Source organism: Lathyrus oleraceus, chromosome 4 (genome assembly GCF_024323335.1).
Source record: "Lathyrus oleraceus cultivar Zhongwan6 chromosome 4, CAAS_Psat_ZW6_1.0, whole genome shotgun sequence".
Taxonomy (NCBI): domain Eukaryota; kingdom Viridiplantae; phylum Streptophyta; class Magnoliopsida; order Fabales; family Fabaceae; genus Lathyrus; species Lathyrus oleraceus.
In genome coordinates, this window is record NC_066582.1 from 25186938 (window position 1) to 25259026 (window position 72089).

The following is a 72089-nucleotide window of genomic DNA, read 5'->3' on the forward strand; positions in this document are numbered from 1 at the left end:
TCTCCTTTTTGCCTCTTTTCTCAAATTACACGTATTGATAAAATTAGGCTACTTTTCTCTTACTTCTAATATATCCTTAAGATTTTCTACACATTTCTTTCCAATTGCCTTATTAACCCTCAATTTTATTAATTCACACAATTGCCCCAACTCCCTAACTCTTTACTCCCATTTATTTATCCAAATTCTCCGTATTGGCCTAATTTTATCATTTTACTATTTTATTTAATTAATTCAAATAAAATACTATTTATTCTAATAATTTATTAAAATTCCAATTAATTCTAAACAACCATACCGAACTCCTATTCTCTCTGTACCTCTACTTCAAGAATACTTATCCGCACGGCCACACAACAATTGATTAAAACACAAATTAATCAAATAAAATTTAAAATAATTTAATTAATTAATCAAATTTGGAATGTTAAAACTCTCCCCCTCTTAGAAAAATTTTCTCCCTGAAAAATTACCTGAAGGAAACAGAGTCGGTTACGACTCTCTCATCTGACTCTCTAGTTCCCAAGTTAAGCTTCCAGCAACTGGTCCTTCCCAAATTACCTTCACTAAGGAAATCTCATTTCCAAGCAACTGCTTCACTTCCCGATCCTCTATCTGCATGGGCGATACCTCAATAATCAAGTTCTCTCTCACCCGTATATTATACACTTGGATCATATGAGACAAATTCGTAATGTATCTCCTCAACTTATACACATGAAACACATCATGAAGGCTAGAAAGCGGCGATCACAAGGCAAACTGGTAGACCATCTACCCTATCCTCTACAAGATCTGGTATGGACTGATAAAATATGACGTGAGCTTTCGAGACTTCAAAGCTCGACCGACACCAGTTACTGGAGTACCTCTCAAAAACACACGGTCTCCCTCTTGGAACTTAATTGTTTTCCTCCTCTTATCATGGTAACTCTTCTGGAAACTATGTGAAGCTTTTATCTTGTCTTAGATCATCTTAATCTTTTCATAAGTTTATTGCATAATATCGGTTCCAATTACTGCACTTTCTCCAGATTCATACAAACATAGAGATGTCTTACACCTCCTACCATACAATGCTTCAAACGGGGCCGTGCCAAAACTCGAATGGAAATTGTTATTGTATGTGAACTTAATCAGTGGAAAGTAGATATCCCAAACACCTCATTGTTCTACCAAATAAGCCCTCAACAAATCCTCCAAGCATTGGATAGTCCACTCTGTTTTCCCATCAGTCTGCAGGTGATAAGAGGAACTTAACCTTAGCTTAGTACCTAATGCCTCTTTCAAACTCTTCCAAAACCTCGACGTGAACCTCATATCTCTATCCTATAAAATGCTTGATGGAATATCGTGTAGACTAATAATCTTTTCAATATACAACTCAATATACTTATGCAAAGTATAATTGATCCTAATTGGTATGAAATGAGCCGATTTAGTCAGCCTATAAACAATCACCCAAATAGAATTACATCCCTTCGTCGTCTTTGGAAAACTTATCACAAAATCCATGAAAATGTTATTCTACTTCCACTCCTGAATACTCAATGGTTGCATCAGATCCAATAACTTCTGATGTTCAATCTTTGACTTTTGGCAAGTCATACAAGCATACATAAACTCAACTATTTCCTTCTTCATTTCTGGCCACCAAAATAATTTCCTCAAGTCTTGATACATCTTAGTGGCACTTGGATGAATACTCAGCCCACTTTTGTGACCCTCCTCAAGAATACCACTGGTCAACTTTAATATACCCAACTTCACACTATTAGGAGTTTCTTCACATACCAAACTCATGTCTCATAATTGCTTAATCAATTCTAACTCTCTAACAATCAACATTGACATATGCAACGAATTTATGCTCAATGCATCAACTACAACACTAGCTTTACCTGGATGGTAACTTAATCCAAAATCATAGTCCTTAAAAAATTCGATCCATCTTTGCTGCCTCATATTTAAATCCTTCTGATGAATAGATACTTCAAACTCTTTTGATCACCGAACACCTCAAATCTGGATCCAAATAGATAGTACCTCCAAATCTTCAACATGAATACCATAGATGCCAACTCAAGATCATTAGTAGGATAATTCCTTTTATTAACCCTCAAGTGTCTCGAAGCATAAGCCACAACCTGACCATTTTGGATCAGCACATCTCCTAGACTCATCTTCGAAGCATCACAATACACAACAAAGGATTCACTAGGATTCAGAAAAATAAAAAATGTGTCAAACTTTGGAGAAGACTTCACATTCTTCTTGAGTTCTTGAAAAATATATTCATAATGCACATCCTAAATATAGGCTTGAACCTTTCGAGTCAATTGATTTAAAGGCAATGCTCACTTCGAAAAACCTTTAATGAACTTCCGGTAGTAACCAACCAACCCAAGAAAACTTATAATCTATATAACATATTTTAGAGCCTCCATTGTTACACAACATCTAACTTTGGTGGATCCATAGCTATACTACCACTAGAAATCACGTGACCAAGGAAACTCACTTCTCGCAACCAGAACTCGCACTTGGACAACCTCGCATATAACTGTTTCTCTTTCAAAGTCCACAATACCACTCCCAGATGTTCCATATGCTCTTGTTGTTGGACTCGTGCTGAGAGCGAGGCGTTGGACGCCTGTAGACTCTAGAGGTTCCCTATTATGAATGTCTATTTAGTATGCACAAGGGCTAGGCCGTGTTCCTATGAAGCTTGCAGACATATTTGTTGGGCCGTCATGGTGGCTTGGGCTTCCGCCACTGATCTTAGGGAGAGATCTGTTTGGCATTATGATTCCCGCATAAACTCCATCATATCTTGTTGTTGTTCATACATGGCGTAAAACAATCCATCATGTTAAACTTCACATGCCATTTGATCTCAGTACATATCCTCAGTGTAAACAAAACCAGAAGAGGTACCTGCAAAAGGGTTAGAATAACCACGTGCAGGTGGAGGAGGGGCATCATGAACGAGAGACATGTGTCTTCGCTCACACTCATCATCGGTCCCATCATCCTCGGCATTGACATTTTGAGGAATATCCATCATCGACATCGGGAAGGTGTAAGGTGGGGCCTGCAAATCAAAGGTCCAGTTGGCCCTTTGACGTACATATGTATGGGCGGGCCATGGAAAAACAATACTTCTAATTTCATGGTTTCGGACCATGAGGTGGTACCCTCCTTCTCTCCTTACCTTGCAAAGCCTCATATGCCTCGTAAGATTGATGTCTAAAGTACGAGGTGGTAAGGGTTCTAGCGTAGCTAGCTCAGTATCAAGCTCCATAGCACGGGCGATGGAGGTAATCAATCCTCTAAAAGAGATGGTCCCCTTCTTTTTCACAACAGGGCACATGTGGGATATCATGAAAGGGACCGAATTCAGCCTTCGTTGTTTCAGAGCTGCATGCAAGTAAAGAAATTCTTTTGCATTTAATTTATTAGAATTATCCCCGCCAAATATAGTATCTGCCAACAGTTGGCGGAAGACACATATGGTCAGGTTTTGGATATCAGAAGCCAGATTTCCTTGAAAGGAATTAGTGGTGAGACTTATCATATCTCTCCATAACTAGTATGCTTCAACTGCCCAGTTAATATTTAATGGTTCCTCACATAAAACACCTTCTTCGTGGGAAATCCCAACAAACCTGCAAGTTGGTCAGTAGTAAATGCATATTCCACATTGAACATGCAGAACTTAACCGTGCCTATGGTGCTTGTAGTGTTTGGTATAACAATATACATGAGGAAACTCAAAAATTCCCAAGTCAGGTTCTCCTAAGTATTGTCTTTATGGTTAAACAGGTGTTGGATACTTAAATTTTGTAACAAATAGTAAACACAATGGAAATGCATAAACTATATAAGCAGTTGTCATCGATATACCTTGTGGAGAAAACTTCCCGGGCCAGCAATTCTTGATATTTCTGCCTCTGCCTGTTGCCATACCTTCCCTCGCGGAAGATAATTCCTTTGTATCCCATGGCTGCCATTCTTGTGAATAAATTTGAGTATTTTGGTGAAAATGGAAGAATGAAGGGGGGGGGGGGGGTTAGGGTTTTGAGTGAAAAGTGGGGTATTTAAGAATGAAGAGTGGATGGATAGGTGGGGAAGGTAGTGGGTATTAGAATTTTGGTGAGTGAATGTGGGTAAGTGGGGTTTTATGTGGGTTAAAGATGAGAGAAAATGAGTTGTATGAGGTTGAAGATGAGTTGAATTTGGGGAAAATGGGGTCTTTTTTGGTTCTGTCCTGTGTTTTCACCTTCAGACCCCATGGCAGACGCCACATGGGGATGGTGAACGCCATCTTCACAGTTTGGGCTTTTGGCTGTAGATTTGGGCTTCTAAGGGATTTTTCGCCATTTTGTTCTAGACGGTTAATTGAATAGTATAGATTGACCTTGAATTAGACATATTCAAAATAATATGAAACATAATATAATGATAAAAAATAAAAAATAAAAAATATGTTAAATGATGCATAATGGAAAAAATATTTGGAAGTAACTAAAAAAACAACCGAAAAGAAAATAAGTTTAAATAAAATTAATAGTAATGATAACGGTAGAAATAATTTCTTCTTCCCTCATAAATAAATTTGTAGTGAATTCTACTGACGGGACTGCAGTGGGTATCCCGGAATTTGGGGTGGTCTGGACGCCTGAGTTGTAGTAATCTGGCGTTGAAGGTTATGGAGCTCCCTACATAGGAAATCTATCTCCACGGTGTGAGTGGCGTTAGCCACTTCCATATGTGAAGTGAGGTCGCGAACTTCTTTGCAAAGGGAAACAGTCTCCCAGTGCATGACATTGAGCTCATAATCAATGTTGTGCATCTGTGTTGGTCCTATGGAAGAAAATGCATTAGGCCTTAGTGAGATAGGTGATGGGTGTTATTCTGGAGTGAGAGAGGTGATTGGTCTAACTGATGTTTCTCCTTGTCCTTCCAAATCATATTTCCAATTCTCCCTATTATAAATGTTGGTTCTCTCGGGGTTTGGCAAGGTAAAATGGTGAACGACCTTATTATTAATGAGTAATTTGTACTCATTAATCCTGAAGTACACTCGTCGTACCAGGACATGGTCTAAGCAATATCCTATATCGAGAAGGGTGAATCAACAATGCGAGACTAGGTGGGAAACTTGGTCTTGGAGTTTCAAGGCATATGCTATTTGTGTAATAGTTCTTCCCACATGGATTGGGCCTTTCGTAGACCCAACAACACCTTCGAGGTTGCCTATTAGGAAAGTTCCTGATTCAACTGGTTCCGACTCGGCGATGCAACAGAGAAATAATAATTCTTATGCACTAATAGGCTCGCTACCCTCACTCATACCTGTAGCGGTAAATTCATGATCATCAAGTTATGGATAAGCAAGACATCAAATAACAAGAGTCGTCATCGCGCTTTTATTATTTCCAAGGGTAAAGTACGAACAAAACCCAAAAATAAGAAGTTTTCAAATCAAAACTAATAAAATGCCAGAGATTACAGGTAAGGGGGTTGGTTACATAGAGGGAAGGTATTAGCACCCAAAGTTTCCTAGGTACTCCTAGGGAGCCCTTTCTTGTGTGCATATGTATTTTGTACAAAATGATGTTTACAAACAAATAGAATGGGGGGATGAGAAAAGAATTCATTAATTATATTTTTGTGTTTGACAAGACCTTCAGACTTGTGCCTACGTACCAACATAAAAATGAGGGATCAAAACCTCGTAGTTTGTGTTACAAATTTCAAAGTGGATGCATTGCGTTTAACAAAAATTAGGTTTGAAAGGCACAAAGGCCTAGAAAATGGTTTGAATGAGTTAGTTCTTTTTGGCTTTTGAAAATTTTAAGCCAAGTATGGTTAAGTTTATTTACAAGTTGGATTTAAGAAAAGAAGTTTGAAAATGCAATGGCATAAAGCCAAAGTTTCTAATTTGCAAAGGGTCTAAGTTTAGCAAAAAAAAAAACAAGTTCAGAGAAATAAGTTTTTAAAAGGAGGGAGAGATTTTGAAATTAAAGAGATGGGGAGGAGATGAAGAGGATAATCCTAAGCACAAAATTTAAAGTTAAGAGTTGAAAAGATCTGACCAATGGGTTGCAATCCAATAGACAAGAATGTCATATAGAAACCCAAATTCCCTTGAACATTAGAATCAAGCAACAAATAATGCACAAAATATCAACTTGAAGAGCAAGGAATCAAATAAAGATATCCACATCCAAGCTTAACCCTTCCATGATCTTCTTCAAATTTGCCCATGTAGTAGATGAATTCCACAATGCTACAGGTCACAGGTTCAAAATAACAACTTCACAATGATCATGTTGCAGATGAACTCAAATGGATCTTTAATGATGTATCAGATGAAGTTTAAGATTACAAGCACTTGGTTACATGAAAGTTGGCATTGGCCAAGTCCTTGGCATAAGAAGTGTTGCCTAAATTCTAAGTCCAATTGTCTCATATCAAACCAACAGTCCACACAAGATATTTTTTAGGGTTTTTGTTCTTATTATGTACATTAATGGCCAAAGACCAAACAACACAATATACACAAGTAAAATATATCACAAAATATGGTCCAAATGGACAAAGTGAAAATGACATTAACATAAACAATTAGAATGGTATGAATAATGACAAATGAATGGGGCTTAAAAGTAAAGTGCATTAAAGTAAATAACTTGAAAGTAAATGTTAGTTGTTAATGAGTTAGAGGTTAGTATTGCTTTTGCTTTTTCTTTTAAGTCATTCTTTGGAGAACACTCAACCCACTTATCACAAGCATGGATCCTTGAACCAAGACATCTTCCAAAGGAAGAAATAAATGTCAAGTTTCCACACAATACCATGAAAGAGGAGAGACTTACAATCTCACTAACTAGAATGCTATGCCTTTTGTGTAAAAAATTTAGCGCTATGTTAAGCAATCGTAATTGGACTTATGTAGAAGTCACAACTATTTGAGGTCGGACAATAGAATTTGGGTGCTAATGCATGTTATAGACATAGTATAATGGACTATGCTCATGAAACATACCACACACAAAAAGAATATGCAAAAGAGGTGGCCTAATCTCATCCATACTTATGTTGATTTTCAATCAACTAGCCTTAGGACCTTGAGATATCATAGGACCATGACATGAATGCATAAAGAAGGGGAATAAGATGAAGAGGGGGGGCAATAAATCAAAACTCAAATTGGACAAATGAGGTCTTTTACCAAATTAAGATCATTCATTCATTTTGGGAGATGGAATGTACAATCCATCAATCCCCTAAATCCAATTATCTTAACCTAGAAAAGTCAAATCAACCTTGACCAAGGCCCAACAACACAAGTCAAACTCATACTAACAATAAAAAATGGCTCAACACAATTATTTGGCATTTATTCAATAAATACTAAAAATAATGCATTAAATTAAATATGATTTGTCAAATTCCTAAAATCTCATCAAAATACCAAAGAAATAGCCATGAGATTTATCATAGGTCAGAGGACTTTAGAGAAAAAAATTCAGAATTTTTAGAGACTTAAAAGTATTTTTAAACAATTAAAAATATTCACAAAATCAATTAAATCATGAAAAATATTAATAATGATCCAAAAAATAATTTTTATTCAAAACATGAAAGAGCATTTTATTTAAAGAAAATTGGTGAAACTCTCATATTTTTTGGATCAATATTAAAACTAATATGAATAAATGAAAATCAAAAGAATAAAATGAAAATCAGAAATAACAAAAAAACGTGGACCACTTGATCTCTCTCATTAATTGAGGTGGCAGATCAAGTGGTCATCAACGCGCTTTCCACCATCGACTTAAGTCAATGCGCCATAGGGATGGTAATCAAAACCAACGCATGAGATTAAAACAATTTGAATTGATCATGTGGCTCAGAACCTGTCAAGCACATCACCGACGCTAAACCTCCGGTCACCTTCTCAGGCGAACCTTGCCTGACTGGTTCAGTCATCACCATCACATAAATGAAAAAGGAGGATATGATCTGAAAGAAAAAATGGCATAGAGCACGAATCTGACCTCAATTTTAACTAACTCCACATATATAGAAAGATATGAGGAGTTGAATTTTGAGGTGTGTCAACTGAGGTGCTTCGATTTGACCTCAAAGCAACTCAATCTTCTTGCCTACATTGGTAGGACTTCAGACAACCAAAGATCCAAGAGAATTGATGAGAATTGAGTGAGAATCAAAGAGAAGAAAATTTCTGGAAAATACCTTCAATGCTGTGCAGAACTTGATCTTGCTTGCTTCAATCCTTGCTTGATCACACTCAGGGAACTTGAAGAAGTGGTTTGGAAATGGAACAAAGCTTTGGATCCTGGATTTTTTGAATCTCCAAATAGTGAGATTCAAACTCAATTTTCAGATTGAAAATTCTCAGGTTTTCCTTTGAATTGTGAGGGTTTGAAAAGAGAGGGCAAGGATGACACGCAAGGGATCCTTCAAATGAGCTCAGGGGGCTTGTATTTATAGCAATTGGGAATGTTATTTACACACTCGAATTTGCTTCCAAATTTGGCGTATACATGCTTGCATAGGCGTGTACAGGCCCATGAAGCAATCCATTTTGGTCCAAATGCATCTGAAATAAAGTTGAAATGAAGCTTGAATGGCAAGGCAATGCTATGTGATGTTTTGAACATTTGATCTTTCCACTTGATGCAGACCTGTTAAGACGATGCGCAACCCTAACAAACCTTGTCCAAAATGAATTAAATAAGACTCTTTGGAAATCTAAGATCAAGGGGAACAACTCTTATGTTGAACACTTCTCCATTTGGAACTTGGATCAAGGTGAATTATGAGGTGGAAGTTTGGAATTTTCAACATGTTGAAAAATTCTCTAAGTGTCAAGCCATATACCTCAACGTTCCACCTTATTAAACTTTTTATGTGAGCTCCAAATGAGAAGAGTGTATTCATAAAAATTGTATACCTTTGAAATACCTTCAAAATGGTCACAAATTTCATGTCATTTGGATTTAGAATTATAGAGTTATGCATCTTTGAAGTTGAGGGAAATCACCTGTTCAATGGTATAGGTCAAAAATGACCTATAATGTATCCTCATATCACATGCTCATAAAAGTTGAATTAGCTTCCACTCCAAACATAAAAGTTGAAGTAGACATATTTAATTTGATTGTGAAACTTGGAAATCTTTCATATCATAAAAATTGAGCAAGTTATGGCCTTGGGAAGTTGACTTTCAAATTAGGGTTTAGACAAAATGACCTATAATGTTTCAACATATGAAATGACTTTCCAAGAACAATTAGCTCTATACTTCAACATGAAAGTTGTTTGGAATGTCATTTAGAGTAACTTTTATCCTGTAACCATTTTCATATGGTGAAAATTGTAGGAGATAGGGTCTAGGGAGAACCAGTTTTGGTCAGATGAATTCATCTGGCCAACCACCATCAACCAACTTGCTAACTTGCAATTCTCTTGACTTTTTAAGCTCATGGTAGATCATATATGCATAAGATGATGAATTTTGAAGTTTAACTTGAGAAATTTGATCAATTGGTGAGGAATCTTGTTGAAGAAGTTACTCAAGATACCCAGATGAACTAGGGTTTCCAAGGCAAACCAACTCCAAAATCTTGAAGAATACTTGATCAAAATAACATGTAGAGATCATTGGGACTCGCATATGATGCTTAGAGACTTTGTGGATCATTTCTTGGTTGTGCTCTTAGCCATGAGGGTCTTAAACCCTAGATATGAACTTGATAGATCAAATGGGGGTCATGCCCTTCCTACAAAAGAGTAAGGAAAATGCAAAGATATTTTTTTGGTATTTTGGTTAGTAAAAAATGATAATATACAAGTATGATACAATCACATAGTTCTTGGTGATCTCTCCCAAAACAAACCCAATGAAAAAGGGGTAAGGAGGATGTCAAGGTGTGATCCCAATGTTAATGCATATGATGAGATTGCATGAGGGATCTTAGGGTCAAAATTGGGGTCTTACAGCTTCCCCTATTTAAGGAAAATCTAATTGAGGAGGTGAAGGTTAAAATCTTCGTATCGACTTAGTAGAATGGGCTTAAATGACAACATATAGAAAAAAATTAGTCCCTAAGAGACCTCATGATGCATATGATATGAATGTAAACGCAAATTCTTTGTGGGGAAATATTTCCACAAAGGAAAAGAAATCAGAGAGACCGAATATCGCAGGAGCATGATGCATTCCGTAAGGAAAACTCACTAGGGAGACAAAGACTCTGAGGGGATAGAAAGGGTATGTGTATGCCAGGTTACGACTTACAACTTTCGGGGGACTAGAGGAATTCCATAAATATGGAAAGACTCAGCCGGGGGAAACAAAAGAACCTCTGTAGGGGAAACAAATAGATCAGGATAAAACTGACGTACTTGAATCATGCAGGAACATCGATTTTGCAAAGGAAATGCGCACTCAACTCAACTGGGGAAGAAATAAGGTTCAACACAGGAGGAGCAGAAATATATTATCCACTACTGGGTAAAGGGGTAATAAAGATCTGACAGTGAGGACATCCCTCATCGATTAAGATGAACATATCAAGGATGACTCGCTGGGAATCGGCAGGAGGGAGTATTCATTACCGGTTACTGGGTAAAAATAGCCTTGCTGGGGAAAACTGCAAGAATAGGATTTACAACTACCAACTATTGGGCAGAAGACCAAAGATGGGGATATCCGTCACCGGTTAAGATGAAAATATCAAGGATAAACTCTGCGAAGAAGAAAATAAATAGGAATTACATCTACCGGTTACTGGATAGAATACCAAAGATGAGAATATTCGTAATCAGTTAGGATGAACATATCAAGGATAAACTCAAAAGGAAAGAAAATCCATCATCGGTTAAGATGAACATATCAAGGATAGACTTGCATGGGGATGTTAAGGAGGATATCCGTCATCGGTTAAGATGAACATATCAAGGATAAACTCACTGAACAAAATGTAGGAATTACATCTATCAAAAACTGGATAGAATACCACCAAAGAGAATACCCGTCACCGGTTAAGATGAACATATCAAGGATACACTCTGCACAAGGGAGACAAGCAGGATTTACAACTACCGGTTACTGGGCAGAAGACCAAAAGAGAAGGAAACCCGTCATCGGTTAGGATGAACATATCAAGGATTAACTCTCTAGGGAACAAAATAGGGATTATAACTACCTTTTTACTGGGTATAATACCAAAGGTGAGAGTATCCGTCATCGTTTAGGATGAACATATCAAGGATAAACTCAAAATGAGGGAAGAAAATATCCATCATATCAAGGATATACTTCCTGGAAACATAAAAAATGAATCCAACTGGGACTCCGCTGAGGAGAAAACAGAGGTACTTTTGTCGGGTATTCGGGCAAGAAGTAACAAACTGCGAACTAAGAAGAATATCACTAGTTACTGGGTAATAAACTCTTAGGGGACCCAAAGCATCTATCTAGGTAAGATCTATAAAGAAACGATCAATCAAGACTCAACCCAATAAGGATATATCTCAAGAGGAGTAGTTCCATCAAGATAACCAACTGGGGAGGAAACTGAAATAATAATCATCTACGAGGAAATAACTCTGTGGGGAAAGGAGAAAGGTTAAAGTCTTTCTGCTTAAGGGGCTAACACTCTATAATTGACGGAGTACAGACACCAAATTTGTATATGGATAAAGTACCACCATAACAGAGAATTTAAGATCACAGGAATGAAACAATCAATGTGATATTGCAATAATGGAATTATATGAGTGCATGTATATGTATATGTATATGTGATGATTATGCTGGAAAAAACTATCGCAAAGGATACAAAGGTGTTGTAGAGTTGAATCATCGATACAATCCTCGGTCAATCCACGAAAGAGGGAGACAACTACTAGAGAAAAGAGAGATTAACATCCCAAAGGCTCAACTCTAGCTGGGGAAGGAGGAGATCCGCCGAGGAAAAATGTTATCGAGTCTGCGAGGAATCTTAGGTCAACACCATATAAAATGGGAGACAACCATGCATGGGATAAACACAAATAGCTGCTCAGAGACCAGGAGGAAACTCTGACCGGGAGCGAATCTGATGATGATTGGTGAGGAAACCAAAGTTCTACTGCAATCATGCAAACTGCTGAGGACAACATCCTTATTCTGCTGGAGATAAAAATGGTCGGGTAATAATCACCAACCTCGCTGGGGAATAACCACAAGATCCTCTAGGGGAAAAGCACTCCACAGGGGATGGAGAACAAAAATCGAGTGCTGACGAATGTCATCGGGGACGAAAGAGAAATTGCGCCTCCTACTCGGGGAGGACCAATAGTGCTCCACACTTAGGGCTTACTGCTTTCGAACTGCCATTGACATTCCTTTTGATCGCTTTAAAATTCATGCTTTTATATGTTTAAGAAAAAGATCTTGATTTTAAAATTCTAAATTTCGAAAATGATCACAATAAAATTTAAACTATTTGGCTAAAATAGACAAGAGTAGAAACAATTGGATAAAAGCTCAACTTTATTTAATAAAATGGTAGCTTGTAAATGACAAGACTCCATAGATTTTTACAAAGTTGAAAATGGTAATTTACATGAAAAAGGGTTACATTGAATTCAAATGACCACTAATCCTTCTACCAACTCTTGATGTCCATTATGCTTTTGGCCGATATTGGGGTGATGTATCACCGTTGGACGTTGTGCTCAATAAAGTTTTCCAAACTGAAGATCAGCAGGATGTAGTTACTTTCCATAATCCCTAACTTTTGCATAAATTTCCCCCAGGTGGGGTACTCAATTTATCGGGATGATTCTTTTTTGTTTATATGTCTCTAACTTTTTCCTGGATCGCCCTTTCGGGTTTTTAATCCACTGAGACGCTCATTTTTGCCTAAGCCGCCCTTTCGGGTTTTCAACTTAGCGAGCTCTTCTTTTCTTTTTAGGCGAAGTATTTCTTGACTGCATCTATGTTCACAGGACGAGTGAACTCTTCACCATCCATAGCTGTAAGAATCAAAGCACCACCTGAAAAGGCTCTCTTAACAACATATGGGCCTTCATAATTAGGAGTCCATTTTCCCCTAGAATTTGGTTTGAACGATAAAATATTCTTGAGCACAAGGTCACCTTCTTTGAATATGCGTGGTCTAACCTTCTTATCAAAAAAATTCTTCATTCTCTGCTGATATAACTGACCATGGCACATGGCAGTCAATATCTTCTCTTCTATCAAATTCAACTGATCATACCTGGTTTGGCACCATTCATCCTCAGTCAACTTGGCTTCCATGAGCATACGCAATGAAGGGATCTCAACCTCTACGGGGAGTACTGCTTCCATACCATAAATAAGAGAGAAAGGGGTTGCCCCTGTTGAAGTGCGGATGGATGTACGATACCCGTGCAAAGCAAATGGGAGCATCTCATGCCAATCCTTATACGCTACAACCATCTTCTGAATAATCTTCTTGATGTTTTTATTCGCAGCTTCAATAACCCCATTCATCTTAGGTCTATAGGGAGAAGAATTATGATGTGTAATCTTGAAGTCTTTACAAAGAATTTCCATCATATTATTATTTAAGTTCGATCCATTATCAGTAATGATCTTACTTGGCACACCATAACGACATATAATCTGATTCTTGATAAACCTTACAACAACTTGCTTGGTTACATTTGCATACGATACCGCTTCAACCCATTTTGTAAAGTAGTCAATTGCCACCAAAATGAAACGATGTCCGTTCGAAGCTTTGGGCTTAACCATGCCAACCATATCAATTCCCCACATGGAGAAGGGCCATGGGGAGGAAATGACATTCAACAGTGTCGGAGGAACGTGAATCTTATCCGCATATATTTGACACTTGTGGCATTTCTTCACAAACTTGCAACAGTCAGATTCCGTTGTCAGCCAATAGTAACCTGCTTGTAACATCTTCCTTTCCATCGCATGTCCATTGGAATAAGTACCAAAGGAACCTTCATCGACTTCAGTCATCAATAGATCTACTTCGTGTCTATCCACGCATCTGAGCAGAACCAAATCGAAGTTTCTCTTGTACAATACATCACCATTTAGGTAAAAATTGTCGGCTAATCTCCTCAAAGTCTTCTTATCTTTCAAGGATGCCTCAGACGGGTAAATATGTCTTTGGAGGAAACACTTGATGTCATAATACCACGGCTTCTCATCTTTGATCTCTTCAACAGAAAACACATGAGCTGGCCTATCAAGACGCATCACAGTCAAATTGGGAACCTCATTCCAATACTTTACTACAATCATTGATGCTAACGTTGCAAGAGCATCCGCCATGCGGTTTTCATCTCGAGGGATATGATGAAACTCAACCTTGGTAAAGAAAGTTAAAATCCTCCTTGCATAATCTCTATATGGTATCAAACCGGGTTGATTCATCTCAAAAGACATCTAAATGCTTGACTCTGAGATCAATGGCCTCCTCAAGCCCCATAATGCAAGCTTCATATTTTGCCATATTGTTTATGCACTTGAAAGTCAATCTAGATGTAAATGGAAAATGCGTGCCTTGAGAAGTAATAATCACTGCCCAATGCCATTATTATATTGATTAACAGCTCCATCAAATACCATGCCCCAACGGGAACCATGTTCTGGCCATTCTTCAAGCAATGGTTCATCACAATCCTTCATTTTCAAGTACAAGATCTCTTCATCAGGAAAATCATACTACACTGACTGGTAATCTTCAATTGGTTGATGAGCCAAATGGTCAGCCAAGACACTACCTTTGATTGCTTTCTGAGATCGGTATTCAATATCATACTCTGATAACAACATCTGCCAACGGGCAATCCTCCCAGTTAAAGCAGGATTCTCAAATATATACTTGATTGGATCCATTTTGGATATCAAACAAGTGGTATGATTCAACATACACTGGCGCAGACGCTTAGCAGCCCAAGCCAATGCACAACAAGTCTTCTCTAGCATAGAATACCGAGTCTCACAATCGGTGAACTTTTTACTGAGGTAGTAAATTGAAAATTCTTTCTTTCCAGTCTCGTCTTGCTGACCTAGAACACAACCCATACTATCTTCAAGCACAGTCAAATACATAATCAACAGTCTTCCTTCAACTGGTGGAGACAGAATCGGAGGCTCAAGCAGATACTCTTTGATACTGTCAAAAGCTTTCTGGAATTCTTCGGTCCAATCACAAGACTGCTCTTTCCGAAGAAGCTTGAATATAGGCGCACATGTGGCAGTCATGTGTGAAATGAATCTTGAGATATAATTCAAGCGGCCGAGGAAACCTCTGACTTGCTTCTCAGTTTTGGGCGCAAGCATCTCTTGTATTGCTTTGACCTTGGCGGGATCAACTTCAATACCCTTCTCACTGACGATAAAGCCCAACAACTTACCAGAACGAACACCAAAAGTAAACTTATTGGGATTCAAGCGGAGTTTATACTTCCTCAAACGCTGGAAAAGCTTCAACAAATGCTTAACATGTTCCTCTTCATCTATTGATTTGGCAATCATATCATCAACATAAACTTCAATCTTTTTATGCATCATATCATGAAAAAGAGTAGTCATTGCTCTTTGGTAACTTGCACCAACATTCTTTAAACCGGAAGGCATCACCCTATAACATAATGTTCCCCAAGGTGTAATGAATGTGGTCTTCTCCATATCTTCGTGTGCCATCTTGATCTGATTATATCCGTAAAATCCGTCCATAAACGAAAAGACTTTGAATTTAGAAGTATTATCTACCAACATATCAATGTGTGGCAGAGGGAAATCATCTTTCAGACTAGCTTTATTCAAATCTCAGTAATCAACACACATGCGGACTTTTCCATCTTTCTTTAGCACAGGCACGGTATTGGCCACCCATTGCGAGTACTCAACGGTCACAAGGAAACCGACATCAATATGCTTTTGCACTTCTTCTTTGATCTTTACTGCCATATCAGGATGCGTTCTTCTCAACGTCTGCTTGACTGGTGGGCATTCTGGCTTCAACTGCAATCTATACTCCACTATCTCAGAATCCAAACCAGGCATGTCTTGATAGGACCAAGCAAACACATCTAAATACTCTCGAATAAGATCAATCAACCCCTTCTTAACGTCTGGACAAAGTCGAGATCCAATCTTGACTTCCTTCACTTCATCCTCGGAATCCAAGTTGACTAACTCAATCTGCTCTTCAAACGACTGAATGGCTTTTCCTTCATGCTCAAGAAGACGAGACAATTCATCACCCACTTCTTCATCACTTTCCTCCTCAACCTCAAGCACAGGGAATTCAAAATTTGGAGAAGGCGAAGGATCATTGTATTCAATGGGGTTAGAAACCAACCTGCATAATGATTTTATATTTTGATTTTAGAGAAGTGAATTTGTGACCAAATATTATGCAGATGGACAAATATATTATTGATTTATGTTTTTTGTGATTGCCATTTTCAGAATAAAGAAAAAAGTAAAAACAAACATCATAGATGTGGATGAATAGAATTAATTTTATTGATGATCAAATTTGAAATGCCCAACCATGTTCACTTCTCCCTTAGGCATAAGAGAAGGATTTTTTTAAACAAATAGAAGCAATTACTTAGATCGATGCAAAATAACAGGAATATCAACAACAGTCCAATTGTCGCAAGCTTTTCCATGCGTCACAAAATTGGTGCAGTCTTCCTCTTTGTCATCCTTTATCACAACAACTAAGTGTTGTTCATTGCCATGAATGAACCCTCTGCTACGGAAGCTGAGTTACATATCCTCTGATCTAGCAGTTGATGAACCTTGTTAAAAACCCATACCAATTCTATTCTTATTGTTGGAGACCTCTACCACTCGCCCCCACTGGTCGACATTACCTTCTTCAACAATCTCCCTTGCATCTTTCAATAAGGACATATGTGTCCCAACTCTCTTTTCAACAATAATAGATAAGGCTTGGAACAGAGTTCCAACCTCATCCTCAACTTCAACGTAAGAGAAAGATGACAGATGGCTAACCAACAACACCTTTTCCCACCAACAATGACTAATTTTCTGTTCTTAACGAATTTGAGTTTCTGATGCAATGTGGAAGTAACATCTCCTGCCTCCTGAATCCATGGCCTTCCCAATAGACAACTATAGGCCGGGTGGATATCCATTACTTGAAAAGTAATTTGAAAATCACTCGGACATATCTTCACTGGAAGATCCACTTCACCTATCACTGTTTTGCGTGAACCGTCAAAAGCTTTGACGATTACACCACTATACCTCATAGGCGCTCCTTGATATGACATCTTTGACAATGTTGACTTTGGCAGTACGTTCAACGATATTTTGGTGTGATCCGATGTCGCACACGGGTCAAAAACGAGTTTAAAAATGTAGTAAAACGGAAGCGACACTCAAATATCGTATCACAAGGACTCTTGAATGTTATAACCAAACGAATGGAAAAAAGGGGGTTTTTAAGGTTCAAAACTTAAATCGAAGATGATTAAAGGTAAAAACAAAATTGATAAATAAGCTAATCTATTGTATCGATTTCCGAATTATCATCGATTCTTATAATTTCAATTCCCTAGCGGATTCAATCTCATTCAATTACAATACCCACTGACAAGCGCAAATTGGTATTATATGATGTATGTTCCTAATTTCTGAATTAAGCAAACGGATTTAAGCAGACACGAATTAAGCAAACGTGACTTAATCAAACACGATAACAAAAAAGTTATGCTAACAAGATTATAGTTAAGGATCATACAAATAATCAAATTTAATCAACTCTATCCTATAAGAAATAATAGAATTAAGCAAACGAAAGTAATCGAATTAAGCAAACGAGTTTATAGGAAGAATTGAAAAGAAATTGAAATTAAACTGAAATTAATAAAAACCTCAAAGTGGAGTTCGAATACAACAGATCAACTCTTTGGAAATTAGCTCTCCATGAAATCTTCTAAGCAATATTATCTCATCAAAATTCAGAATTAGGATTTCTATAGTAGTGAAAGACCTAATATAATAAAGGTAAATTCGGGCCCTTATAGGATCCGACCCGAAAATTACAAAAACTGACCCAAACTAACTATTTTAATTAAGTATGGAACTTCAAAGAATTATTCGACCCTCCTTCACTTAGAATCAGCTTTTTACTTAAACATGAAACTTTTAGCTTGTCCTCTCAGCTTTCCAACATATATTAGAACGCATCAATCCAATCCTCGTAGCTCAAGTTATGATCTGCATAGTAACGAGGTATGAAATAACTATTTATGCTGAAAATAAAGTACGAAAATAAAATAAAACCAAAAATAAACTTAAATATAAAAATACACTAAAATAGTAAAAATAATAGAATAAACTATAGAGTTGCCTAAGTTTAATAGTAGAAGAAGGTGCATCAAAATGCACTGATCATAGTGTCAACTAGAACATTGGATAAATTGTCATCTTTGCAATTCATGGAGATATGCAAAGCCAGATTATGATTCCTACCCTCCTCATGGAGTTCTTCATCACAGAAACTGAGATTGTTGCAAGAAGTGATGTTATCTACAATATGATCAAAATGATCCACCGTAACATCATGTTCCACAAAAGCTTTCTCTAGAACTCTTTGTAGTGCTTCTCTGTGCGCTTCTGAATTCATGAGCAAAGACAACACTGAAATCTTTGAGGGGGTTTGGCGCAGCTGCTCCACCAGGTTAAACTCACTTTTCTTTATCAATCTAAGTACCTCATCATCATCATTAGTGTTCAAATTACTGGATTCACCAGATTGACGCTTTGAAGCACTAACTGGATCTGCTGCAGGCACTTCCACTTTCTTTTCAACTGTTGAATCTTCTACATCTTTTGGGAACACCGACCCAAACACTCGACCACTACAGGTCACCTTAGTAACATCAACAATGCTCATGACAGAACTGGTCGTAGGTAATGGAACCTCTTGACCATCTTTCAACATAGTTGCATTATACTGATAAGGAACAGCCTTATCGGATGCATACAGGACTGGACCCGCCAACTGTATAACTAACGGCGATACCGATCTTTGACGGATATTGTTACTGTTGTTGCTATCATATTGAATCACCGCTCTCTCGGGATTCTAAAACACTGGAACGATCACATTCACATCGTCATCTACATGACGGGATTGAACAATCTAAATCATACCCTCATCTATCAACCGTTTGATGTCCCTTTTCACAATCTCACAACCCCTTGAATTAACACTACAAATAGCACAACCATCATGGTCATGCTCATATTCACTAACCAAGCAAATATCCTTGTGCATCGTCACCAAGGATCTCCTTATGAAACAAACATCAAACACTTTGAACTCCCCAGGACAGCCGTCTACCATATTAACAGATGAATTTCCATGAGCGGGTAGTGGGTTTGCTTTCACATTAGGTGCACGGTCCTCAAAGGACACCATTTCACTTTTCACTAGCTTCTGAACTTCATATTTAAGTGGATATCAGTTCTCAATGTCATGTCCGGGTGCTTCTTGATGAAAAGCACAACGGAGGTCAGGCTTGTACCACCATGGAAGTGGTTCAGGAATTTATGGCGGATTTCTCGGTTGTAGCAGGTTCTTGAGAACCAACGATGGATAAAGCTATGCATATGTCATAGGAATTGGGTCGAAAGAGACCTTCTTCCTCTCAAAAGTTTGTTGCTGATGATTGTTGGTATTGTTGTCGTTGCAGGTGTTTGTTCGTTGTTGTGGTTGTTGTTGTTGACGTTGTTGTTGTTGAATTAGGGTTGATTGATTTGTTGAGAAAACGGGAATTACTGAAGATACTTGATGATGGTGTTGACAGGGTGGTTTACTTCTTCTGATTTGGGGCCTCCTCTGCCTCCCACTGGAAATTCCGTTGGTTTTACTATCCTTCTTCTTACTGAAACTCCTGCCATATCTTTTGCTGGATGATACCTCCTCCTTTGACAACCATCCTTCTCGGACACCTTCTTCTAGCTTCATCCCCATGTTTACCATCTCGGTAAAATCACTAGGGGCACTGGCGATCATCTTCTCATAATAAAATGAGCTAAGGGTCTTCAGAAAAATCTTTGTCATCTCCTTTTCCTCTAAAGGAGGGTTGATCTAAGCAGCGAGTTCTCTCCATCTTTGCGCAGACTCCTTAAACGTTTCCTTGTCCTTATGAGACAATGATCTCAACTGATCTCGGTCCGGAGTCATATCAATGTTGTACTTGTACTGCTTAACAAATGCTTCACCCAAATCGTTGAAAGTGCGGATGCTCGCACTATCCAACCCCATATATCATCTTAGTGTGGCGCCAGTCAGACTGTCTTGAAATTAGTGGATTAAAAGCTGATCATTGTTTGTTTGGGTAGACATCTTGCGAGCATACATCACCAAATGACTGAGCGGACATGTGGTCCCTTTGTATTTTTCAAAGTCAGGTACTTTGAACTTCACCAGAATCTTCACATTCGGCACCAGGCATAACTCAACAGCACTCTTCCCAAAAAGGTCCTTACCTCTCAAAGTCTTCAACTCCTTACGCAGCTCAAGAAATTGATCTTTCATTTTATTTATTTTCTCATATACGTCTGGGCCCTCAGATGGCTCGAAATGATAAATGGTGTCTTCCACACGAGGTAAGGTATGCACTACAACCGGTGACACAGACATGACCGGGCTAGATGCCGACATGGAAGCAAATGTGGGTGCAAAACCCTCAGGCATGAAGTTTGGTGGCATTCCCCATGGGAATCTGGCAGGCATAGCAGGCGCGAAATAAGCGGTAGCAACAGGCATGGTAGAGGTAGTCACCTCTGAAATAACAGTCCTCTGAGGAGGAGGAGTTGCGGGTGTTGGAGAAGACTGGCTCTGCGTGGCTAGAACTGACTTCATCATGGTAGTCAGGTGGGTGATCTCCTCTTTCAGATCTCTATTCTCTTGCTTAAGATGTTCCATAATTCTGGAGCGATTGGCGCGAGTATTGTATCGATGAGTCAGCTTGGCTGAAGCACAGAAGAAATACAAATGAGACATCTGGCGAAAGAGAAACCTACTTATGCAAATGATGCATGAAATGCAATTCTTTTTTATTTTTATTTTCAAGGAACTTACTATACTATTTGCATATATATATATATATATATATATATATATATATATATATATATATATATATATATATATATATATATATATATATATATATATATATATATATATATATATATATATATATATATATATATATATATATATATATAACAACAATTGCAACAATTTGATATGTCCATAAAAAATCTCTTTTTATTTATATAATTGGAAGGATTACACTGAGTACAATTTCAGAAACCAATCGAAAAATACAAGAGAAAAGGAGACTAGTCATCCTAAGGATCCCTAACAACAACGTCAAAAGATCTGGCTGCAGGTGTATGCTTCCCTCGAATGTGTCGAATCTCGGTCTCAAAAGAAGCCTTCATCTGAGTCTTCTCGAGGACAAGATGATCAACAATTCTCTTCTAAGCAACGGAAGGCTGAGGTATGCTAGAAGATGAAACCTATGGCTCTCTCTGTCTCTTTGTCACTCAGTCTTCAAGTAACTCAATAAGTGCATCCTTGTTCTTATACTCCAACTGCAACTCCTCATGCTTTTTTCTCAAAGAATGGAAACACTCTTCCCACATATCCTTCTCTCGCTTCATCTTGGCGAGTGCGTCTTCCAACTCCTCTACATCTTAGTTAGGGAGAGTTAATGGCTCAACCACAACCATATACATATGTCTCTCACAAGGATAAGGCATCTTCAACTCCAAAGCTCTCTTCTTCACCCAAAGAGTGTAAGCCTCCAAAGCTACACAATTGCACGGACCAAGCTCGATTCTTCCTTTCCTATCCACATTATGCTAAGAATGCACAGTCTTCTGCTTAAAATGTTGGGGATCTTTACCCTCTTGATAGAAAAGACCTTCTAACAACATGATGTTAGGTTTGTCTCTCAAGGGGAACCCAAGTTGACGACGGGCCAAAGCAGGGTTGTAGTTAATTCCTCCTTGTGTACCAATGAGAGGCACATTAGAGAATTCACCACAACGATCAATAATCTCCAAACTTCATAAAGAAGGATCATACCAAACTATATCATCATTAGTGAGAGACATAAGTCTTTGAGACCACCGTAAACATTGTTTGTTCTCCACAAAAGCAGGTGTGTGAGGCAAGTGCGAAATAAACCACTTGTACAGAAGAGGAATACAACAAACAATAAATCCACCATCCTTTGAATTCCTTAGATGCAAATAGAAGTACATATCTCCTAACAAAGTAGGCACATGATTCCCAATCAAGAAGATTCTAATGGTGTTAACATCGACAAAACCGCCAATGTTAGGGAACAAAGCTAATCCATTAATGAGCAACACAAAGATAGCTTCAAAAGCGTCCACACTACCAGCTTGAGCAAAGGCAGTAGCTTCCTTGATGAGGAAATCAGATGGCAACCCAAACAATCCTTCTTTCTTCACCCAATGAGCCTCTATCTCAGACTTCTTCAAATGAAGAGCTTCAGCAATAAGATGAGATCTGAGAATCTCTTCCAATCCATTAAAAGGCACCTTGCTATAAACATGTATTCCCAAGAGATGGGTATACTCCTCCAACGTAGGCACAAGCTGATAATCCGAAAAAGTGAAGCAACGGTAGAGAGGGTTGTAGAACTGTACCAATACACTCAAAAGTCCTTCAACCGCATCAGCAGACAAGACAGATAAAAGCTTCTCATGACGTTGCTTGAAGTCCAAGGGATCTAATACAAAAGATTCTAGCTTCCTTAACTCTTTCAAGTCGGGACATCTGAAACTGTACTTCTTAGTATTCCTTCGTCCACAATCCATGGTCTGAAAATATTTGCAAATAACACCTTAGTTCCTTGAAATTTTCGTGCGATGAATGTCATGATGCGCATGAATACATGAATGCAACAATCACAAATAAGGGATCACACATAAGGAAAACAAACAAAGGTCAAGGGATGAATCAAGTCATTGTCAAGATCAATCATCCATTTTGGTAGATTATGGTTTACACCTTATCGACACCCAAGTTCCATTGATATTGACAAGACTTGATTGGACCAACCAAGAATCAAGGGTGTGTTGTAAGTCACGAGCATGGAGTCTGGGTAAGAACCATCCCAATAGAGTGAACTAAGGATAATAACCTGTAGATCATGTTCTAAAATGTTCCCAGAGTCTCAATTCCATCTATCGGACATTACAGGTTAAGATGACTGACTCATCGACCTATAATATTCTCAAGAGAAACTCGTTTGAGTGTAGTATCACGTGACAACTGTTATCAAGTCTACACTTGAATAGCCTCTGCACTACGTCTTAAATAGGCCAAGTGGGATTAAAGGTGCTACGGTCCTCAGCTTCTCGGACCCCAAATTAGAGATAGTAATGCCTAACCATAAATACTTGTGTGATATTTCCAAATCCAAAAGGGTCTCCACTGAGCAGATGGATCTCAAGCCAACTTGTTAAGGACTACTCCACACAAGTTGAACATGACTATACCATCCTCCTATCTTAATTGCACTCAAGTTCGGGTTAGAATTTATCTCACCACTCAAAGATCACCAAGCACAACAAGCATATTATATCACACAAACAAATATACATACATCAAATATATACAATTGTATACACACAAAAAAGTAGGCTAAACCCACCGGAGACTACTCCCCAGCAGAGTCGCCACTTAACTTCTGTAGCGGTAAACTCATGATCATTAAGCTATGGATAAGCAAGACATCAAATAACAAGAGTCACTACCGCGCTTTTATTGTTTCCAAGGGAAAGGGAAAAGTACGAACAAAACCCAAAAATAAGAAGTTTTCAAATCAAAACTAATAAAATGCCAGAGATTACAGGTAAGGGGGTTGGTTACACAGAGGGAAGGTATTAGCACCCAAAATGTCCTAGGTACTCCTAGGGAGCCCTTTCTTGTGTGCATATGTATTTTGTAAAGAATGATGTTTACAAACAAATACAATGGGGGGATGAGAAAAGAATTCATTAATTATATTTTTGTGTTTGACAAGACCTTCGGACTTGGTCCTACGTACCAACATAAAAATGAGGGATCAAAACCTCGTAGTTCGTCATACAAATTTCAAAGTGGATGCATTGCTTTTAATAACAAATAGGTTTCAAAGGCACAAAGGCCTAGAAAATGGTTTGAATGAGTTAGTTCTTTTTGGCTTTTGAAAATTTTAAGTCAAGTATGGTTAAGTTTATTTACAAGTTGGATTTAAGAAAAGAAGTTTGAAAATGCAATGGCATAAGGCCAAAGTTTCTAATTTGCAAAGGGTCTAAGTTTAGCAAAAAAACAAGTTCAGACAAAGAAGTTTTTAAAAGGAGGGAGAGATTTTGAAATTAAAGAGATGGGGAGGAGATGAAGAGGCTAATCCTAAGCACAAAATTAAAAGTTAAGAGTTGAAAAGATCTGACCAATGGGTTGCAATCCAATAGACAAGAATGTCATATAGAAACTCAAATTCCCTTGAACATTAGAATCAAGCAACAAACAATGCACAAAATATCAACTTGAAGATCAAGGCATCAAATAAAGATAGCCACGTCCAAGCTTAACCCTTCCATGATCTTCTTCAAATTTGCCCATGTAGTAGATGAATTCCACAATGCTACAAGTCACAAGTTCAAAATAGCAGCTTCACAATGATCATGTTGGAGATGAACTCAAATGTATCTTCAATGATGTATCAGATGAAGTTTCAGATTACAAGCACTTGGTTACATGAAAGTTGGCATTGGCCAAATCCTTTGCATAGGGAGTGTTGCCTAAATTCTAAGTTCAATTGTCTCAGATCAAACCAACAGTCCACACAAGATGTTTTTTAGGGTTTTTGTTCTTATTATGTACATTAATGGTCAAAGACCAAACAACACAATATACACAAGCAAAATATATCACAAAATCTGGTCCAAATGGACAAAGTGAAAATGACATTAACATAAACAATTAGAATGGTATGAATAGTGGCAAATGAATAGGGCTTACAAGTAAAGTGCATTAAAGTAAATAACTTGAAAGTAAATGTTAGTTGTTAATGAACTCGAGGTTAGTATTTCTTTTTCTTTTTCTTTTAATTCATTCTTTGGAGAACACTCAACCCACTTATCACAAGAATGGATCCTTGAACCAAGACATCTTCCAAAGGAAGGAAAAAAGGCCAAGTTTCCACATAATACCATGAAAGAGGGGAGACTTACAATCTCACTAACTAGAATGTTATGTCTTTTGTGTCAAAAATTTAGTGTTATGTTAAGCAATAATAATTGGACTTATGTATAAGTCATAACTATTTGAGGTCGGGAAATAGAATTTTGGTGCTAATGCATGTTAGAGACATAATATAATGGACTATGCTCATGAAACACACCACACACAAAAAGAATATGCAAAAGAGGTGGCCTAATCTCATCCATACTTATGTTGATTTTCAATTAACTAGCCTTAGGATCTTGAGATATCATAGTACCATGACATGAATGCATAAAGAAGGGGATAAGATGAAGAGGGAGGGGAATAAATCAAAACTCAAATTGGACAAAGGAGGACTTTTACCAAATTAAGACCATTCATTCATTTTGGGAGATAGAATGTACATTTCATCAATCCCCTAAATTCAATGATCTTAACCTAGCAAAGTCAAATAAACCTTGACCAAGGCCCAACAACACAAGTCAAACTCATACTAACAATCAAAATGGCTCAACACAATTATTTGGCATTTAGTCAATTTAAAAAATATTAAAAATAATGCATTAAATCAAATATGGTTTGACAAATTCCTAAAATCTCATCAAAACACCAAAGAAATGGTCATGAGATTTATCATAGGTCAAACAAGGTCAAAGGACCTTAGAGAAAAAATTTCGAATTTTTAGAGACTTAAAAGTATTTTTAAACAATTAAAAATATTCACAATATGAAAGAGGATTTTATTTAAAAATTCAAAATATGAAAGAGGATTTTATTTAAATTTTTTTGGTGAAACTCTCATATTTTTTAGATCAATATTAAAATTAATATGAATTAATGAAAATCAAAAGAATAAAATGAAAATTAGAAAATACAAAAAAACGTGGACCACTTGATCTCCCTCATTAATTGAGGTGGCAGATCAAGTGGTCATCAGGGTACTTTCCACCATGGACTTAAGTCAATGCGCCACAGGGATGGTAATCAAAACCAACGCGTGAGATTAAAACAATTTGAATTGATCATGTGGCTTAGAACCTGTCCAACACATCACCGACGCTAAACCTCTGGTCACCTTCTCAGGCGAACCTCACCTGACTGGTTTAGTCATCACCATCACATAAATGAAAAAGAAGGACATGATCTGAAAGAAAAAATGACGTAAAGCACGAATCTGACCTCAATTTTAACTAACTCCACATATATAGAAAGATATGAGGAGTTGAATTTTGAGGTGTGTCAATTGAGTTGCTTCGATTTGACCTCAAAGCAACTCAATCTTCTTGCCTACATTGGTAGGACTTCAGACAACCAAAGATCCAAGAGAATTGATGAGAATTGAGTGTGAATCAAAGAGAAGATTTTTTTTGGAAAATACCTTCAATGTTGTGCAGAACTTGATATTGCTTGCTTCAATCCTTGCTTGATCACACTCAGGGAACTTGCAGAAGTGGTTTGGAAATGGAACAAAGCTTTGGATCCTAAAGTTTTTGAATCTCCAAACAGTGAGATTCAAACTCAATTTTCAGATTGAAAATTCTCAGGTTTTCCTTTGAATTTTAAGGGTTTGAAAAGAGGGGGAAAAGCTAGCGCGCAAGGCATCCTTCAAATGATCTCAGATGGCTTGTATTTATAGCAATTAAGAATGTTATTTGCACACTCGAATTTGCTTCTAAATTTGGCAATGTCATGCACATGCTTGCATGGGCGTGTACAGGACCATGAAGCAATCCATTTTGGTCCAAATGCATCTGAAATGAAGTTGAAATGAAGCTTGAATGACAAGGCAATGCTATGTGATGTTTTGAACATTTGATCTTTCCACTTGATGCAGACCTGTTAAGACCATGCGCAGCCCTAACAAACCTTATCCAAAATGAATGAAATAGGACTCTTTGGAAAGCTAAGATCAAGGGGAACATCTATTATATTGAACACTTCTCCATTTGGAACTTGGATCAAGGTGAATTTTGAGGTGGAAGTTTGGAAATTTCAACATGTTGAAAAATTCTCTAAGTGTCAAGCCATATACCTCAATGTTCCACCTCACTAAACTTTTTATGTGAGCTCCAAATGAGAAAAGTGTCTTCATAAAAGTTGTAGCTCTTTCAAAGACCTTCAAAATGGTCATAAATTTCATGTAATTTGGATTTAGAATGATAGGGTTATGAATTTTTTAAGTTGAGGAAAATCACTTGTTCAATGGTATAAGTCAAAAATGACCTATAATGTATCCTCATATCACATGCTCATAAAAGTTTAATTAGCTTTCACTACAAACATCAAAGTTGAAGTAGACATCTTGAATTTGATTGCATAACTTGGAAATATTTCATCTCATAAAAATTGATCAAGTTATGGCCTTGAGAAGTTGACTTTCAAATTAGGGTTTAGACAAAATGACCTATAATGTTTCAACATATGAAATGACTTGCCAAGAAAAATTAGCTCTAGACTTAAATATTAAAGTTGTTTGGAATGTCATTTAGAGTAACTTTTCTCAAAATTATCTTTAGACTTAAACATTAAAGTTGTTTGGAATGTCATTTAGAGTAACTTTTCTCTTGGAATAATTTTCATATGGTGAAAATTGTAGGAGATAGGGTCTAGGGAGATCCAGTTTTGATCAGATGAATTCATCTCGCCAACCACCATCAACCAACTTGATAACTTGCAATTCTCTTGACTTTTTAGGCTCATGGTAGATCATATATGCATAACATGATGAATTTTGAAGTGTCCCTTGAGAAATTTGATCAATTGGCGAGGAATCTTATTGAAGAAGTTACTCAAGATACCCAGATGAACTAGGGTTTCCAAGGCAAACCAACTCCAAACTCTTGAAGAATACTTGATCAAAATAACATGTAGAGATCATTGGGACTCATATATGATGCTTAGAGACTTTGTGGATCATTTATTGGTTGTGATCTTAGCCATGATGGTCTTAAACCCTAGATATGAACTTGATAGATCAAATGGGGATCATGCCCTTCCTACAAAAGAGTTAGGCAAATGAAAATACATATTTTTGGTATTTTGGTTAGTAAAAAATGATAATATACAAGTATGATACAATCACATAGTGCTTGGGGATCTCTCCCAAAACAAACCCAATGAAAAAGGGGTAAGGAGGATGCCAAGGTGTGATCATAATGCTAATGCATATGATGAGATTGCATGAGGGATCTTAGGGTCAAAATTGGAGTCTTACAATACCAAAGAAGGTTTGGGCTAAAATCATTTGGAAATACCTAAGTTCTGGGTTATGGATGTATATGGAGAACTGGGTGGATGGGTCGGGATTACCTTCTGTAGTAATAGCTCCCCAGAAAGTATCTAGCTTATCCTATGCATCCTTATCATAAGATACTCCAGCTACAACGGCTGGGCCATTCTAGAATCTTAATAGTTTTGCAAACTCCTTATGTTTATAGGTATACTCATGTCCAAATAATCTGAATGTGATGTTCCCTCTATTAAATCCACGACCACTATAAGGCTCATATGTAAGTGAACTCAAGAACTCAAGAGTAAGGTTCCAGTAAGTAACATTTTTGCTCTATGAATACTCATCCCAATCTAACTGGTTACACATGGATCTAATGTTTGACTCGATCCCTAGGGTCTCTAAGTAGTGAGAGTCAGGGTATCTGGTAGGTAACATATGTCTCTCAAATAATGCCTCATAGCGTTTCTTCTGGACTTCATCTCTAAAATGAATGTGCATATCATCCAAGTTATGCATCCTGAAAGTATGGTTAGTAGGAATAAAGAATTCTGAGACCTGGAGTGAAATCAACAAACAAATAGTCTCATTAGTAGGAAGAAAATAAATCACTGTTATATATAAAGAAAGAAAATATGCATAATAAAGAAAATGAAATCGTGGGTTGCCTCCCACGCAGTACTTTGTTTAATGTCGGTAGATCGAAAAATCGGAGAGATGTCAATGCTCATGGGGGGTTCTATAGAGGATAATTCCTAGATTGAACTATCAATAGTCTTTGGTTTCCATGGCCACTTATCGAGCCATCTCTCATATCCTTCACCTTTTTTTTCCTTTTTTGCAAGGCAGTTCAGGTATTATTATATGTATTAGCTTTTTGGGTTCACCTTTTTCTTTCCTTGTCTTAAATGCTAATAATTCTCTATTTTCATGCGTTTCATGGTCCTATAACTTTATATCCTTGTGAGGGACCTTCGATAGAGGTAGATTAGTGTGGATAGTTTTTAAAGTCTCTATTCTTTTCTCATCTATTTTTTTTAACTCATTATCGCTCTCCTTAGGATTTTCGATCAGTTTTTCACTACTGGTTGTTACTATAGTTGTATGTTTCTTAGAGGAAGGGCCTAAAGATGTTTGTGCAAGTAGGGATATTTTAGTCTCCAATGCTTTGCTTCTTGTGACTAGGGAGTCGACCAGTGTGTCTAGTTTCTTAAGGTTCTCTTTAGTATTAAAAATTTGGTTTATAAACTCTTTATTCCGCATGGTTTGTGTTGCCACAAAGTTTCGCATGGTGCATTCTAGGTTGAAGAGAGTTAGCGTATCAACGTAATTATCCCATATAATTTTAAGATTGGATTTATGAGACTCATGCAGTACTTCATAATATTGAGAGCAGTAATTGTAAGAAAATTTTTGTTGATGCATAATGATAGAGACATGGGTGCCTTAATCTAGACGATGTAACAACAAGTTATGAAATTTTGATGTAATTGATCTTCGGCATCGGCGCCAAAAACTTGTTCATGAGATTATTGTTAGAACAAGATTTGGTTATGCATCTATACCTTGAGTTTTGATGATAACAATATTGTATTTGTGTGTGAATAATTTTGGTACCCTAATGGTTTGTTATTGTGTAGTTTTAACAACCAGTTCTGATTCTGAATATATGATGCGCAACATCATCAGTTTCTGAACTATGTGTTCTGAATCCGCTTCTGCGTAAGGTATTAGAAGTTCTGAAAGACGTCAATATTGTTGTTGCAATGTTCTTTTTGCTTATGAGCTATTTCACTCATTAGAAGCTTTTGAGGAGACATTATGTTGCTGCTGCAATATTCTCTCAGTTCATGCTTCTGGATGTGACTCTAATCACCAAACTTCTGAATAATGGCAAGCTTATGAAGTTGTGTTATGCAGCTGAAGATTTTGAAAATCACAAGAGAAAAGATTGAAGTTATCAAGGTTTTGATTAAGGATTCTGAAGACTCTGAAGATTCTGAAGATACTGAATATCTCAAGCCAGACTACTGACGATGTCAAGGTTCTGACCAAAGGTTCTGAAGTTTTTGAATCCAACTCTCTATTTCTTCATTTCATGCTTCATTAACTTTCATTAGAACCAATGAATTTAAATATAATATCAAAATGGGAATGTGATCAAATAGTACATGGTACAAAACAAACAATCTTTCCACTACCTGATTTCGTGGGCAAGGACAGTATTATACATCACACATGTCGTTGATTTTATGGGCAAAAGGACAGTATGCAGTATCATTCATTTCCCATCCAACAATGGGCAACCGCTCAAATGAGATTTTCCTTTTTTTCCCTTCAACAGTCCTATGCTTATGCTATATAAGTAAGACTTGAAGACTTGAAGAAAAACACTTGTTATGCAAATATTTTTGACAAGTCATTTTCTTTGTGAAAATCTATCATTCTTTTGTATATAATTTTTGCTTTAAGTGTTTGCTATTCATTTGTATAAAATCTTCTTGTGTAGAAGCATCTTGTAACACACAAAATGTTATTCAAACTCTTTATTTGATTCCTTAAGGAGGTTACGCTTAAGAAGACAAAGAAGGTTGTTCTTTGTGAGTCCTTAAGGAGACTAAGGTTTAGTTGGATCCTTGAGAAGACAAATAAGGTTGTTCTTTGTGTTTGTTGTAATATGTTGATTATAGTGGATTAAGTCCTTGTGTATAAGGCAAAATCACCTTGGCGGGCGGACTGGATTAGCTTTGAGTTCAAGCGAACCAGGATAAAAATACTTGTGTATTTATCTCTTTGTTATTAACTTGTTAGTGGTGCTCTTGTTTTGGAAAAAGCTTTTGCTTGTAAAACCCAATCCAAACCCCCATTTCCTATGTTTTTCACACCTTCAATTGGCATCAGAGCTCCGGTTCTGATTGTGATAAAAATTTTATCAACACCTCATTGTGTTCAGTACCGATCCAGTTGTGTGAGAAATAATGGATGCTGCTAACGTTGTTAATAAGAATGTTTGATATCATTACAATGCAAAACCACCTATTTTTGATGGTGAGAAATTTGACTACTGGAAAGATAGAATAGAAAGTTTCTATCTTGGTTACGATGTTATCTCTGGGATCTCGTAGTCGATGGCTATGTTCACCCAGTAAATGCTGAAGGAAATACTTTAACAAGAATTGTTATGTCTGATCAACATAAGAAAGACTTCAAAAATCATCATAAGGCCAGGACCATATTGCTTAATGTTATCTCTTATACGGAGTATGAGAAGATGACAAACATGTATTCTTCCAAATCCATCTTTGACTCTCTGAGAATGACTCGTGAGGGAAACACTCAAGTAAATGAGACAAAGGCCATGGCCTTAATCCAGAAATATGAGGCTTTCAAAATGGAAGATGATGAAAAAGTTGAGACTATGTTCTCAAGATTTCAGATTCTTCTCGCATGATTTAAAGTTCTGGACAAAGGGTATTCTACAACTGGTCACGTCAAGAAAATTATTAGAAGTCTTCCCCAAAAATGGATACCTATGGTAACTGCCTTGAAGCTAGCAAAGGATCTCAACAACATCAGTCTTGAAGAACCTGTTAGTTCTTTAATAATTCATGAGATTGAGCTAGAAGAAGATGAACCTCAAAAGTTAGGTAAATTCGTTGCTCTAAAATCTATGCCAGAGAAGACAAGAGTCTATCAAGATGAGGAAGGATCATATGAAGACTCAGATAATGATGATGAGTTGTCTCTAATCTCAAAGAGAGTCAGCAAACTCTGGAAACACAAGCAAAGTGTTCAAGGCAAGTTCAAGGGAGTCAGAAGAAATGTTGGTCACTTCGATTCTTCATACGGACAAAAGAAGCAAGGTTCCGAAAAAGAAGTTATCTGCTTCGAGTGCAAGGAGTCAGGCCACTACAAAAATGATTGTCCCAAGATGAAGAAGGACAGAAGGCCCAAGAATAACTTCTCCAAAGTTAAAAAGGGACTGATGACTACCTGGGATGACTCAGAATCTGAAGAAGAAGATTCTAACGAAGAAAAAGCCAACGTTACACTGATGGTAACCATAGAGGATCCCACAAGCTCTAAAGAACCAGAAGACAAGGTATTATCAGAATCAGAATTAGACTCTAATTATGAAGAGGTATCTTCTAACCTATCTCGTTCTAATATTGAATCATGTATCTCTAAAATGCTGGAAAAGAACCAGAGTCTTCAGAGTAAATACAAGGACCTTAAACAAGTCCAAGCAATTACTTATGAAACTCAGAAAGAGCTTGAGAAAGATATTTCGTCTTTAAATGAAAAAGTATTTTCTTTAGAAAGTATTCACTCTGCTTTAAAAAGTAAAATTTCAAAACGAGAGGAGGGAATAATTTCAGAAGCATCTGGTACTGATTGCATCATCAGATATGACAGAGCATTCCAATACTTTCTGGCTAAAAGCATAGATATAAGCAAAATGGCTTCCTTAATCTATGGAGTTAGCAGAAATGGAAGGAAAGATTTGGGTTGTACAAAATCTATAAAACCTGACGAAAGTCAAAAGGTCAAACTAAAACCTCTCTATGTGCATTTCATGCCTGTTGGCATTGAGCTTGATACTTCTGCATAGACACAGAAGCATACTAAGGATAAGAACTTTGTTCTGAAACCTAAGTATCATGCACAAATCTCTCATGATTATCCTTCTGCTAAAAGATCCAAAGTTGTAAGAAACTCTGGGGAAACTAACAAAAGAGGACCCAAAAAGTGGGTACCTAAGGATAAAATAATTTATGTTGCACACATCCTTAACAACTCAACTGAAACACCAGTCATGGTATCTGGACAGTGGATGCTCGCGACACATGATAGGAAGAAGGTATATGTTCCAAGATTTGGAACTTAAGCCTGAAGGCTTTGTTGGCTTTGGAGGAAACCAGAAAGGAAAGATCTTTGGCTCTGGAACCATTGGTAATAGTAAACTTCCCTCTATTACTAATTTTCTTTTAGTTGATGGTCTGATGCATAACCTTTTGTCTATTAGCCAACTTAGTGACAATGGTTACGATATCATCTTTAATCAAAAGTCCTCTAAGGTTGTATGTCATAAAGATGGTACAATCCTTTTTAACGGAAAGAGGAAGAACAACATTTATAAAATTAGAATTTCTGATCTTGAAGATCAAAATGTAAAATGTCTAATGTTTGTTAATGAGGAGAAATGGGTATCGCGTAGGCGTTTGGGACATGTTAGCATGAGAAGGATTTCTCTGCTAAATAAGCTTGAATTAGCCAGAGGTCTACCCAAACTGAAGTCCGCTTCAGATGCTCTTTGTGAAGCATGTCAGAAAGGCAAGTTTTCTAAAACTTCTTTCAAAGCTGAAATTGTTGTTTCTACCTCTAGACTATTAGAACTTATTCACATTGATTTGTTTCGACCAATGAAAATTGCTTCTATCAATGGAAAGAAGTATGGATTAGTCATTGTTGATGACTACAGTCGTTGGACATGGGTAAAGTTCTTGAAACACAAGGATGAGTCACATTTTGTGTTTTCTACCTTTTGCTCACTAGTGCAGAAAGAAATGAATTGCAAAATAGTCAAAGTCAGAAGTGATCATGGTGGCAAATTTGAAAACAAACATTTTGAAAACCTTTTTGGTTCAAATGGTATTTCCCATGATTTCTCTTGTCTTAGAACTCCACAAAAAAATGGAGTTGTAGAAAGGAAGAATAAGACTTTGTAAGAAATGGCTCGCACCATGACCCAAGAAACTGATATGGCTAAGCCTTTTTGGGCAGAAGTAGTTAACATATCGTGTTACATTCAGAACATGATTTCTATCCGACCTATTATTGGTAAGACTCCTTAAGAATTATAGAAGAACAGAAATCCCAACATTTCTTACTTTCATCCTTTTGGATATGAATGTTTTATTTTAAACACTAAAGAGAATCTTGGCAAGTTTGATTCTAAAGTACATAAGTGTTTACTGTTAGGATATTTTGAACGCTCTAAAGGATACATAATATTTAACAGAGAAAAATGAATCGTTGAGGAATTAATTCATGTTAAATTCAATGATAAACCTGACCTTGAAAAGTCAAAGCTAGTTGAGAAATTTGCAGATATGAAGATCAATCTTTCAAAATCTAAATACTATGTCTCTAGAGAAAAAGACTCAGAAGGAAAAGCCAAAGAATCTGAAGAAACGACTCAACCAGAAGCAATAGTTGATCCAACTCATCAGAAGAAGAGCAGATATAAAACTTCTCATTCTGAAGAACTGATTCTGGGAGATAAGAATGCTCTAGTCAGAACTAGATCTTCATCAAACCTTCTGAAGAGACTCTTCTAGGTTTGGTGTCTCTGATAGAACCCATATTAATTGATGAAGCTATTTTGGATAACGAATAGATTCTGGCTATGGAAGAAGAAGTGAATCAATTCACCAGAAACGGTGTTTGGGATCTTGTTCAGAAACCAAAAGGTTTCCATGTCATTGGAACCAAATGGGTCTTCAGAAACAAGTTGAATGAGAAAGACGAGGTTGTCAGAAACAAAGCTCGACATCAGCACGGGGTTATAGTCAGTAAGAAGGTATAGACTATACAGAAACCTTTGCTCTAGTTTCCAGGTTAGAGTCTATTCATCTTTTAATTTCTTTTGTAGTCAATCATGACATCATCCTTTATCAGATGGATGTTAAGAGTGCATTCCTCCTGAATGGATATATTACTGAAGAAGTATATGTGCATGTGCATCATCCCCCTGGTTTTGAAAGTTCTCAAAATCCTGATTTTGTTTTTAAACTGAAAAAATATTTGTATGGTCTGAAGCAAGCTCCCAGCGCTTGGTATGATAGACTAAGAGACTTTCTTTTGGGAAATGATCTTACCAGAGGGAAAGTGGACACAACTCTGTTTTGCAAAACCCTCAAGAATGACATTCTAGTTGTGCAAATATATGTTGATGATATTATTTTTGGTTGTACTAATGTATCGTTGAGCAAGGATTTTGCTAAGTCTATGCAGGTAGAATTTGAAATGAGTTTGATAGGAGAACTTAAGTTCTTTTTGGGAATCCAGATTGATCAAAGATCAGAAGGCACTTATATTCATCAGAGCAAATACACAAAGGAACTTCTGAAGAAGTTCAACTTATCATAATGCAAGCAAGCAACAACTCCAATGCATCCTACATGTATTATGGAGAAAGAAGAGGTAAGCCGTAAGGTAACTCAGAAGTTATTCATAGGTATGGTAGGTTCTCTTTTATATCTAACCGCTTGTAGACCTGATATCTTATTCAGTGTCTTCTTGTGTGCTCGCTTCCAATCAGATCCTAGGGAAACTCACTTAAATTTTAAGAGAATCTTTAGGTATCTGAAAGGTACTACTAACCTTGGTTTATTTTATAGAAAATCAAGTTAGTATAAATTAGTAGGCTATTGTGATGCTGACTATGCTGGAGACAGAATTTAAAGAAAAATCACTTTTAGAAGTTGCCAATTTCTGGGAGATAACTTGATCTCATGGTCTAGCAAGAGACAATCAACAATTGCGCTCTCAACAGCCAAAGTTGGATACATTTCAGCTTCTGGATGCAACACTTAGATACTCTGGATAAAGAGCCGGCTGGAGGATTATCGGATATTTGAGAGTAACATTCCTATTCTCTGTGATAATACTTCTGTTATTTGTCTCTATAAGAATCCTATCTTGCATTCTAGGGCTAAGCATATTGAAATAAAACATCACTTTTTACGTGACTATGTTCAGAAGGGAATATTTCATTTAAAATTTGTTGATACAGACCATCAATGGGATGATATCTTTACAAAACCCCTTCCTGAAGATAGATTCGTATTCATTCTGAAAAACCTATTTATGAAACTATGTCCAGAATGAAAAGATGTATTTCAGAATGTCAAAGTCTTCAGAACTCTAGATTAGATTCCGAGATTGTTATTCTTTCTGACTCTAAAACATGAGCTTTCTGAAGTAAGGAAGTTTTCATGAATTAGAAAGGTTATGATCAGAAGCAATCTTATTGATTTGTCTTCTTGATTCTGAACAGTCACTACATTAAATGGTTGTCTTGTCGTTTGATTTCATGTGGTTCTTAGTGGCGGCAACTATCCCACTTTCTAAGCATGCGTGATAAAAGCATGACACATTGGGTTTAGCAATTCTTGGAATTAGGTTTAAACTCTTATGCTTCCCCTTATGGTTGTGTATTCCCTTTTTGTCATCATTGCAAAATTTTCTATATAAACCCACTTCACTCACATTTTCACACTACGCGCACATTACTCCCACAAACCTTAAGTTATTTTTTTACTTTCTTGAAAATTTATTTTTGTTTTATCAAGTTGTACTTTGCACTGCCTTTTGGCAAGTTTCAATGAAAAATGTTTTTTTTCTCTTAATTTATTTTTTTCTTATGTCTTTTTGATTGATGACAAAGGGGGATAAAACATAACATTCTAAAGGGGAAGAATTAGAGTTTATTTTGATATCTAATTTCCTTAATTAAAAACTAAAACATTGATTAATGTTTCTGCTAACCACTACTTCAAAAAAGAGTTTGTTAAGTGTTTTGCAGGGTTATTTCTCAAGAATCAAAATGGTTATGAATATGTTATTTCTGAAAAGCATGGATTTGGAATTCAGATAAGAGAGATTTTCTTCTATAGTAATCTGACTCAAAAAGTCAAGGTTCCAATAAGAAAACTTGCTCCTTTAAAAGCTTATGAAGTGAAGTCTATCAGAATGATGATGTTATCAACCAGTGCTCTGGACAACATTAACTAACTTCTGAAGATAAACTAGATTCTGACAGAACATTCACTTTGGTATTTCAAAAAGGTTAATCAGGAAAGTGTTATTTCATTCTGATTTTATCTTTATAGGATTATACATCTCAGGGGGAGCTTTGTGCTTCTGAAAGATGTATTCTTTTGTGATTACCATGTACAAAACTTTTCATTAAAATACATGTTTTGTCATCTAAAAAAAGGGGGAGATTGTTAGAACAAGATTTGGTTCTGCATCTATACCTTGAGTTTTTATGATAATAATATTGTATTTGTGTGAGAACAAATTTGGTACCCTAATGGTTTGTTATTGTGTAGCTTTAACAACCAATTTTTATTCTGAATATATGGTGTGCAAAATCATAAGTTTCTAAACTATGTATTATGCATCCGCTTCTGCGTAAGATATTAGAAGTTTTGAAAGACGTTAATATTGTTGCTGCAATGTTCTTTCTGCTTTTGAGCTATTTCACTCATCAAAAGCTTCTAAGGAGACACTATGTTGTTGCTGCAATATTCTCTCAGTTTGTGCTTCTGGATCACCAAACTTATGAAGAATGGCAAGCTTATGAAGGTGTGTTATGCAGCTGAAGATTATGATGATCTGAAGACAAACGATTGAAGTTATCAAGGTTCTGACTGAGGATTCTGAAGACTATGAAGATTCTGAAGATACTGAAGTCTAAAGTCTGACTAATGACGATGTCAAGCTTCTCACCAAAGATTCTGAAGTTTCTGAATCCAGCTCTCTATTTCTTCATTTCATGCTTTATCAACTTTCATCAGAAGCCAATAAATTTGAAGATAAGATCAAAATAGGAACATGATTAAATAGTACATGATACAAAATGAACAACCTTTCCACTACCTGATTTCGTGGGCAAGAACAGTACTATACATCACACTTGTAACTGATTTTGTGGGTGATAGGACATTATGTAGTATCATTCCTTTCCCATCCAACAGCGGACAACCGCTCAAATGAGCTTTTCCCTTTTTACCCTCCAACGGTCCTATGCTTATACTATATAAGTAAGACTTGGATACTTGAATAAAAACACATGTTACGTAAATATTTTTGACAAGTTATTTTCTTTATCATTCTTTTGTATACAATTTTTTCTTTAAGCGTTTGTTATTCATTTGTGTGAAATATGCTTGTGTAGAAGCATCTTGTAACACACAAAATGTTATTCAAACTCTTTGTTTGATTCCTTAAGGAGGTTATCCTTAAAAAGACAAAGAAGATTGTTCTTTATGAGTCCTTAAGGAGGCTAAGGTTTAGTTGGATCCTTGAGAAGACAAAGAAGGCTATTCTTTGTGTTTGTTGTAATCTGTTGATTATAGTGGATTAAGTCCTTGTGTATAAGCCAAAATCACCTTGGCGGGTGGACTAGATTAGCTTTGAGTTCAAGCGAACCAGGATAAAAATACTTGTATTTTTATCTCTTTGTTATTAACTTGTTAGCGGTGTTCTTGTTTCGGAAAAAGCTTTTGCTTGTAAAACCCAATTCAAACCCCCATTTCTTGTGTTTTTCACACCTTCAATTATAAGTCTATCAGATTAACTAACTGCAAGTTTACAGTCTATCGTGTAGTTTTAAAAGATATCGATCCCATAGAGATCAATAGTCAAATCTAACGTTTATAATTGTTACGGTGTTTATCTAAGGCAATTAAATAAAGAGTGGGAAAAAGATGAAATAATAAACTTTAATAAATTCGGACAAGTAATACTATAATGTGGTTCACATCAATTAACAGTACTCTTGATTGTTTATAACTAGGATTACTGTACAGGGCAATATTTTCTACATTGAAAAGAATTCAATTAAATAGGAACTATCGCTTTCGCGTATTTAGAATTTGATTTTACTCCTTAATTTATACTGTCCACTGTCACATATTACTGGCGCTTATTGCGTTAAAGTAGTAAACCCTATTTTAAGAAATTAGACTCCTTACTCAGTTCAAAAGTGATTTTGATTGGTAAGTTTAAATAAAAAGGGTCCCCAGCTTCCGCTAAGGTGACCGGGTCCTATTCCTATAGGTGCGTGCGTTCGCAAATAGTTTTAAAACCACTTATAGAAATATTAAACCTCCTAGATAATTAATAAAATGCTTTCGTGCTATTTACTAACCAAAAATAAACCAATTTTAATCTTTAGTGTCAGACGACTTTCGATCTTACCTGACGTTATCATTATCCTACGTTCAAAGTAACAAATTATATTAAGTTCGGAAAAATTGCGCTAAAACCAAAATAGCCCATAATTGTAGTCCTAAAGAATTAACGGATAGAGTACCGTCAATTGACAGTATTCAGATTCTAGTACAGATAAATCAGCTAGACATGATTATGGTAAACAAAAAGGCATTTGGTTTGGATTTATAATTAAACATAACGACGAATTTAATAAAATGGTTTTTAAAGGAAAAAGCGAGGAAATTAAACTAGGGAAAATAAAATACGGGAAATAAAATGCGAGGAAACTAAATAGACAAGGAAATTAAAATGTAAATAAAGCTGAATAAAACAAGAACATGCACCAAACGTAAATAAAACTAAATAGACAGGGAATTGCACTAAAGTCTATAAAAAAAATACTCTAAGTAGCTAGGGTCTATATCCTGTGCACAGAGGTACTCTAGACAAAGGTAGGGAAGATCCCCTCTCATCCGTTTTTATTGCTTAAGGATCATGGCATGCAAGCCTAGTCAATGACTGGCAAGTTGTTGAAGCAGGTTCATAAAGATGCTTGTAGAGATGAGTTAGATGACTGACTGCTGAGGAAAGAGGTTTTACACTGAGGGTCTTGGACTTGTGAGGGAGGGTGAAGCTCCAAGGTCACAAAGGCAAGTCCTATTAAGTTACCAAGAGACTTATGATCAATTGAGAAAGACAAAGGGGATATGTAACAAGTGAAGGCAGTGGCGGAGCCAAATAAAAAAATTTGGGATGACCGCTAACGTAAAATAAAGATTATAAATAAAATGTAAATAGTATTTTAAATAAAACATTAAAGTTAAAATAAATACAAAGTTAATTACTAAAAATTTAAATTACATGACTTAAAACTACCTTAAAGTAATGCTTTACGCGTTCCGAGTGACTTGAAATCGTCAATAATTGACTCCGAACTAATGCTTGCACTAATCTCCCTTTTAATATATACTGTCATGCTATCTCCAAGAAACCCATCATCCATCTTGTTTCTCAACTTAGTCTTAATAATTTTCATTGCTGAAAAAGACCTCTCAGTTGTGGCCGTAGAAACGGGAAGAGTCATGATAAGACGAAGTAGTCTATCAATCAAGAAGTAAGTTTCAGCATGTCCAGATGCAACCAAACATGAACATAGTTCTTGAATAGTTGATAAATTATTCAAGTTTGATGCTTGACGAGCAACAAATAGAAAATGTTGAAGTTGAAATTGCAAACTATTCTTCTCTTGATCACTAAAATCCATAGGATAATATTTTTCAACTAAAGAACAAATAGTATCAATGCTAAAAGCTTTATATCCATCCTTAGGAGATAAAGAACAAGAAAGAGTTAACAAATCCATTGTCTGCTCACTGAATCTGCTATTCAACTCTTGTAACTGTTTGTCAATGGTAGTGAAAAAGATTTCAACTTTAGCGTAATGATGAATTGTGACTTGATTCTCTTCAAGACGGGAGCGTCCAAATCTTGTTGTTGAATGAACATCATTAAGATCAGGAATCTCAATACCATGCTTTTCACAAAAAGATACCACTTTAGTAAACAATATATCCCAACCATTTTCTCTCAAACCTTGAATAAGATGTTTTGTTGAACGAACCAAGTTCATAGCATTAACTACATCTTGATTTTTTTTGTAAGGCTTGACAAAGCATATCTATTATTCCCATGATTTCTTTCATCAAATGCAAAATAAATATAAAATCAAATGCCTTCAAGTAATTGTAACGACTATCTGCATCCCCACGTGTAGCATAACTCCCTCTATGTTTTGCAAATTTTTTTAAAACTAAACAATTTGCTTCATACATGTTTATCAAGCTAGAAATTGAATCGTAATGTGATCCCCAACGAGTATCTCCAACTCGTTTCAATGTACCAACTTGATTTGCACCTTTACCGGTTACAATCTCATCAATCTCTAACAAATAAGAAATTTCTTCTAATTGGGCAGATTGTAACTCATCATGACGCTTTGTAGAAGAACAAACAACATTCACAATAAAGATCAACTTCTCAAAAAATTTATGAACAGGTTTGACTTCTCTTGATGATGTAACTAATGCAAGTTGCAATCGATGAGCAAAATAATGAACATAGTATGCATAAGGACAATCCTTCATAAAGAGGGCTTGTAAACCATTCCATTCTCCTCTCATATTGCTAGCACCATCATACCCTTGGCCACGAATGTTAGAAACATCAAGGTTATGTCGAGAAAGTATATCACATATTGCTTCCTTAAGAGTTAAAAATGTGGTGTCTTTAACATGTGCCACATCAAAAAATCTCTCTTGTATTAAACCAACTTTATCAACAAATCTTAATACAAGAGCCATTTGTTCCTTTTTTGACTCATCACGAGCTTCATCAACAACGATACAAAATTTGGAATCACCAATTTCCTCATGAATACTCTTTTTCACCCTACTAGAAAGAATTTGCAAGAGCTCTTTTTGAATTTGATGTGAAGTATACTTGCAATTTTGTGGAGCATTTTCCAACACAACTTTTGCAACTTCATCATTGTAGGATGCTAAAAGTTTCAATAACTCAAGAAAGTTACCTTGATTTCTTGGTTTGTTACTTTCGTCGTGACCCCTAAAAGCACAAGCTTGTAGTGTTAACCAACGAACAATGTCAATTAAAGTCTTGAGTCGTAACCGATTATTCATTCTTTGACTTGAACTTTGCACTTGAATAACATTTCTAATATGACCATCTTGATTTAACAAGTCTTGACAAGCTTTCATTGCATTGTTGTGTGGTGAGCAAGGATCCTTCCCTATGTGTTTAAGAAAGGAACAATGTTTTCCATTCCTAACTTTCTTCCAATTTCTAAAACCCATATAAATAAAGACAAGTGATCCGGGACGTCCACTTAGTTTTTTGCTAAAAAGGTAACATGGTAAGCAATATGCGGCATCTTCAGATGGTGAATATTCTAACCATGATGGAAATATGCTAAACCAAGTATGTTGAAACCTTCTCGGATGATCATCATTACCGGACAAAGGATAGTTTTCTAAATGAATTTGATATGGACCCCATTTTAGATAAGCTCTTCTTATTGAATCCACTTGATTTGGTGGATATTGCCAAATTGGAGGACGCTTTCAAGGATCGCGTTCCAAAGAATTTTCAAAACCATGATGCTCTTCAATTGTTGGATTCTCAAGAACTGTTTCAGATTCGGATGTCGGGATTATAATTTCTTCATCTCTCTCTTCTCTTTAAATTTCACATGTTTTCCTTTTGAAAAGAAAATCAATTTTCCTATTATTCATCTTTACTCTTCCTATAATATCATATCAGATCCAAAAATCAATTTAGAGAACATAAAAATTAAAAGAGAAAAAAATTAATAAACTTAATTAATCAACTTTAATCCGTTTTCAAATACCAGTAACTTCACTATTAGAAATTAGCAGCAACAATGATTAAATAAACCTTATTACAGTGTATAACTATATTTGTAAATTGCAGTGTTATGAATTGGCTTAATAAACCTCATATAGATTATTTTAACACATCAAGAAAGAAGAACCCTAAAAATCTCAAAAACACAAATTAAGCAATCACTTTAATTTGTTACTTTTTATAAAAGAAGAATGAATAAAGTTTTTTACCTGTTAGATGCCGATCACTTTAATCTGTTCCGATTCCGGTGCCGGTAGCAAACCCATATGAGAAAGAAAGGAAAGGTATGAGTTTTTTACCTTATCTATATTTTAACCTAACTTTGAATAAAAAAAATAAAAATAAAAATTAATTTTAATTTAAAATAAGGATGTTTTAGTAATTTAATATATATGAATTAAAAAAAAAAAAGTTGAGGGGTGGCCGTGGCCTTCCCACGTCCCCCCTCAGTTCCGCCACTGAGTGAAGGGAGTTAGTAGATCCAATGTGAATTGGATCAAGCCAAATCAAAGGAAAGGATTGATGAACAAAAAAAGATACATGATCATATAAAGCTAGCTTAGGTTATCATTGTTAGGTAGCCCAAGAGAAAGCCATGTGGGTATAAAGTGTATCTTCATATGTCTCATTGTAAGGTAGCCCAAGAGAAAACCATGTGTGTGTTAGTGTATACTAAGCCTAAGTAGATGCATGCAAGAGGCATAAAGCAGATGAAATAACACACAAGCTCAAAAGCTAAATAGGGACAAGGGCAAGTGAAAGTTTCCACAAGGTCTCAGGGCCAATGCCACTCCAAGTCAAGCAAAGGGGGGATAAATCCTAAGTCAAAGTCCAAAGTCCAAAATGGTCTTCAATACTCCAGATCAACAATATGATTAGGATTAGGTCCAAGTTACTTTATTATGTTTTGATTCATTGAGTTTTAATAAGCCAAAAGTCAAACAATATAAGAGCAAAGATTGAATATAGATGGATAAAATATGGAATGATGTGATGATTAATGGGACATAAGATAAAAGTGAATTAAGTAAATAACATAAAATTAAATGACATAAACTTAAATGACTTGAATTTAAATGACTTGAATTTAAATGACTTGAATTAAAGGCAATAATATAAAGAACAATTATTAATGTTAGGAGTTAATGGTTAGTCAATGATGTCGGGACAATTTAGCGCTATATTAAGCAATCATAAGTAGGCTTATATAGAAGTCATACCTATATGAGGTCGATCAATAACAACGTATGTATCAGACATGTTAGAGAACTAACACAAAGTTAATCTCCTACATCATGACATACAATAGTTAAAAGAAAAGAAAGAGATGAAATGAGAGAGTGAAAGAGGGAATCAATTCAATAACATGGTATAATTCTATCCTCAAATCAAAAGACTCAAAATATGGTGCATCGAGGGTTAACTTATCATTGATGCAAAGTATTGAAGATGATTCACAATCATCTATCAAGAGTTTTGGATCGAAGAAAGTTGATCAATCTCAAATCTATATATCAATGATTTGAGATGAGGAACAAAACATCAACCAAGCAATCAAACTCAATTAAAAATATCAAATGATCATCAGAAGAAAATAAAATTCAATTAATAATGATTTAATAGCTGATTAGATAAAGAAAATAAAAGGGAAAATGTCAAAGAGGGGTCAAAGCATCAAACAAAAGTCCAACAAAAATATGGGAGGTCAAAAAAATCAACAGTGAGTTGACCTCAAAAGTTGGGGTAAAAATATTTAAAAATGAATAAAATAAAAATGCAAAAAGAAAATTAAATGGAAAATAAAAGAAAATATGCATTAAATGCAAAAAATGATATAAGGTAGAAAATATTTTTATGGGAAAAAATGGATTAAAAAATAGTAAGGTAGCTATTTAAAATTAATTTTGAAAGAAAAGGAAATAAAATAAAATAAAAAAACAATTTGAATTGAACAACTAACAAGGTGGCGCGTTCTGATTGGGTGAGGGTTTGAATATTCCCACTGAAGCGTGTGAAACACTTCCTCTTCAACCTCATGATTTGTGATTTTGCAACCTCATGAACTCGTGTTTTTAACATGAACCAAGCATGGATTTAGTTGCGAAACACTTCATCGTTCATGTCTCTCTGCATCAGAGCAATTGATTTTCTCTAAGCAGGGAGAATTTGCTCAAAAACTCAAAGAACCCTAGTTCTTCAAAGTAAAATTAAATGGTGAATACTGGAAATAAATGACCAGTAGGTTAGGACTTTTGATCAGTGGAACAAGGCGAAAAGTGTGGTAACTTGTTTGCTCAAGGTTGTAACTCGTATCTACCTATTTGAGTGAAGCTTCAGAAGTCAACAATGGTGGATTCGGTATCAAGGTTGTAGAAGGATTAAGACCAAATCAAAGCTTCAAACACCTCCAGAGGATACTGATGAAGGATTTTGGGCAAAGAAATGGAAGGAAAAGAGCTTGAATCGAAAAGGAGCTTAACTGGTTATTTGAGGTATCTAGCTTTAATGGTGGCAGAGTTTCTTTGGATTTCAATGCTTGAAAATGAAGGAAACAACTTCAACTATTTATAGGGAATATGTTGGTATCCAAATACGTGTGAAATTGGCTTGAGTTCATGTGAATTGAGTGGGAAAATTTCAGATCTCGATCGTGCAAAATTTCGGTGACAAACTCGTGATTTTGGAGGTTCTCAAGTCATTTCAAGTTGTCATCAGATGCGTTTGGTCATGGGTAATTGGTTTGCATGCGTGATAAGTGGTCCCAATTTTATTTTTGCAAGTTTCAACATTATAGGTCACTGACCTAAACAGAGTTAGGTCACCATGTTCAAGCTTGGGCCAAACCCAATCCACTCACGTGTTTTGTGATTTTCTTTGAGTCAAATGATCACTTCATGGAGTAGAATAAGATGCAAAAATAATAAATACAAAGGGATCTTTTATGTGAAATTTATGGTCTTGTGAAGTTGAGTTCATGACCTGGTTTTATGGGCTAGGCAATTGGTCAAGCACTTTGCAACATGCTTGGTCATTTTGAGGTCCTATGTTCATGATGCCATAACTTTTGATTCTCTCGTGCATTTTGATCCAAACTTGGACCAAATGACATTTGACATAAGCTTAACATTATGTAAAAATAATATGATCAAAATAATAATTGATCTGAAAATGGCAAGGGTGGAATGTAGGGGTCATGACAAGGTTTTGGCTCATTGTGGCCACTTGGTCATTGGCACAAATGAGGTCCTAAATGGATAAATTGATGTTTGAACATTGAATCAAAGTTGTAGAGGATACAAAAATGTACATCTGTCTCAATGAATATTGGAATTTGGAGAAAAATTGAAAGAGTTATGGAGTTTGGACCAAAGGCATGGCATACTTGCAAATTAGGTCAAACCACCTTGTGCCCCTTTGTGAAAACTTGATATTTCCTTGAATTTTAAACCATGATGATGATGATGATGCAATTAGAATCCCTTGATGAAATCTTTATTGGGGATTAAGTGATATGGAACATGGCTTGAAGGTTGAGGGTTTTGGCATGGACAAACACACATGAGTCACTTTTGAATCAACACGATCAATTTGTATTTCCTTTTATCAAAGACCTTGATTTTGATTTGATTTGAAACATGATCACCTACTTGAGTAACAAAAGAAAACAAGTACCATATCTTCATGAAGTTAGGGTTATTTGACAAGTAAAACAAAGTGAAACCCTAGGGTTAAAATACGACACACAAAGTGGCCATACTTGTGATTACATGACCAAATGCAATGGCCATGCATGATATGATTTTTATGCATGAAAATGTGGTAGTTAAAAGAAAGAAAAAGGGAGGGTAAACTTTGGGGTATGACACATGCCAGCCATAGGCTTACCCAATGCATCAAATGCAACAACTTCATGTGCCTCATCAATCACGAGATCAATATGTCTTGCCACAAAAAAGGAAGTTTGGAAGTAAACTGGATCCTATACCAAAGTGTTATGGCTAACCACTTCAACACTTTCTCAAAGATGCCCTAGTGACTGTAACGGTGTATTCGTCGCTATATGATTTATTGATTAAACCATAAGCAAAGTATACGATGAATTCGAGTCGCCACCGCACTTTTATTTATCCTAAGGACTGGTTAAAAAGCGAACAAAAACCTAAGAAGTTTTACATGTAGAAAACCAATAAAAGATCAGAGAGTCTGGGTAAGGGGTAAATTACGCGATGGGAAGGTGTTAGGCACCCACCACGTCCTAGGTACTCCTAGGGAGCCCTTTTCACACTTGTTGTATAAAAATGTTTATTTGTTTTGACATATTGTGCAAACATGACTGGGATGATGAGAAAAGAATGTACAAATTAGTTATTTTTGTGTTCGAACGGATGAACCCGTTGCCTACGTACCTTCCATCAAAGGTAAGGATCAAAATGCCGTAGTTCGGCTAAAAGATTTCCAAAAATTAGTGAATTCATTTTAAAACACAAGCACTAAGGCTTTTCATTACCAATGGGAGAAAACTCAACCTGAATTCAACAATCCACCATGCGAGGACGACTTCAACATACTAGTGAGGGGTTAACCCTATAATAAGTATGGAAGATTTACAATCAACTCACTAAGGACAAGGTAAGATTTACATCAACCACTATGGTAATTAAAACCTACGGCTAATGTATGAAAACATATTAACAATGGACAAAGCCAAAACAATTGAATGGGTGAAGTTAATTGATTATGATTATTCACAAAATATGGTCAAGGTATGATTAAGATTGATTCAAAGAAGTGTTATGAAAAGTGGAGTTTGAAAAATCAAGGACTTATGGTCCAGGTTTCTAATTTGAAAATACATGAAGATGTTGCACAACAAGTCAAAAGTTTTTTTTTTAAAGCAAAGTGTGAAAAGGTTTAGGACAAAGAGGGTATGGATGATGGAATGTAAAACTTCTTAGAAAGGTTCACCTCTTGAGATCATATAGAAGATGATTCAAGCGTGTCCTTAGGAATGAGGCAACAAAGCAAGTAAGCATAAAACAAGGTGATACCGGATGCCATCAATGGTCTTATACCAATCTCACAAAGGAAAAGCGGATATCGGATACCAATAAATGGGTTTACACAAATCTCCTAAAACAAAACAAATGATACCGGATGCCATCAATGGTCTTATACCAATCCCACAAAAGCAAAAAGCGGATATCGGATACCAATAAATGGGTTTACACCAACCTCCTAAAATAAAACAAAACTTGGATGTCGGATGCCAATCTATCTGGGCTTACACCAACCTCCAAAGGATGATCATAGGAATACAAATGCCAACAACATGGTCTTACAATTGCATCCTCACATACAACAAACAAACAATGCACTAAGCAATGGACATGAGTGACCAAGTGAAATGGTCTTACACTCTGTCCCTTCCAAATCCTAGGAACAATGGCCAAAGAACATGGTCTTACAATTGTCCTCAATGGGTAAACTCAAATATGAATCACAAAGATATGAAATGATGGTCATGCAATAATGAACAATCAATGATGATAAATGCACAAAGGTATGCAAGCAAACATATACATATGAAGTAATCAATCAAACAAACATTTAGCACACTCTATAACCAAACAATTAGGCTCAATCAAAGGGTGAGACTTAAAAGTCAACTGGAATAGGGTTAATGGTGCTCTTAACCTTGACATTGAGAGCCAAGGTGAAGCAGATGAAAGGATATGAGGGGTGTGCCTCATCACTCTTATCCCTGGTCAGGGAGAGCATTGAATATAAGAAGGTGTGGGAGTTCAGAAAGATGGAACTCTCTCCACAAGTTAGACTCGATTGATCTTGGGTTTTTACTCACTATGCATCAACACATGTGGTGTGAGCAAGGTGAGTGACTCACAGAATAGTAGGAGATAGGCTACATATCTCTTCTGTCTACCAATTGCCTCATATGAGGTCTCTACCTGCTTGGGGACAAATTTAAACAATCACAAACATTGCCTCTTAAGGAGGACTTCAGACAGGTGCCTGGCTAAATAACAAGCCAGGTCTTTCAGACTACATGGAGACAAGAGAGTCTACCTCAATGCTTAAGCAAAGCAAATCAATAGCAAGTTCTCAAAGGAACTAAAGCGACTATGGTACCTGAAATCAATCAAATACAATCAGGATCCCAATCACAAAGTCAAAACAGACAAGTTAAGAACCAACAGACAACACAATCAATCATATGTGCAAAGCACAAACTCAAAGCAAATGAGTTAGCATCCTACAAAACAAACAAGTTAGTTCATCACAATCAATTAAACTAAACTCAATCAACTTGAATTAAACTCCTTAAACCAAATTGCTTCTTTAACCTGAAAAAAACAACTCAAATGTGAGAAGTAAGACCACTAGGACAAGCCTAGGGTCAAAAGGAGGTGAAAAATTCAAAACAGCAAGTAAAAATTGATCAAAATCAGGGTTTATCAAACAAGAACAAAGTCTAATTGGTCTCATGTCAAAACTATGTACCAAATCCAATTCATAAGCTAAACATATCAAACTATGCATTTTGAGAACTCAATGGTGTAAACAGAATGATCACAATCAAACCAATACCAAAATAGCTCAATAAATTCCAGAAAAATTCCAGCTTAAACAGAACACATTCAATGAGCCACATATCAAATTTCATGCTATTTGGACCAGAGGAAGTATAGAAATGAAAATCAACAAGTCAAAGCATATAGAAACAAGCTCATACATGGTATCAAATTGAGCATCAACTTCAATCAAGTGTAAAACAGTGGAAACAAATGATAAATGAATGGGACCAAGGCCAAAATGAAGTTGAACATGTTAAGGATCACTCTACCAAATTTCATCTTCATGTGATAAGATATGAGAATGTCACAAGCTATGTAAAATGATCACTCAAGAAAAGCCCAAAAAAGACTAAACATCATGGAAAATTATCAATCAAATAGGAAATGTATCAACAAATCCTACAAAAAATCATTCTCAAACTAGACATACATATGTAATCACATGCAAAAATCCAGGGCAAATGACATAGCATAGGCATGGAAGCAAAATTCATGAAGTTGGCATAACATAGTGTGACACACATTGTCACACTCAACTTAATCACATCATATCTCTCTAACCAGAAACTCAAAATTAGCAAACTATATACCAAAATCACCAGGAATGAGTCAAGAACATGCATACAAAATTTCACACATTTTGGATAATGCATCATTATTTTATGAATGAAATGGCAAAACATATACAAAAAGCATACATAATCAAAGTCTCTAGGCAAATTTAAAAATCAATCAGGCACAACTTTTGTTATCATACCTAAAAAAAACTAGAGAGAATATGGAGATGAATGCAAAACTCCTCACTCAATTTGGATCAAGAATGAATCATTTGTGAATTTTTGAAGATTGATGAGAAAATGAAATAATTATTTAAGAGTTTAAATGAAATAAAATGGCGCCAGTGGCAATTTTGTAAATATGCGCAGCCAGGGGCAAAACGCCCCGTTTCATTAACGGAGCTGTCATCATGTGAGTGGCCAGTGCACGCGGGAAACATGAATTCGAAAAACAAAGCCAGGCATAGCGGATTAAAACGCATTCAGGAAGCGTTCTTGCGCATGTTCATCAGTTTTTCATCCAGAAAAATCAACCAAGAGCAAATGTTCATTAAACTCAACAAAACGCACACCACTGGAAAGATCTCATCGTGCATATCAATAATCCAGCAAGCATTTGTTCTAATCCTAACCATATCAACGGGATCGATCGAAATAAGTTTCACACTCAAAGGTTCAAATCAAGATATCTCATGCGATACTCAACGAAAATTCATGATTCGAGCTGCACTCTACTCTACGTTGCAAGATCTACAAGACACATATCAAGATTTCATGGATTAGAGGATTCAAATTCTTACCTTCTTGATGATGCAGTGATGAAATCGAGCTCTTCAAGTCCTGATAGTGCAAAACAAGTATTCTATAGTGGTTATGAAGATGGAAGGAAGGTGCAGAATGAATCAATTGTGCTTCAAGAGTCCAAAACTCGCATCTGCCATGAATGAGCTTTGTCTTCAACAGTTGCAATTCTCAAAGCTTCTCCACGATCTAGCCTAAAACAGATCTTCAATAGTACCTGCAATTGATGATTCACACAAGAGGAAGCAGAAAAAATGATGAATTCTTGATGAATGAGTGAAAAAAAGTGTGAGTGAAAATTGAGAGAAGTGAGAGAATTTGTGAATTTTGTGATTTGATCTGAAATTGTGAATGTGGATTCTGAACTTTCTGTTATGATTAGGCTTAAATACCACCTCTTAATCCAAAGCCTTAATCATGTTTAGCATAATTGGAAGGATTAGTGAATGAAGCTCCTTATGCATTTTGGCCAAATTACCCTTCCTCACTTAGAACCAATGGAACAGTGATTTTTCTTTTGCAGCAAGTCACAAACCACATTTAGAAATGGATTGAATTGGTTTGGTGTGAAAATCCCTTGTACTTTTGAATTTGACTTTTTTCCCATCTAATTTCTAAATGGTTCACTTGAAAAATGACCTTTTTATGTGAAGGTTTTTAATGAAATGTAATGATGGATTTGGATAGTACACATCAAATATGGTTTGCTCAAAAAAGAATCAACCAATTTGGCCTTTCCATTCAAAAGTTATAGCACTTTGAATTTCAACTTTTTCTGAAAATGATTTGATCATAACTTGCCAACCACACATGAGAAATGAGTGTTCTTGGACTTTTTGGAAAGGCAAGATCAAGCTCTTCAACTTTCATGTTGGACAAATTTTGATTTGAAGCTTTCTTGGACATGTAATTTTGAGGAGAATGACTTTCCATTTTGGGCAGGTGAAAATTACAGGTCATTGCCATTTTGGGAAACTTTTTGTCTGACCTCAAATTCTTCACTGTGGATGTTTGAAATGTCATATGAGGATTGTATGGACATGAATGAGACCTTTCCAACCATCTCACACCTTCAAATTCCTGATTAAATGCACAGTTGACCACAGTTGACTTTGCTAGGGTTTTGGCTGACTGAGCCATGCTTTGATGAATTTCAAGCCTTTTTCTCTTGAGATCTTGATACCAAATGATACCATAACTCTTATGAGCTTCTTATGAATGATCATGGTGCCCAAATTCTTTAAGAATGGCCACCATCCATTGCTCAATGACTGATTTGACTGTTTTGACCTAGTTTGCTTCATCTGCAAGAAACAAGGTTAGATGACAATATTTTTGTACTTTTGGTTAGTAAACAAATGAAAAGCAATGATATACAAATGCAATACATGCTTGGTGATCAAAAACCACACTCAGAAGATGTCCACCCACTAGGAGGCAAGCAAAGGTGCACAAAGATCCTTGAGGCAATGAATATGATATGGTATGATGTCATGAGGGATCTTAGGGCAAAAATTGGGGTCTTACAGATGCCCCTATTTAAGGTCATTCTAGCCGGAGAAGTGAAGTTTAGAAATCTTCATCTCGACGCGGTAGAATGGGCTTAAATAACAGTAATGAGACAAATTTTGGTCCCTAAGAGACCTCATGATGCAAATGTATGCATGCAAAAGACACAACTCTGTGGGGATATAGTTCACACAGAAGAAAAGACGATCCATCGGAGTAATACACTCACCAGGAACAGAGACTCTAACAAGACTCTTGCGGGGATTCTTATGGGGATAATAGAAAGAAAAAGAATGCATGAGCAGGACACGACTCCGAGTTGGGAAAACAAAACTGACATAACGCGCGCAAGACACGACTCTGATTAGGGGATAACAGGAATCAGACTGGAGACCTCACTGGGGAAGCAAAGGACTCACACTGGGGATAAGAATCGATTCCAAAGGAAACACATCCATTGGAATGACTCAAGCTGACTCACACAATGCACGTACTGGGGAGAACGCCAGTACAACAACACAAATAGGAACACAAATCCGCTGGGGAAATCTAGAAAAGACTTTCCAGGGGAAGCCAAGGATGAGATGTTACCGGTATAAGGGCAACAAACTCAGGAAGAATGAATATCTAAGACCGGTATAAGGGTGAGAGATATCCATCAATCCAAACATCTGAGAAAGACCTGAAAACGGTACGTCAACTCAGGCAAATCTGACTCCACAGGGGACCAAGGTCATAATAGGGAGCAAAAAGGAAGGAACACCAGGGATACCGAGGTATATAATAGGTGACCGACCGAAACGTGAATTGGTATATATGCCAAGACACTCATCATCCTGAAGAAAGCTAGAAAAGCATACTTGTTTATAGGATGGATACTCAATTCCACAAGGAATATGAATCTTACTCTGCGGAGAAAACAATCAAAAGATTGACCCAAGAGTGCATGAGACATATTATTCATTACCGGCATACCGTGAATAATATACTCGAAAAGGAAGAGACACCAGAGATACCGAGGTATATAATAGGTGACTAACCAAAGACGTGAATTGGTATATATGCCAAAACACTCATCATCCGAAAGGAGGGCTTGAAAAAAGAAAATCGACTTACAGGATGGACGTTCGAATCCACAACAGGAAAACGAATCTTACTCAACTGGGGACACAAACCCAAAGAGTGTATGAGGTATAATATCCATTACCGTCAGAACGTGGATAGAATACTCGCATGAGATATATTACCTATTACCGGCAGACCGTAGATAATACACTCGCATGGTAAGAAACACCAGGGATACCGAAGTATATAATAGGCGATCTACCGAAAACGTGGATTGGTATATATGCCAACACACTCATCATCCAAAACACAAACTGGTTAAAGGATGGATATTCGATTCTACAAAGAATACGAATCTTGCTCTACTGGGGAAGATCAACAAAGGATTCCAACCAAAGAGTGAAAGAGACATATTATTCATTACCGGCAGACCGTGAATAATATACTCGAAAAGGAAGAGGCACCAGAGATACCGGAGTATATAATAGGTGACTAACCAAAAGAGAGACAATTGATACCAAGCATCCGGGTAAACGAAAGAAAACTCAAAGAGGATAAATTGCAAGCATCCGACAATTATCCAAACAACAAATATTCGACCCCACAAAGGGAATAACGAATCTTACTCGACTGGGGAAACACGAAAGGTTTCAACTGAAGAGGGCATGAGATATATTATCCATTACCGTCAGAACGTGGATAACACTCGCATGGAAGATTATCCACCACCGGTTACCGGGTTAACAAAGTATAAATCGACCAAAAAGAAAGGCATCGGGATACCAATCAGGTATATAATGATGACCAATCAAAGAGAGCAACAATCATTACCGAGCAAACGGGTAAATGAAAGGCGACCCGCTGGGAATGAATTGCAAGCATCCGGCAATTATCCACAGGGACTGGCTGGGGATACATTGATAAACAATCAATGATTCGGGGAACAAATCACTAGCAAACGGTGAAAAGACCCACGGGCAACTTCAAAAGGGATAACATTGCGAGCATACGGCAATGATCCAGAAGACAACTTGCTGGGGATAAATTGCTAACATCCGGCAATTATCCATAAGCAAAGGGAGGAATATCAACATCAAATATTGAATGAAGATAACCACAAAGAGTAACCGGCATCGGTTAGGATGAACAACCAGGTTAACTCTGCAAAGGGGAGAAATTAGGGTTTACAACTACCGAATACGGGATAGAATACCAAAGATCTGGCTGAGGAAACAAGAGGTTAACACTACCGACTACTGGGTAGAAACCAACGACTCAGCTGGGATAAAATTACAAGCATCCGGAAATTATCCAAATGTACCATAAGGCACAAACTCCGATGGGGAGAACAAACACAACATGGGATTTATAACTACCAAAAACGGGGTAGAAGACCACAGGTTCCACTGGGGATAGGGTGAATGAAGGCCAAATACTGAGCACTTATTCAACTTATTCCACAGGGAAACGCAAACTCTGTTTGGGGATAAAAACCACAACAACAGAGCATCCACCATCAACCAGAACGAACCACAAAGGTTACCTCTGCTAGGTAAAAAGATAGGACTTACAACTACCGAATACGGGGTAGTAGCCATACTCTGGTGGGAATAACCACAAATTAGGGTTTACATCTACCGAATACTGGGTAGAAAACCAACAACTCTGCGTGGGGATAGAGCGAATCACAAATCCGCACGGGAAACAAAAGAGGGTTTATAACAAACCGCAAACTGCTGGAGAGCAGGCAAATAGGATTTACGACTACCGACTACTGGGTAGAAAACCAACAACTCTTGCTTGAGGAATAAAAGGTATATAACCACAAATTCCGCCAAGGAGCAAGGAACATAGGACTTACAACTACCGGTATAAGGGTAGAGGCCCAAAAAATTCCGCTGGGGATAAATGAATTGATGCCGGTTACTGGGCAAACCATTCATTTCTTCCACAGGGAAGCACAAGAAACAGCTGACACAACGCTGATTCGGGATTGATCCGAAAAGACAGACTGAATCAAAACACGTCCTATGAGGATATAGCTCATTAGGAAAATCCATCCCAATATATGTGTTGGGAGGAAACGGAAAAAACCGTCATCCACGAGGATATATCTCAGCGGGGAACTGCAGAAGGAAAAGACAGACACTTTCTGCTTATGGGCTGACTCTATACAGAGAGATTAACACCCGACATCTGCTTGGGAAGATCTATAAAGAGATCTATATCACCAAAAGCAGGGAACAACAAATAAAAGATATATGGCAAAAAATGCAACATGAATATCTGAATGTTTTATGAATATGCATGAATATGCGTAATTTATGTTTGATGAATGCTGACAAAACAGACAATTCTAACACAAACAGGCCTAGGAATCAAACGCCCGGTACTATACTTCCAGGGAAAAACCCAACTGGAAAGCCAATCTGCTAGAGATCCACGTGCTGTAAAGCACAGATTTGCGGGTACTGCAGGGGATCAGGAGAATCCTGAGGATATCTGCAGGGGATCCCAGCATCAACTGAGAAACAAAAGTTCATGGCTCAACCAAGAACTGCTGCAAAGGCAACTCCAAACAACTCTGGGGGACAACCTACTGCAGGAGAATCATCCGAGTAGAATCTAACTGCACAAGCAACTCTACTGGGGAAAGCTGTCAGCTATCCTCTTGGGGAACAACCCACTGAGGGAGAAAGCACCCACACAAGTAGATTCTGCAACAAGCCACTCTACTCGAGGAGAACATACATCCAACGGATCACACAAGTAGATTCTGCAATAAGCCACTCTACTGAGGATCAAAAGATAATCAGGAAATCACTCCAATCTTTGGGATGCTAGAGCCACCAATCGACCTTTACTGGGGATTGAGATAGCTTTCAATGGGCAGAAACTTCCACAACAACCATTCTGCAGACTAAGCTGGAAAAAATGGAAAGCAACCATACTGAGGAGAGACACAACAACTCTGCTGGCAGCTGCACTGAGGAGAGGTTACTGCTGGAGAAGAACGCGAAGTCTTCAACAACATCTCTGCTTGCGACTATACCGGGGAACAACCCCACCAACAGCTCTGCTTGCGACAATGCTGGGGAAAGCGGTAAAGTACCGGGACATCAATCCACCAACCACTGAATCTACCACAATGAGAACAACCATGCTGGGGAGATTACTGCTGGAGAAGAAACTGAGTCTTCAACAACCACTTTTGCTTGGGGAACAACCCTAACAACAAAGCGGGAGAAAGAGGATACAATCAAATGCCAGGAATATGAACCAATGTCTTACCTGTTGGGAATTATGCCACCCTTGGGAGAGCACTGAGAAATTCTTAAGTATCCTTTTGTCATTGTGAATGTTCACTTTGTTTAAAACAACAATTTTGAAAAAATTTGTTTAAAACAATGACATTTTATCAATTAAAACATGCAAAACATTTGTTGAATTGAACAAATAAGAATGCAAATAATTGGATAAAAGCTCAAATTGATTTGATGGAATGGTAGCCTGCAAATGGCAAGACTCCATAGATCTGTACAAATTTGAAATCAGTGATATATATTGGAAGAGGGCTACATTGAACATAATGATCCTTTCTCTACCAATTTGAATCTCGATGTATGCGAAGCTTCAGTTGACGACGAATCGAGAATCTCTGACGAACAGACGGTTGCGGAACAGAAAATCTTGTCAGGATACAGTTACTTGCCAAATCCCTAATTTTTGCCTAGATTGCCCCAGGGTGAGGTACTCAATCTAGCGGGATGCAAATATACTCTTTTTTCAAGTCTCTAACTTTTGCCTGGATTACCCTTGCGGGTTCTCCACCGAGACGCTCATTTTTGCCTAAGCCGCCCTTTCGGGTTTTCAACTTAGCGAGCTATTCTGTTTTTCATTTGCATATACCCTTTTTTTAGGCAAAGTATTTCTTGACTGCATCTGAATTCACAGGACGAGTGAAATCCTCCCCATCCATTGTTGTAAGCATCAAAGCACCGCCTGAAAAGGCTCTCTTAACAACATATGGACCCTCATAGTTTGGAGTCCACTTGCCCTTGGAATCGGGCACGAAAGACAAAACTTTCTTGAGCACGAGGTCACCTTCTCGGAACACGCGAGGCTTGACCTTCTTATCGAATGCTTTCTTCATTCTCTGCTGATATAACTGACCATGACACGTGGCAGTTAATCTCTTCTTTTCGATCAGATTCACTTGGTCGTAACGACTCTGAATCCATTCAGCATCAGTCAACTAGGGACTTGAGGGTATACTTTTTCCTTTTTTCTTTTGAAAAAATTTGAATTTTTTTTCCTGATTTTTGATTTTTTCATCTTTTTTTTTCACCCTCTCTCTTTTCATTTTTTTACATTACATTCGTAATGCCCCAGTTTGACTGGTTTGCTGATTCTCATGATACAGCTGAATGAGCCTCTTTTTCGTGCCCAAGAAGGATAGGAAATCTCATCAGGAATCCCCTTCAACATCATCTTCCTCTGCCTCAAATACAAGGAATTCAAGATTGGGAGATGGCGTTGGATCATTATGTTCAATGGGTTTAGAAATCCCTGCATAATGATTCTGGATAATGAAAAGCTTTTGATATTTAAACAAGCAAATCATTTATGCAGATGAAAAATGTTGTTTTATTGTTTTTCAGGGTTTTTTGTGATCACCGATTTCATGCAAAAGCAAAAAGTGAAAACGAATGGAAAAACAAATGTTTAACAATGCATTAATTGAATGAAAACATCATTGTATTAAATGCTGCCAACAATGTCATCACTTCTCCTTTTGGCATGGGAGAAGGGTTTTAAACAAAGTGAACAATTACTCTGATCTATGGATGACTGTAGGAACATCTACAGCGACCCAATTGTGGCAGACACCACCAGGAATGACAAAATTGTTCAGATCCTCTGCATCCTCTTCCAAGATAGCAGCAGCTTCCTCTTCAGGTAGATCATCATGGATGAATCCCCCACTTGTGAACAAACCTTGCTCATTATATGCCCCAGAACATTAGCCAATTCCATCCCGGGATCTATTAACCAGGAATAAATCCATCAACAGCACTTAGTCTGGCAAATTCCCCCTCGAGTTCACAACTCACTTGCTCAGGATGATCCATCAATCTGGCAGAGATGGCTTTGGTATAGTACCGGCGAAGTGCGTCTCCAAAATAAATGGAGATCGCAGGGTCAGACCACAGGACGGGAGACTGGAACAAAACCCGCTTGTGCACATGATGCATGCAAAGCTCGTGCGGATGATTTGTTTTTATTTCAAAGGAACTCGAGAGTTTTATTTGCAAACTTTGAAATGTTTAAGCATTTTGATCATATATGAGAATATCTCATTAGATATATCAGGTGAAAAAAATTTCCCGGTTTTTTCCATGTTTGAAATTTTTTGCAAATAAACTCCCTTGAGTCCCTTGAAAATTTTCTGTTTTTCTGATGACATGGATGCAGATGAATGCATGAATGCATGAATGCAACAATCACACTCAAGGATCGAGCAAGTCACACCAAACAAAGGTCATGGGAAAGCTCATTGTATCCCTAAGATCAATCATCCATTTTGGTGGATGTGGGTTTTTCACCTTATCAACACCCAAGTTCCATTGATATTAACGGTACATGAACCGGCTCTAACATCCTTAATATCAATCATCCATTTTGGCGGATTATGGTTTACACCTTATCAACGCCCAAGTTCCATTGATATTAACGATGTTTGAACGACTCAACCACGAATCACGGGTTTGCTGAGAGTCACGAGCATGGAGTCTCGGTTAAGAACCACCCAAAGGGAGTGTACTAGGGTTTAAACCTGTCGGACATGTTCTACCAGAGGTTCCCATAATCATCGTCCCATCTTTCGGATATTATCGGAGGAACGAATACTCGTATTCCAAGAATATTCTCAAGAGAGACTCTTATGAGTGTAGTATCGCGTAACAATCGCATCAGAACTTACATTTGAACGACTTCCGCACTACGTCCTAAAAATAGGCCAAGATGGGTTTGGTAAACTAAGATCCTTGGCTTCTAAGGCACATGATTGAACGAATAATGCCTAACCACAAATGAATTGTGTGACATTATTAATCCAACATGACCTCCACCAAGTGAATGGACTCGCAAGTCAACTGGCTAAGGAATACTCCACACCAGTCAACAAGACTACGCCATTCTCCTATCCTAGAGTGCACTCGAGTTCGGGTATAGAACTCATCTCACAGAGATCACCAAAGCAAACAACAATTGTATATCAAGCAATTCAAGCATTACAATCAATACAGTTATCCCAAATTGTACAAAAATATGTCAAATAACACATAAACAAATATCATACAACAAGGGTGAAAAGTAGGCAATACCACCAGGGAAGGTCTAATGTTCTCCCCAGCAGAGTCGCCACTTTTCTGTAGCGGTGTATTCGTCACTATATGATTTATTGATTAAACCATAAGCAAAGTATACGATGAATTCGAGTCGCCACCGCACTTTTATTTATCCTAAGGACTGGTTAAAAAGCGAACAAAAACCTAAGAAGTTTTACACGTAGAAAACCAATAAAAGATCAGAGAGTCTGGGTAAGGGGTAAATTACGCGATGGGAAGGTGTTAGGCACCCACCACGTCCTAGGTACTCCTAGGGAGCCCTTTTCACACTTGTTGTATAAAAATGTTTATTTGTTTTGACATATTGTGCAAACATGACTGGGATGATGAGAAAAGAATGTACAAATTAGTTATTTTTGTGTTCGAACGGATGAACCCGTTGCCTACGTACCTTCCATCAAAGGTAAGGATCAAAATGCCGTAGTTCGGCTAAAAGATTTCCAAAAATTAGTGAATTCATTTTAAAACACAAGCACTAAGGCTTTTCATTACCAATGGGAGAAAACTCAACCTGAATTCAACAATCCACCATGCGAGGACGGCTTCAACATACTAGTGAGGGGTTAACCCTATAATAAGTATGGGAGATTTACAATCAACTCACTAAGGACAAGGTAAGATTTACATCAACCACTATGGTAATTAAAACCTACGGCTAATGTATGAAAACATATTAACAATGGACAAAGCCAAAACAATTGAATGGGTGAAGTTAATTGATTATGATTATTCACAAAATATGGTCAAGGTATGATTAAGATTGATTCAAAGAAGTGTTATGAAAAGTGGAGTTTGAAAAATCAAGGACTTATGGTCCAGGTTTCTAATTTGAAAATACATGAAGATGTTGCACAACAAGTCAAAAGTTTTTTTTTAAAGCAAAGTGTGAAAAGGTTTAGGACAAAGAGGGTGTGGATGATGGAATGTAAAACTTCTTAGATAGGTTCACCTCTTGAGATCATATAGAAGATGATTCAAGCGTGTCCTTAGGAATGAGGCAACAAAGCAAGTAAGCATAAAACAAGGTGATACCGGATGCCATCAATGGTCTTATACCAATCTCACAAAGGAAAAGCGGATATCGGATACCAATAAATGGGTTTACACCAATCTCCTAAAACAAAACAAATGATACCGGATGCCATCAATGGTCTTATACCAATCCCACAAAAGCAAAAAGCGGATATCGGATACCAATAAATGGGTTTACACCAACCTCCTAAAATAAAACAAAACTTGGATGTCGGATGCCAATCTATCTGGGCTTATACCAACCTCCAAAGGATGATCATAGGAATACAAATGCCAACAACATGGTCTTACAATTGCATCCTCACATACAACAAACAAACAATGCACTAAGCAATGGACATGAGTGACCAAGTGAAATGGTCTTACACTCTGTCCCTTCCAAATCCTAGGAACAATGGCCAAAGAACATGGTCTTACAATTGTCCTCAATGGCTAAACTCAAATATGAATCACAAAGATATGAAATGATGGTCCTGAAATAATGAACAATCAATGATGGTAAATGCACAAAGGTATGCAAGCAAACATATACATATGAAGTAATCAATCAAACAAACATTTAGCACACTCTATAACCAAACAATTAGGCTCAATCAAAGGGTGAGACTTAAAAGTCAACTGGAATAGGGTCAATGGTGCTCTTAACCTTGACATTGAGAGCCAAGGTGAAGCAGATGAAAGGATATGAGGGGTGTGCCTCATCACTCTTATCCCTGGTCAGGGAGAGCATTGAATATAAGAAGGTGTGGGAGTTCAGAAAGATGGAACTCTCTCCACAAGTTAGACTCGATTGATCTTGGGTTTTTACTCACTATGCATCAACACATGTGGTGTGAGCAAGGTGAGTGACTCACAGAATAGTAGGAGATAGGCTACATATCTCTTCTGTCTACCAATTGCCTCATATGAGGTCTCTACCTGCTTGGGGACAAATTTAAACAATCACAAACATTGCCTCTTAAGGAGGACTTCAGACAGGTGCCTGGCTAAATAACAAGCCAGGTCTTTCAGACTACATGGAGACAAGAGAGTCTACCTCAATGCTTAAGCAAAGCAAAGCAATAGCAAGTTCTCAAAGGAACTAAAGCGACTATGGTACCTGAAATCAATCAAATACAATCAGGATCCCAATCACAAAGTCAAAACAGACAAGTTAAGAACCAACAGACAACACAATCAATCATATGTGCAAAGCACAAACTCAAAGCAAATGAGTTAGCATCCTACAAAACAAACAAGTTAGTTCATCACAATCAATTAAACTAAACTCAATCAACTTGAATTAAACTCCTTAAACCAAATTGCTTCTTTAACCTAAAAAAAACAACTCAAATGTGAGAAGTAAGACCACTAGGACAAGCCTAGGGTCAAAAGGAGGTGAAAAATTCAAAACAGCAAGTAAAAATTGATCAAAATCAGGGTTTATCAAACAAGAACAAAGTCTAATTGGTCTCATGTCAAAACTATGTACCAAATCCAATTCATAAGCTAAACATGTGAAACTATGCATTTTGAGAACTCAATGGTGTAAACAGAATGATCACAATCAAACCAATACCAAAATATCTCAATAAATTCCAGAAACATTCCAGCTTAAACAAAACACATTCAATGAGCCACATATCAAATTTCATGCTATTTGGACCAGAGGAAGTATAGAAATGAAAATCAACAAGTCAAAGCATATAGAAACAAGCTCATACATGGTATCAAATTGAGCATCAACTTCAATCAAGTGTAAAACAGTGGAAACAAATGATAAATGAATGAGACCAAGGCCAAAATGAATTTGAACATGTTAAGGATCACTCTACCAAATTTCATCTTCATGTGATAAGGTATGAGAATTTCACAAGCTACGTAAGATGATCACTCAAGAAAAGCCCAAAAAAGACTAAACAGCATGGAAAATTATCAATCAAATTGGAAATGTATCAACAAATCCTACAAAAAATCATGCTAAAACTAGACATACAGATGTAATCACATGCAAAAATCCAGGGCAAATGACATAGCATAAGCATGGAAGCAAAATTCATGAAGTTGGCATAACATAGTGTGACACACATTGTCACACTCAATTTGATCATATCATATCTCTCTAACCAGAAACTCAAAATTAGCAAACTATATACCAAAATCACCAGGAAAGAGTAAAGAACATGCATACAAAGTTTCACACATTTTGGATAATGCATCATTATTTTATGAATGAAATGGCAAAACATATACAAAAAGCATACATAATCAAAGTCTCTAGGCAAATTTAAGAATCAATCAGGCACAACTTTTGTTATCATACCTAAAAAAAACTAGAGAGAATATGGAGATGAATGCAAAAATCCTCACTCAATTTGGATCAAGAATGAATCATTTGTGAATTTTTGAAGATTGATGAGAAAATGATATAATTATTTAAGAGTTTAAATGAAATAAAATGGCGCCAGTGGCAATTTTGTAAATATGCGCAGCCAGGGGCAAAACGCCCCGTTTCATTAACGGAGCTGTCATCATGTGAGTGGGCAGTGCAAGCGGGAAACATGAATTCGAAAAACAAAGCCAGGCATAGCGGATTAAAACGCATTCAGGAAGCGTTCTTGCGCATGTTCATCAGTTTTTCATCCAGAAAAATCAACCAAGAGCAAATGTTCATTAAACTCAACAAAACACACACCACTAGAAAGATCTCATCATGCATATCAACAATCCAGCAAGCATTTGTTCTAATCCTAACCATATCAACGGGATCGATCGAAATAAGTTTCACACTCAAAGGTTCAAATCAAGATATCTCATGCGATACTCAACGAAAATTCATGATTCGAGCTGCAGTCTACTCTACGTTGCAAGATCTACAAGACGCATATCAAGATTTCATGGATTAGAGGATTCGAATTCTTACCTTCTTGATGATGCAATGATGAAATCGAGCTCTTCAAGTCCTGATAGTGCAAAACAGGTATTCTATAGTGGTTATGAAGATGGAAGGAAGGTGCAAAATGAATCAATTGTGCTTCAAGAGTCCAAAACTCGCATCTGCCATGAATGAGCTTTGTCTTCAACAGTTGCAATTCTCAAAGCTTCTCCACGATCTAGCCTAAAACAGATCTTCAATAGTACCTGCAATTGATGATTCACACAAGAGGAAGCAGAAAAAATGATGAATTCTTGATGAATGAGTGAAAAAAAGTGTGAGTGAAAATTGAGAGAAGTGAGAGAATTTGTGAATTTTGTGATTTGATCTGAAATTGTGAATGTGGATTCTGAACTTTCTGTTATGATTAGGCTTAAATACCACCTCTTAATCCAAAGCCTTAATCATGTTTAGCATAATTGGAAGGATTAGTGAATGAAGCTCCTTATGCATTTTGGCCAAATTACCCTTCCTCACTTAGAACCAATGGAACAGTGATTTTTCTTTTGCAGCAAGTCACAAACCACATTTGGAAATGGATTGAATTGGTTTGGTGTGAAAATCCCTTGTACTTTTGAATTTGACTTTTTTCCCATCTAATTTCTAAATGGTTCACTTGAAAAATGACCTTTTTATGTGAAGGTTTTTAATGAAATGTAATGATGGATTTGGATAGTACACATCAAATGTGGTTTGCTCAAAAAAGAATCAACCAATTTGGTCTTTCCGTTCAAAAGTTATAGCACTTTGAATTTCAACTTTTTCTGAAAATGATTTGATCATAACTTGCCAACCACACATGAGAAATGAGTGTTCTTGGACTTTTTGGAAAGGCAAGATCAAGCTCTTCAACTTTAATGTTGGAAAAATTTTGATTTGAAGCTTGCTTGGACATGTAATTTTGAGGAGAATGACTTTCCATTTTGGGCAGGTGAAAATTACAGGTCATTGCCATTTTGGGAAACTTTTTGTCTGACCTCAAATTCTTCACTGTGGATGTTTGAAATGTCATATGAGGATTGTATGGACATGAATGAGACCTTTCCAACCATCTCACACCTTCAAATTCCTGATTAAATGCACAGTTGACCACAGTTGACTTTGCTAGGGTTTTGGCTGACTGAGCCATGCTTTGATGAATTTCAAGCCTTTTTCTCTTGAGATCTTGATACCAAATGATACCACAACTCTTATGAGCTTCTTATGAATGATCATGGTGCCCAAATTCTTCAAGAATGGCCACCATCCATTGCTCAATGACTGATTTGACTGTTTTGACCTAGTTTGCTTCATCTGCAAGAAACAAGGTTAGATGACAATATTTTTGTACTTTTGGTTAGTAAACAAATGAAAAGCAATGATATACAAATGCAATACATGCTTGGTGATCAAAAACCACACTCAGAACATGTCCACCCACTAGGAGGCAAGCAAAGGTGCACAAAGATCCTTGAGGCAATGAATATGATATGGTATGATGTCATGAGGGATCTTAGGGCAAAAATTGGGGTCTTACAGTGACGTTACAATCACCTAATCCTTCTCCTCGTCCAGATCCTAGAAGCTATGACAAGAATGCCCGATGTGAGCACAAAGTTCAAGACCTGATCGATAAGCGGTTGACTTTCAAAGAAGGAGTCCCATTAGTAAATGATCACCCATTTACTTTGACCAGTGCAACAACGCCAAAAAGCATCTCCAAAAATTTGGTGGCTCAATAAGGAAGCTCACCCCTAGGATCAATAGACCTTATCATTTCTAGTTGTAATTTCTTTTTTGCTAAGTGTTGTTTGTATTTTAAATTTTTACTCTTTGAGAAATAATTTTAATAAAACGAACATGCATAACTTTGGAATCGATCTATTCGTTTTCACTATTTTTTATGCCATCATAAAAAAAATCAACACATTTTCTTTTCACTTGTCACCTATTAACAAACTTAGGAGGAGAACTATGTAAATAAAATAACTAAATTTGTTGACGTATGCTTTCAATAGTAAGGCATGGTTGACAATGTAAGGCATTATTTCTCCTCCCCAAACACTGGAGAAATAAGGAGTTTATCCGTAGTCAACCCCCTCAAGCCTGAAGTCAGTGTTTTTTTTTCTATTTATAAAAAAACCTTTATCTTAACCAGGGGCGGGGTAGTTTTTCAATTAATTTATTAATGCATTCTAGTCTCAAGAGAATTATTCCATCTAATCACCATAGTAAGAGAGTTAAGCACATCATCTTCCTCACACACATCATCCAACATCGATGAAGTAGTGAAAGAATAAAGCTAACAATAGTTGTTCTCTTGCAATGTTAGCATGGCAATCATGAAATTCTAAACCACATGCAAAATCTCACAAGAGTTGTTCCAAAAAGAGCCTGCTAATTCAAAAAGAAAAAAGAATCGAAAAAAAATTGAATTAGGCAAAAGTTAGGGCATCATGTTTCAAAAAGAACCCACTAAGTAAAAAAAACTAAAAAGGAGTTGACTTAGGAAAACGTTAGGGTATCTCGATGGACCATAAACTCAAAAGAATTGGTCCATGCAAAATAAGGATTTAAAAAACAAAAGAAAAACGGAAAAAATCTTGTAAGTGAAAGTAGGTGCCTACCACCTCAAGAATCTCATCAGGGTTTGAACCATTACATCTACCTCCATCATCATTTACCAAAATTCTCTTGTAACTTAATGCAACCATTGAATTATTTGGATTTAAGAGTGAAGATCATCAAGAAGAAGGGGGTCTTAATTAAAATTTGAGCCTTATAATCCTTTTTTTTCATAAACCGTGAACTAGACCACGTTATAACCTCCAAAAGTCTTAATTGAAGTTAGGTTCACTATGAAAGCATACTCGAAAAAATCATTGTTAAACTGACTCCAAATATTTGTTAAATCACCGCTAACCACATTTTCACACCTCCATTTGTGCCAACCTCGTGGCCAGATATCATTCGTATACACCATATTTGTTTCCCTATCTGTTTTCGATTTCAAAAACTTGCATGAGCATCGCGTTAGAATTACTTTTCAAAAGAAACATTTTACTCACAAATCAATACGTAGCTTCAAGGAAATTTCAACAAAGGTCTGATCAGGGGCATACCGATTCAAGACACTTCTGACTAGGGAAATATTACCTAGGGATCAAGATTCATATACTGGGGCAGTCCATATCAAAGTCATACCACAACATGGTGGGATCCAAGTTTCTTTTCAGGAAGCTATTCCAAGAAGACCTACAAATAAGGGCAATAACCTCCGAAGCTGAATCAATCTGAGGCTGACCGCTACAAGGCTTGATCAAAAGAAATTGCTTTAAAAGACAGTTCATCAGGGGAAGATAATTCCAAGAGTCTGTTAGTTAAGGACGGATCTCTCAAGGGCTCATATAATGCAAGCCGTCTCAAGTGCATGGTATGGACAAGATGCTTCAAAACTCATCATGAGGCAAACCTCTTCAAAGACTCAACAGGTTGAGGAAACTATAAGATATTGTAGGGACAAACCCTCACATTACTTTCAAGATGCATATACAAGCTCGGTCGTACATCAACAATCATCAAGTTCTAAATGAGTATCGAGAAGTCATGTTGACATAATACCCTATCATATTTTGACAAATAACCTTGTAATACAAGCAGCCTCTCTAAGACTCAATAGTCTGCGACTCACCATATGGGCATTTGTTGAAACATTCAAATCATTGTCATGCATTAATCATGTCGCTATGCTCTAGCATCTAATCGTGCATATTATCTCATTTATCTAGCATATTCCCATAGGATGAATCTGGCCTCCTCACAAAAGCCCAATCCTACTTGGCACCTCACAAAAGCATAACCTTCCTCGACATTCAATACCCTATAAAAATACCAACATCACTTGGTATTTACCCAAAGATCCTGATCTTGTTTGGCACCTAATATTCATGATCAAAGAGCTCGAGCTCACCTAATGTCGCAAAAATCCCAGAGTCCATCCTCCTTAATAATTCCAAAACTCAGCCTTCAAAAGCCATTTCCAAAGGTCCCACTTAACTCTTCACCAAAAGAAAATAAGCCCTTTTCTTCAAAAGAATATATCATTCATGGACGAATCATCCATAACATCACACTCATACATTATATTACACGTAGTATATCCATGAATGTGGAGCATTACACCATCAAAACGCTAAACATGCATACATAACATAGGATAACATGCATACATAACATAGGATAACATGCATACATAATATAGATACATATCATAGGTTGAGAGTCAAGACTCATCGTAAGAGTATGGACCAACCCCCATATAATTTGGTGATAGATCTCCATCCAAGCTTCTCCCCGACTCTTTTCTTTCTATACATCCCAATGAGTCGGTCTTAGGGGCAATCCCCCATCAAGTATCCTTGGAACTCATTTCCCAAGCATAAAATACTTGGAAACATTGTCCCCAGTATGCCCTAATTCCCTCACCAGATTCTTGTATGGATTTCTTAGGACTTTACCTGACACTCGCGCTCCTTAGGGAACCTTGGATGGAATCCTACTCCCTAGTAGACAGTCATCTTACGTGACACCAGTCTTCCCTAGTAGAGACATCGAGTTTTTCTATTAATCTTCATTCTTACTCCGTTATTTCTCTTTCTTCTATTTATATCCATGATACTTTTATTTCTAGAGTACCACAGTAGTGAGAGGTTGAACTAAGAATCCACACGAAGTCCCAATGGGGTTCTCTCCCTGAGAATACAAGTATCATGACACACTGTTGTTCTTTTTATTTTTGGTTCTTACACCATTGAAATTATCACTTCGGTTCTTACACAGTTGTCATTCTCACTATGGTTCTTAAACCATTGTCATTCTCACTATGCTTCTTATACCATGTGTCATTTCATTTTACGGTTCTTGCATTGTTTATCATATTGCTTTACGGTTCTCATACCGTTGTTATTTCTTTCAGTTCTTATACCACTGTCACTACTATGGGGTCTTAATCCAATCATAAATTATTTAGCATTGGTTCTTATATCGATGACGATTAAATTATTAATCCCCAACTATATCAGTACAATTCCCCAAGCAGGAATGCTTATTGGCCTTCCCCAATAAGTACATCTCCACATAACCTTTTTAGAAAGGATTTCCCCAGCAAGCTCACTCCTAGTAAGTCTTCAAGAGAGTTTACCCAGTAGCAGGTCATCCTAGATGATTATTACCAACCGGTGAGTAGATTTTCATCTCTCACATTCCCAACTTAGCAACCTATCCCTCATACATGATAAGTTCCATCGAAGTAATGAAGGGTTTCATCAAAATTTATCCAGGGTTTATCAAAGGGTTCCACCAAGGTTTCATCAGGGCTTTACCAGATGGATTTCAACAGGGTTTTATCAAAGGGTTCCACTAGGGTTTCACCAAGGGTTTCATAAAGGGTTTCACCAAGGGTTTCATCATAGTTTCATCAAAGGGTTTCATCAAAGTCTTATAAAAGGGTTCCATTAAAGGGTTTCATCAGGGTTCCACAAAGGGTTCCACCAGGATTTCACCAAGGGTTTCACATAGGGTTTCACCAAGGGTTTTATCAAAGGGTTCCACCAGGGTTTCATCAAAGAGTTCCACCAAGGTTTCATCAGGGTTCTACAAAGGGTTCCACCAAGGTTTCATTAGCAACAAACAGATGATCGTTAAAGTCCTACCTAAATTATGTCAAGAATGATCGGAGGATCAGCGAAATCATACTCAGGTTTCACCAAGAAGGGTTGAAACCTATCAAAGATTTGGGTTCCATCAAAGTGCTTCATGGAGTCCCCAATGAGTGGTCCAGAGATTGGAGTTCCACTAAGGGTATTACCTGGGTTCCACCATATTGGTTATGTAAGTTTCACAAGGGTTCCACCAAAGGTTGGTTTGGATACCAACAGAGTACCAGAGACATCAAGTTCTTATACATCCCTAGAGAATTTAAATCCATGGACAAAATTAGGATCTCTCTATATATTTAATCATCTTCCCCCATGAGAGGATGAAAACTTATTGTCATCATCATCTTTGATTAAAGGTGATTAAATAGGGACAACTATCGTACCCCAAATTTTATCCATCCTTCATATGATAGAAGAACATGTGTAAGGAGTTACAAGCACGAGGTCCTGAGTTCGAGTCACAACTTTCCCATTTTTATGTTTTTTTTCTCTTTTATTTGTTTTTACCCTTATTTGTCAAAAAATTCAAAAAATTGTATTTTTTTTTTATTTTTGTTATAATTTTAGTTTTTAATTAAATATTTATTTTTTAAATAATTAATTTTTCTTTTTCTTTTTTTAATATTATATATATATATATATATATATATATATATATATATATATATATATATATATATATATATATATATATATATATATATATATATATATATATATATCTCAAAAGCGTCCACATTCACTGTATTTTGACATAGTCTTTTCTGATTGGTCAATTTTTCCAGATCTGGTTTCTGATTGATTTTGCTTTGTCACAATTAATTCATTTCCATTTGTAATGACCTAATTTGTCCTACAAATAAAATATTTTTTCTCATAATTTTTCAGACACGGATTTAGAGAGAACTACACTGAGTTTCACACTGAGTCCCAAACAGCCGAGTCCTAATCCCTCTTTTTTTTCCACAAGAGTCTCAACTTTAGCTTTTATGTTTTTAATTTAATCTTTTAACCATATGATGATAATGAACTGACGACCTTCACTTTAAATTTTCTCATTATTTTTATTGTAATTTCTATTTGTTTTTCAATATACTAAATTTGTTTCTTGTACATGTATTTTTCATTATTTCTTAAACTTTTTTTAGTAAATAACAATACACAAACCAAACTCTATTTTTGTTGTTTAACTCATTACCAAAAAAAAGCAGCGATGTGAATTTGATTACTTATATATCAATCATATGGTTTATAAATTCTAATTCATTATCAAAGCTTCTCATAATATGCATAACTAAGAGTTTGTTGCTTCACTGATAACGCATGAGGCATTTGTGAATTTTTATCACCATAGTATTATTTTCCTATATCTATTTTTGTTGATTTTATCTTAATTTTGTAATGCATAGTATGAACTATTCAACTAAATTAACTGTTAAATAAAAATCTTACAATTTTCTTTCAGAAAAATAACAAAACAACACCATCCTCTTCACTATAGAAAAATTTCAAATCAATATATTTACTATCCATTGATAATCACTAAACACAAATTCACTTTTCACCACTATCCAGAATTCAAAGCACTCCTTAAATCTTTTCTTTCGAATACCAATCCCTATTGTAAATAAACAAACAAGTTGAAAGAGGTAAGAACCACATGTTTTCCTCTGTGTTGTGAATCAATATGGAGTCAAACCTTTTTCAAACAAATATCACAAACTCTTTCAACTAATATCACGAATCGACTTTTAAATTAATATCAAAACTGAACCATAAAGATATACTACTTAAAATAAAACTATAGTAATAGTTGTTTCAAAAAATCAAGAACCATAGTCTATTTTGAAATAAAAAACCTATACCTTTTTTTTAAAATCAATCAATAACCATAACCTGTTTCAAATGTTGATACTACTGCTCCTAATAAAAAAGAATACATACAAGTTTCAAGATACAACGCAAACTCGATTTGGAACCAAATACGAACCAAAATAGAAAAAACCATACTTAATTTCAATCAATATCCATGTAATTTTTTTTTGAAATACAAACCAACAAAACAAACTGAGTTAGAATCTGAACCTAGTCGAGAACCAACTATTATTCGAAACTGAAACAGTACCAAAGAAGTCTTGAACTGAGTTGCATCTGAAGTGAGTCGAATCTCAGTCTTCCTCCACCCCACTCCTCTTCGAACCACGCCATGCTCACACGACTACCACTTTTTAAAAGCATTTTTCATTGAATTATTTTAGTTGTTAGGCTGTTTAATCCTTGTCTATTAATCAATAAAATACACACAAAAAAATAATAAAAAGAACAAAAATACCAATATTAAAATTCATTATGGTTAGTTAGTGTTAGTCAATTAACTTTATTATGTATTTCCTCATTTTATTAATTTAATTTATGTTAGGTAATTTTAGATATTGATATAAAATCAAAAGTAATAATAAAAAATTTCTCTTTTA